This window comes from Rhinolophus sinicus, chromosome 16 (genome assembly GCF_057876585.1).
Source record: "Rhinolophus sinicus isolate RSI-liver-muscle chromosome 16, RSI-T2T, whole genome shotgun sequence".
Lineage (NCBI taxonomy): Eukaryota > Metazoa > Chordata > Mammalia > Chiroptera > Rhinolophidae > Rhinolophus > Rhinolophus sinicus.
Window position 1 is genome coordinate 25411164 of NC_142516.1, and position 72089 is coordinate 25483252.

At 38.4% G+C, this 72089-nt stretch overlaps 1 protein-coding gene across 1 annotated transcript; it reads left to right on the forward strand.

Annotated features, from left to right (window-relative positions):
* Positions 1-26295: 26295 nt before the first annotated feature.
* LOC109446143 (spermatogenesis-associated protein 31D1-like) lies at positions 26296-30306 on the forward strand. Its single transcript, XM_019729268.3, has one exon. The coding sequence runs from the start codon at positions 26296-26298 to the stop codon at positions 30304-30306; it is 4011 nt and encodes a 1336-aa protein (XP_019584827.3).
* The last annotated feature ends 41783 nt before the right edge of the window (positions 30307-72089 follow it).

Consider the following 72089-nt stretch of genomic DNA (forward strand, 5'->3'; position numbering starts at 1 on the left):
AAAATGAGAGCAAAGATAAATGGTGTGAATAACTTTTTAGTAGAAAAATTCATTCACTGAGTCTATATATACGAGAGGGTAATAGTTTATGCAGTTATATCATAGTGTTAAATGCAAAAACTAAAAGCATCACAATGATTACTAGGACAAACACTGAAGACATGTTTTTCAAGTTCTTTCTTCAAACAACCTCATGTTAAGCAAATAAATATGGAGGACTTTTGACAGAATCATAATTGGAAGTGCCTTTTAGCCATTGTAATTATTAGGATTAAAAAACCCTGAGTTTGCTGTGTGAAATGAGCAATAGAAGCATCAGTGGTCAAGCAATGAGACACTTGGAGAAAGTCATCAAGGGATGGTAAATTTTTATGCGTTTGCTCCTCTACCATCTAAAGGCACAGGGTTCTTTCAAAGGATTGCTTTATATGGCTATGAGTCCCTGCTGTACTGTGTAGTCCATGAGGGAAATTGGTAGCGCCTGGCTTAAATAATATCCACTCAGTGTTTATACTTTCTTTTAAAACAACTCTATAAAACCTGGAATTTCTTGATGTTGAGGCCTACCGTTGGACTTTTGACATTTTATTCTGATAATGTTGCTTCATGGGTGGCGAATGCACTGCTGCCAGACCTCATTAATTGGGTGGAAGAAGAATTAGTGACAAATCTTAATTATTGGATATTAAAAATCATCACTTGTTTTACTTGCAAGGAATCTAGATGATAGACTATGAAAATGTAGTTTAAGGGAATGTTTTAGAGAAATGGGTTAAATTAATAAATAAAAACAATTGTAATTATTCTATCATTGTAGGTATTTATATGTAAATGATACTTCTAAAGTACTTGGGCTTGCTTGAAAGTAATCTCTTTTTTGAATTATTTATAAACTTTAAGCATTCTGTTCACAATAGTTTTCCTCTATTAATTTGCTTAACAAACCATTTCTTCCTCATTAACACAAAAGTAAAGTTGAACACAAGAAATTTTCAAATTATGGCAATCTACATGCAGGCATACCTCATTTTATGGCACTTTGCTTTTTTGTGCATCGCAGATATTGCAGTTTTTCTTTTTCCTTTTTTTACAAATTGTTTGTGGCAACCCTGTTTCGGGCAAGTTTATAGCACCATTTTTCCAACAGCATTTGCTTAGTTTGTGTCTCTGTGTTGTATTTAATAATTCTTGCAGTATTTCAAACTTTTTCATAATTATTATATGCATTGTGGTGATCTGTGATTAGTGATCTTTGATGTTACTCTTACAATTGTTTTGGGTGCCACACTGCCCATAAAATACGGTGGACTTAATAGATAAATGTGTGTGTCTGACTGCTCCGCTGATGGGCAGTTCCTCCCCATCTCTCTCCCTGTTCTCCCTACTCCCTGAGACATAGTAATATAGAAATTAGGCCAATTACCAATTAACAACCCTACAATGGCATCTAAGTGTTCAAGTGAAAGGAAGAGTCACATGTCTTTCATTTTAAATCACAAACTAGAAATTATTAAGTGTAGTGAGGAAGACGTGTCAAAAGCTCAGATAGACCAAAATCTAGGCTACTTGAACCAAACTGTTAGCCAAGTTGTGGATGCAAAGGAAAAGTTCTTAAAGGAAATTGAAAGTGCTACTCCAGTGAATACATCAATGATAAGAAAGTGAAGCAGCCTTACTGCTGATATGGATACAGTTTTAGTGGTCTGTACAGATCAAACCAGCCACAACATCGCCTTTAAGCCAAAGCCTAATCCAGAACAGGACCCTAACTCTCTTCAACTCTGAAGACTGAGAGAGGTGAAGAAGCTGCAGAAGGAAAGTCTGAAGCTGGCAAAGGTTGGTTCATGAGGTTTAAGGAAAGAAGCCATCTCCATAACATAAAAGTGCAAGGTGAAACAGCAAGTTATTCAGAAGAATTAGCTAAGATAATTCATGAGGGTGGTTACACTAAACAACAGATTTCCAATGTAGACGAAACAGTGTTATATGGAAGATGCCATCTGGGACTTTCATAGCTAGAGAGAAGTCAATGCCTGGCTTCAGAGCTTCAAAGGACAGCCTGACTCTCTTGTTAGGGCTCATGCAGGTGGTGACTTTAAGTTGAAGCCAACGCTCATTTACCATTCCAAAAATCCTAAGGCCCTTAAGAATTATGCTAAATCTACTCTGCCTGTGCTCTATAAATGGACCAACAAAACCTGGATGACAACACATCTGTTTACAACATGGTTTACTGAAGATTTTAAGTCCACTGTTGAGACCCCTACCCAACAAAAAAAGATTCATTTCAAAATATTACTGTTCATTGACAATGTACCTGGTCACCAAAGAGCTCTGATGGAGATGTATGAGATTAATGTTGTTTCCATGTGTGTTAACACAACACCTATTCTGCACCCCATAGAGCAAGGAGTAATTTCCACTTTCAAGTCTTATTACTTAAGAAATACATTTTGCAAGGCTAGAGCTGCCATAGGATAGTGATTCCTCTGATGAATCTGGGCACAGTAAATTGAAAACCTGGAAAGGATTCACCATTCTAGATGCCATTAAGAACATTGTATTCATGGGAAGAATGAAATGTCAAAATATCAACATTAACAAGAGTTTGGAAGAAGTTGATTCCAACCCTCCTGGATGACTTTAAAGGGTGCAAGACCTCAGTGGAGGAAGTAATTGCAGGTGTGGTGGAAATAGCAAGAGAACTAGAATTAGAAGTGGAGCCTGAAAATGTGACTGAACTGCTACAATCTCATAATAAAATGATGAGGAGTTGCTTCTTGTGGATGGGCAAAGAAAGTGGTTTCTTGAGATAGAATTCACTATCTCAAGAAAATGCTGCGAAAATGCTGCGAAAATGCTGTGAAAATGCTGTGAAGATTGTTGAAAAGACAACAAGGAAGCTAGAATATTATATAAATTTAGTTGGTAAAGCAGCGGCAGAATTTGAGAGGATTGATTTCAATTTTGAAAGAAGTTCTACAATAGATAAAATGCTATCAAACAGCATCACATACTATAGAGAAATATTTCATGAAAGGAAGAGGCAATCAACGTGGGAAACTTCACTGTTGTCTTCTTCTAAGAAACTGCCACAGCCACTCCAACCTGCAGCTACCACTGCCTTGATTAATCAGCATCCATCAACATCAAGGGAAGACCCTCCCGCCCACCCCCAGCAAAAAGATTATCGCTTGCTGAAGATGGTTAGCATTTTTTAGCAAAAAAGTAATTTCAAATTAAGGTATGCACGTCTTTAGACCTAGTGTTAGTGCATACTTTACAGACCATAGTATATTGTAAATATTACTTTTACATGCACTGGGAAACCATGAATTTTGTATGACTTGCTTTATTGTGATATTCACTCTTTTGCAATGGTCTGGAACCAAACCTGTAGTACCTCTGACGTATGTCTGTAACTGAATTTCATTTTGTCAGGGTGAAGCAGGTGCAAAGTTAATGTCAGAAACAGACATTGCCTATCACATGAACCTTTATTTTGTCCGTTTGATCATCCAAGAACCAGCCTGTGTCAGTGCTAGCTACAAGATAGATAATCTGTCCCATAAGATGGCCTATGACACAAAATCAAAGGACATTGCCCACATGTAAAGACTGTGTCTTGTAGTTCCACCCAGCGTCGGAGGAGAATCCTGTGACATATTAGGGCAGAAGAGTGAGTCCCAGGGAAAGCAGATTCCTGAGTTTAGTAATGACATTACAGGCACGACTGAGTGAGTGGGACTGCCAAGCAGAATCAGCTCCTCTGACAGATGCTCTCAGTTTAAAGAAGTAAATGCAAAACTATAAGAGAAATAACTTTTCAGCACAAAAGCGTAGAGGCCCTTGAGGACAGATGATGCCAGAAAAATGTGAGATTATTGTGTCTTCCAGAGTATATTAATACTATAAATATAGATGATTTCCTGAGGAAACAGATCCTTGAAAATGCACCAAATGTATGTGTGACACTGAATATCAAGTTAAAAAGCAAAAATACAGAGTGCCAACTGAGCATCAATTCCTGCCCTTTCTCCTTCCTGAAATCTGACTGCGATGTCTCATGGTACCTTGGATTCAAGTGGGGCCCACATGGAATTCATTAATTCTTTTCTCATGCTTCCTCTCTTTTCAGATTCTCCATCTTTATTAAATTTAGAGACAGCCATCCAGTACCTCAATAGCTGAATGATCAGGTTCATTCTTTCATTTAACAAATATTTATTAAAGAACTCTGACGTGCTGGACACTGTTCTCAGTGCTTAGGTTACATTTGGGAACAAAACAAACAGTCCTGCCCTCCTGAAACTTATATTCTAGTGAAGGTGAGTAATATAGACAGTAAACAATAGATATAACAAATAGGTAAATGACATAGTGTGTTAATAATTGCCATGGAAAATCAGTAGATAAAGTAAGGGGGAGGTGGGAATTGTGGTAAGGAATGGTGAGACAGAGGTCTTGCAATTTTAAAGTAGGTGGTCAGGGTAGATTGAAATTGAACAAAATACAACTCTACTTCCTGCTGCTCTTCCTCACCACACGTAGCTGAGTTAAATTCGATCCATCCTTCAATGCCCATTCAGATGTGGTCTCCTCTGTGATGCCTGCCCCGATTTCGTCAATATTCCTTAGACTTCTCTCCTTTACATTCCCTGATGTGGCTGACTGTACTGTTGCTCACCTGTCTCCCCTGAGTTGTGGACAGGTACTGCACCTGTGCATGTGCTGTCCTACAATTTGTCACCTCAAGTGCTAACATCTCTGCTTCTCTGCCTTAGGGCTTTCTCCAGTGCCAGTGATAAAAGCATAAGGAAGCCGTGAAAGGCTGGGGATTTAACACCCCCTGGGGATAATCCTCCAACAAAGAGAGATGGGGGTGGGGAGATAAGTACCTCAGCATCCCATCTCCTGGGGGTGTAATTTTGAAGCACACTTTGCGCAAGGTCTCAGAGGGTACCAATAGGATTAAGCCTCAGTGGCCCATTGTATCCATTTTTCAATGCACGGTTTACCGGTGTTTTTCTCTTCCTTGTCTCACTCTCTGCACTCTCACTTGTGCTTTCTATACTCACTTTGTAAATAACTTACCCACACCCAAGTTCTTTAGAGAAATCTAAATTCAGAACTTTAGCATTTCCGTTCTGCTCTCCTCATGACCTTCTTGGATTTTTCTTTATATTACTTATGGGCATTTGCTGCTTCTATTAACTTGTGAGTTCCTCAATTTTCATCCTAAAAATTCATATTACTTAACATAGCTTTTGACCTTTAATCCAAATGTTAAGTTATCTATACTTTTGGTGAAGACAACCAGGATGTAGGTAACCAATACCTGTATTCAAATCCTGGGTCCATCATTTAATAACTATTTGCTGGCACAATTCTGTGCCTCAGATTTCTCATTAGTGAACTGGAGATAGAAAAGCCTACCTCATGGGACTGTTCTGAGGATATAAGAAAATGTATGCACAGGTTTTAACATATTATCTGGCATATATTAGGCACTCCCTGCCTTTTGTGCCTTTCCCTCCCTTTCTCTCTCTTGCTAAAGTAATTTTTTAAAAAAACTATGAGACTGGAATAGGAGGAATAGAATTTCAAGTCTTTTTGAAATATTAATATGCTAAATCAGAGGCATTTCATCTAAGTAAGAAGCATACCAGAAATTAATACATGTTTCTGTATTTTCCTCCTATTACTTTTAATTCAATAAAGAATTTGGCATGATATATGGCAAGCATCCATTTACCTCTTCAAACTGTCTGATATATATTGTAGAAAAACACTAACAATAAAATCGTCACTTTGGCCAACTAGTTACGGAAGGCAGATATGTGCAAAAGAATTATTGCATTATTTGTAGTGTGTGTTTGCCAATAGCAAAATGTGTTAATCATTAACTATTAATTTCCCCCTATTCTTTATCTTAAAATAGTGATTTGAGAACAGAAACCCAACTATTCTAAGTTTGATGCCTTGCAAATTATAAGAAAATACTACTTAACTCACTAATAGTGACAGATAGTGAAATATTTTCAGAATTTCAATTTAGGAAATAGTTTCTGCATATGCAAAATCCTGTGTCAGGTGCTTGAAGCATACAGAGAAGAGTAAGGGTAGAGGGAAGATTTAGAATTGTACATGATCTGGGTGGTGAACACAGAATGTAACATATAGATGATGTATTACAGAATTGTACACCTGAAACCTATGGAACTTTACTAACAATTGTCACACAAATAAACTTTAAAAAAAAAAAAAAAGAACTGTACATGATACTATAGGATGGGGTCAAAATGTGTTGTGAGAGAAGTATGAACTCATTGCAAATTGGGTTTAAAAAAGAAAAAGGTAAGAACCAGGAAAACTTCATGAGGATATAAGATCTGAGATAAATGGGTCCTAAAGATTTCAGCACGCTGAAATGAATAAAGGGTATTTCTGAAATGAGGAGCAGCCTATACAAAGATATGGTCATGAGAAGTCAAAATATATTTCCAAAAAGGGATTACAGTCTTCTAGTTTGGCTCAAAGGTGAAGTGTACTGAAATAGGTTGCAGATGGGGGTGGGGGGACAGTAAGGTAAAGAATCTTAAAAGCCAAAGAGAGAAAGATTTGTATTTAGCTTGCATCAAACATGAATGCTTTCAGCAGTTAAGTAAGTGAAAACTCTGCCTGAGTTTATTTAAATAACAAGGAAAATGTATTATCCTACACAAGCAGAACAGTATCCTGCTTTTGGAGGCAGCGCACCCCAGGTTTGGTTAATTCAGTGTCTCAATGATATCATCAAAGAATCAAGTTCTTTTTATTTTTCTCTCTGCTAACACTGGGATGTCAGTTTTGTCTTCTGCCAGGCACCTTGTGGTCACAAGTTGCCTCCTGTAGTTTCAGGTATCAAATGCAGACAAGACATCAAATAGCTGAAGAATAAGAACTGTCTTTATAAACATGTACAAATATTTTTCAGAAATCTTTTTCCCTGAAGCAGACTCTCTCTCCTCTCACATTTCACAGGCTAAAATTAGATCACATGCTCCTTCCTAAATTAATTACTGATGAAAGGAATGGAATGTCCAGGTGGGCTAAAATGATTCAGTTTGTATCACTAAATCATGTCGAGGAGGAGTGGATGCCAGAAAAAAATAACTTTTCTTTCAGAAAGAGGGGAGGCATGATTGCTGTGTAGGCACCCAACATCCCCCGTGAAAATCAAGGTGACCATATATCCTAATTTGCCTGGACAGTTCTGGCCCATACCTGCTGTCCCAATGTAATTAATAATAGTACCCTTTTCACTCTCAAAAGTGTCCCCATTTGAACAGTAGTTTATATGGTCAATGCAGCTAAACTAGATAATTTTAGACACTAAAGATTTGAGTGCAAGAACTATGATGTACAGTGATTAATCAGTTACTGTGATTAAAAATAAACTCAGAGGCACAGACCAAAAGAATACCTAGATGGTGACTAAAACAGTTCAAACAAGAAAATCTGAACTATGTGGCAACTATAGGAATGGACAGAAAGAGCAAAGAGTCCTTTCGGAAGGCATAATTTAAAATTTGGAATGTATTGATGTAAGACTTAACAATAAAGGAGAAGAATAAAAAGTGAAAGGAGGCTTTAAATATGTAAATTTGTACAATGGACAGGACCACATTGCTCTAACGGAAACAGTAAAGTGAAAAAGACATATTTCAACATGTTGAGTTTAGTTCTGCTAAGACAATTGGGTGGAAGTATCAAGTAAGTATATTAGGGGTTAATCAACAGCTTCTGTGATCATTTAATTAGGTATATAATCTTTTTGGTAGGCTCTCATGGAGCTGGAACTTATAACCCAGAAAGAGTAAACAAACAAGAAAAACTTAATGCATAGTTTACTCAATAAGTAATCACTAAGTGTCAGGAATGGTTCGAAGAGTTGAGGCATCAGCAGTAATCAGAGCAGTCCAAGTGTCTGTCCTCATAAGAGCTTATATTCTAATGGAGGGAATCACAATAAATACATAATGTATTATCATATCATATCTTGATAAAAGCTATAAAATAAAAATTAATGTATTTGGGCCAGCCATAAAAGTCTTTTCTGACACAGTGATTTTGAGTAAAGAACCGAAGGAAATGAACTCTGCAAATGTTCAGTCAATGAATATTCTAGTCTGAGGGGCAACAGGTGCAAAGGCTCTTTCTGGAGGGTTCTTAGGGCTTGCAGGAACAACAGTGAGACCAGTGTGTCTGGAACCTAGGTAATGGGGAGGACAGTGGAAATTAACAAGGTCAGACAGATAGCAGAGTCAGGTTGCATATGGCCTTATGGGCCCTGGTGGTCACTTTGGATTTTGTACTGAATGAAGCAGAAAGCCATGAGGATAGTTAATGTTGATGAGTGGAGAATAGATGGTTGGCAGGCAGGAGTGGAATAGGGCTACAAGTTAGGAGGTTATTGAAAAAAATCTGACAAAAGATTATAGCGCTTTGAAGTAGAGAAGCAGCCATGGAGATGATGAGAAGTGGTCAAACTCAAGATATATTTTGAAGGTAGAATCAAAAAAGATTTGCTGATGGATTGGATGTAGGGTATAAAAATCAAGGAAACTGAGATTTTGGCCAGGGACATGGGCAAGACTCTCGGAGATGCATATTTGATGGAAAGGTGGCAAACCAAATATTTGGGTTCAGAATATGAAGTTTGAAATGCTTGTTTAGACATTGGAATGAAGATGTTGACAAGGAAGTTGGATAGGTGGAATTTGAGTAGTGGCAGAAAATCAAGGCTAGAAATATAAATTTTAGAGTCATCAACAAGTAGATGGTATTTAGAGTTACGGTCTGGATGAGATTCCCTAAAGAGTGAGTATAGATAAAAAAGAGTTGAGGTCCAAGAACTGACAGCTCTGGGGCACTCCAATGTGGAAAGATCAGGAAAATGTTGCAATGCAGGAGAAGAACTAAAAGGGCAATGTCCTGAAATCAATGGTGTGGTGGTAAATGTTTAACACATGGTTATACAAAAACAAAAGCCTTGATTTGTAGAGTTTGCCAATTTCTGTGATGTAAATACTTCTATCATAGCCAATTTTAAGCTATGAATTATTCAACAATAGGCTCACAAAATTCCAAGAATTTAACAGTTGCCTCTGACAAAGTGGGCTCCAATATACCACTGCCTAAAAGGTAAATAAGATGTTTGAAGGAAGAGGGATTGATAAACTGTGTCAAATGCTGCTGATAGAATGAGTAAGAAGAATATTAAGAAATGATCATTGGATTGGCAACATGGAAGTCAACTGATAAATTTGACGAATATGATCAATGAAAAAGGTCTTATGAAGGGTGTATTTATGTTAATTGATGGCAAGTGAGAAATGCTGCTTGGTAAGATGGTCAGTTAATATTTAAAGTTTCTCTATGAGAAAGCAGTTTGAGAATGTGAAGCATTTAACCACATAAATAGCAAGAGGGAGAGCATTTCAGGGAAGGGAAAGCCCCTATAGAAGGAATGAGGTTAGTGGTTTTATAAACTGAAAGAAGGCCTATGTGGTTCAACTACAGTGAGCAAGGTAAGGAATGGCTGGAGATGAGCTGGGAGATGTAAACATGATCACAGTGTTCTCTGTAGGCCATTATAAGCAATTTACATTTATTACAAATAAAGTGGAATTACACAGAAGGGTTTTAAGCAGATGAATCTCATAATATGATTGAATTTTTACAAAACATTATTGGCTGATATATGAAGATTGCATTGGGAACTAGAAGCAAAATAAGAAAATACAGCGTCCCAGTAGGAGAATTACTGTAGCTGTCCAGGTGCCAGGTAATGGTGACCTGGTGCAGGATGGTAGCAGGGAAGAAAAAGGGGAAGGGATCAACTTTCTAGGTGTAGAAAACATTTCTTGATAGACTGAATGTAAAATATTAACAAGAAGGAGGCATTTAAAATGATGCATAGATTTGTGGCTTGAGCACGTGGGTGGGTGGTCATGCCATTAATTGAAATAGTAAAGGTAGAGGGAAGAATAAAACTTAAAGGACCAAACATGCATTTCATTGTTTATATGTTAAATAAACTTAGATTCATGGAATTGGAGAAGAAAGGTTTTGGCTACATATATACTGGGGATTATATATATATAATTTAAATGTAATGGCTGTGTGCGATGTCAGAGGGGTAGTGGATGGGGGAGGGGTGTTGTCACTGTGTGAGGGATATAAATGATAAATACCTAACTATTACATTGTTTTGTGCACCTGAAACTAATAAAGTGACAACACCCCTCCCCCATCCACTACCCCTCTGGCATCGCTATGTAATTTTACTAACAATTGTCACCCCAATAAATTTAATAAAATTTAAAAAAAAAAAGAATAGAACAGTTAGAGTATCAAACAATATACATCCAATATAATTAAATAAAATTATACAGTTACAAAAGTAAATAAATAAAGTCATAGGAATGGATGAGATCACCCGGTGAGAGTTTACATAGAAGAGAAGGTTGTAGAGTGGAGGAAAACCAAGGAGATTGAGAAGGAGTGTGCAGAGAGAGAGGAGAAAGGTCAGGATAAAGTAGTATTGTACATTCCAAGAAAAAAAGAGTATTTTATGAGGGTATGGTCCATGGTAGAAGGTCTAGTGACCCCAGGAAGCACGTGGTTATTGGAGACCTTGACAAGAATATTTTTAGAGAAATAGTGGGGTGGAAGCTAAGCAGCAAAGAAGTGAAAAGTGAACAGTTGGGAGAAGAAGTATAGACAGTGTGTGCGGATATCTCTTGTTAGAAGTTTGGCTATGAAAGGGAGCAGAGAAATAGGGAACAGGAAAAGAGGAGGTAAAGAAATATTGTTTAAAGATGGCTGATGGTATACAATATTTGCATGCCACTAGGAATAATTCAGTATGGAAGGAGACACTGCTGATGCAGAAGAGAGAGAGAATAATCAGGAAGCAAAGCCCTTGTAAATGTGAGTGGCAAAGGGACATGGAGTGCATGTGAAGGAATGACCTCCGCTGAGTGTGGGAGGTACATGCCTTCCCAATTGTATCTGAAGGTAGAGGAAGATAGGTGTGGAGTCAGGTAGGTGTGTTGAATTAGTGACAGGCTTTCCATGTTATGATTTCTGTTTTGTCTGTGAATTATGAGGAACAGTCACCAGAATAAAGTGGTCTGGGGGTGTGAAAAGTAATAAAGTAAGTAGCTGAGTAAAGAATAGAAAAACAAGCTTCTTGGAGAAACATAGCAGGATTGCAGACATTAGTGAATATTTATTAGAGGCTGGGATGATAGTGTTCTTGAATTTAAAGTGGCATTAATTACATCAATTTTCACAGTGCGGAGGTTCTTAAAAAAAAATTAAGAATAGAATTACCGAGCAAAACCTCTTCTGGGTACCTACCCAAGAAATCTGAAGACATTTATCTGTAAAGATATATGTGCCCTTATGTTCATTGTAGCATTATTCACGGTGGCCAACATGAAACAACCAAAGTGTCTTCTGATAGATGATTGGATAAAGAAGTTATGGTACACATAAGTAATGGAATATTACTCAGCCATAAGAAAAGATGACATACTGCCATTTGCGACAACATGGATGGATCTTAAGATTGTCATGCTAAGCAAAATAAGTCAGACAGAAAAAGTTGAGAACCATGACTTCACTCATATGGGGGATATAAAACTGAAAGCAACAAAGGAACAAGACAAACAAACAAAAACTCATAGACACAGATAAAAATTTAGTGTTTACCAGAGGGTAAGGGGGGTGAGGAGATAGAAGAGGGTAAAAGGGGTTAAATATATGGTGATGGAAGAACTGACTCTGGGTAGTGAACACACAATGTGATATATAGATGATGTATTATAGAAATGTACACTTGAAACCTGTACAATTTCACTAACCAATGTCACCCCAATAAATTTAATAAAAAATTAAATTGGTTCTGGTTCTGTGATTTGTCTCAGTAATTCTCCTTATTATATTGTGATTAGAAACTATAATTATGTCTTATATGTACATATCATAAGAAATGAAATTTATTAATTTCTCTTTAACCAGCACTTCTTGAGCACTTGCTATGTGTCAAGCATGGGAGAGTCAAAGACAGAAGTCATGGTCCCTGCTGCGAGAAACCCACAACATAGTAGTGCCACAGGCATTTACAAACAGTTACAGCTCACTCACATCAGCATATAAGATCATGCTGGTTTAGGTCATGTAAACAGGCTTATATTGAGTGTGTGAGGTCTTCCAGTGTAAAGAATTTATCACAACCCTATGATAAAAAAACAAAAGGCAGTATTATCTGATATTTCATCAATCATGGGAATATACATGCTAGTATTACTGATATTCTGTTCTCCTCTTTACATATAAATATTGGATACATTTATCTTAAATAATTGTCAGAACAGCCTGATACCCTGTATCCTACATAAGTCAGAATCTCTGATGGTAAATGATATGTCATGACATTTTAAATACTAACTCTTTGCTGACGTGTGTACCTTCTGCCTGAATATGTGCTAGGTACTACGCTAAGCATGTAACACACATTATTTCATTCTAGTATCATACATGCAACAAGAAAAATGTAGATGTCATTACTAACATTTTTTTCACATAATGAAACTGAGTCTAAGAGAAGTAGGTAAATTATTCAGAATACAGTTTGAAACTGATAACATTAAACTAAGATGTAAATCTAATCCATCCACCTCAGTCTGCACATTTAAGAGATGCCTCTCTAACTCAGTTTTGATAAATATTTTTAGGAATTGTTTTAAATGTTTAAACATTCTTTACTTAGGTCCCTCTCCTGCTCCCCATCTTCTGTCTCCCACCGCACGGCAACCAAGGAGAACATTCTTGTACATCTGAGAATGTTTAGTCTTTGGACATTTCTAAAAAGAAAGAAAAATTGCTATTTATCACCAAATAAATTTCCATTGTGCTATTCATCCTCCTCCTGTGTTCCCCCGAAAATAAGACCTAGCCGGACCATCAGCTCTAATGCATCTTTTGGAGCAAAAATTAATATAAGATCCAATCTTATTTTAAGACCAGGTATAATATAATGTATAATGTAATGTAATGTAATGTAATGTAATGTAATATAATATAATATAATATAATATAATATAATATAAAATATACAATATAATATAATACTAGGTATAATATAACATAAGGCCCAGGCTTATATTAATTTTTGCTCCAAAAGACACATTGGAGCTGATGGTCTGGCTAGGTCTTATTTTGGGGGAAACACGGAATGAGCTTATATTGTGTTTTCCCTTAGAACTTCTGAGGGCAGACATCATGTCTTAAACTTCCATTTATCCTTAACCTCCCGGTTCAGTTTCTGGCAGTTAGAGCTAAAAAAACAAAAGTCTGTTTGTCTGAACTAAAGACTGGATATGATATTGGAGTGGGACTTTAAGTGGTCATTGCTGTGGGCTTAGCAGAGCATGGTGACATCTGGAAGCTCTGACCAGAGGCCTCAGCAATGCCTGGTGATGTGTGGGAAGGGACGCCAGGGACGCTGATGCTGCCTCCAGGATATTCTAATGACAGAGTGCATGGGAAAAATGGTGAGCTCAATGAGTATGGGTTTTTGCTTGATTAACATTCGAGGTCAGGTCTTTATGAGTAGAAGTGGATAAGAAAAGTGAGGCAGTGATGCTTCTGTACTTTTTTGCACGGTGGTTCCAACACTGCTATGGCTCTTATCTATGATAGTGAGAGAAAGAGAGACAGACAGAGAAAGAGACTGTAGTCCACATCCTGAATCTACCTGCTGCTGCTTCCTAGGTCTTTAATTTAAGTAAGTGAATTTTACATTCCTTACAATGTATTTTCCTCCCAGGGTTGACACGAGATTTAAATGAGAAAACACTTACGTACATTGTGAAAAACCTGAAATTCTGCCATTATGCAAACAATGTTGAATGAATGGTAGCTACTGATACTGTGACTATTTTATTTTATTTTTTACTCCAAGCCCTTTAATATTCACTTAAATAGTTGAGGCACAAGCAATAAAACTGCATATTTTTGTCACAAGAAAAGTTTTGTATGATATCTGTATTATATACCATTGATCTCACAATCTCTACTGCAATAACATTTCATTAGCACATTGGTCCAAAGGTTGATTTAACAGGGTCAGAAAGGCAGGCAGGTGGATGATAAAAATATCAAACTTATTGAGGGGTAAAAGGACTCAAACATTTACTGACTGCCTACTCTGCACACTGTACTAGGTTTTACATACGTTAAACGTGAATAAAATTATCTGTTAAGAGAATAGCACTGCTACCACCAGGCAAGTCTGTTTTAAATGCTCTTTCACTTTAAGTACAAATTGTGGAACCCAACAATAGATCTTTGCCCAAAGAAGTGTGCCAGTGTGCACTTATTTCCATTTCCAAAGACTTTACACAAGTGTGCAACGTAAACACATGGGAACACTCAAGCTGTTATCACTCTCCTTACATCTTGGCCGAGCTCCATTTAGCCAGCGTCACTGTGACTGTCTGGTTCCACCACCTAACACTTTAAATGGGAACCATGTCGGGGAGAAAACAATTTTTTTTTTTACCTAGCAACTAGCTTTCAAAAATTGTACCTCCTTTTAAAGCACCAAAGCCGTCCTTTAAATAAGAAACTATACTTGGCTTAATCAGCTCTAAAGTGAAGATACCACTGCCTTTTCAACAAGCATTACATCAAATCTGCTTATTTTTCAGAAAAGCCAAGTGATACCCAATGCCGACTACATTCCAGCTCTCCAGGGCACACAGTGATACTGTGACTATTTTAGACTGACCAGGAGTTATGCTTTCTCTACCCTTATGTCCCTGATGACAAATTTGAGCCCTACTTAGAGTAGTGAATCAACAAGCAATTACTAAAAGTGACAGCATTTTTCTGTTCTCTTGTCTGTCATCTCCAAAAGACCTTTAGGAAGCTGAGGTTATGCATCAGCAGTTTTCTAATTATCTATTAAAATCACCGAGAAATCTCTGCAAGAAATAAAGTTAAACAATTATAAAACACACATTTATATATTAAATTATTAATCACATACGTTCGGTTGAATTGACTTTTTATTTACCACTTGTCTAACTGACAGTAAACATAGTCATTCTCATTATAAACTAATTTGAAAAGGTAATTTTCCAATTAATAAATATACTCTAATGTAACTGTGTTCTTATGAGAAAATAATTATAATAGCTGCTGACAACTTTGGAAAAGAAAACAAAGGAATCAGTGGCAAGACTTAATAAAAAATCTGATGGGCTAAACTAGAAAAATTGAGAAGCACAATTCTTCCCCAAGAACAATTTGTTACTGATGATGAGAAATAACCAGAATGAAAGTTGTGAGATTCATAGTGAAAGCCCTCAGGGTAAAATTAATTTTTGTATAACACAGTTTAAAGGCACACAAAAGGAAATTGCTTGTGCCAGATGGGATACAAAAAACATTGTGAATAAAAATGAGCATCTCTTTTCTGCTTACAAATATTTGAATTAAGATGATATACCAGCTTGTCTAGTTAATGGAAGAAAGTATTGATGGTTACACAACTTGTAAAGATTTTCTCATTCTTTTCAAATGGACTTTGTCAACACAACAAAGTACTTTAAGCAATGTATTAAGCCTGGTACTTACTATCTCAGCACATTTTATTCTCTTTGAGTTATCATCCTAGATAAAGCAGGAGGAATACAAGGGATAAAGTATCAGATTTTGAGTCTGAGAACCACTATGTATAAGCTCTTCTCTGGGCTCTACCATTGAGTGAAGGGTTGTAGGCAAGTCACACTCTCCAAGTGACAGTTTCCTCATTACTAAAATGAGGATAGGAATACCTGCCCTTCCATCAACTAATTTCCACGACAAAACGAGATAATGAAGGTACACATTTCTTGAAAACCATAAAGCGTATGCAGATAAACATTCATTTTGTGGCTTATTTTTCTGGAAATGGCCTGAAAATGATCTACAATGTTGTCCTGTATCTTATCTGAACTGCTGGTTCACAGATGCTGGCTTTCTTCTTGTAATCTTGTGCATTTTTATGCATAACATTTCAAATCTAATCATTGAGGATGCATCTGATAGTGATCTCTCTCTGCTCTAAGCACTTATAATAGTTGTTTAGTATTTATCATATGCCACCATTCATCTTCATATTCACGTGTTCTCTCCACTTGGCTATAACATAAACTCTTGAATATTAATACTACTACGAATAATAGCTAACATTTATTGTTTACTACATGCCAGGCACAGACTGGGCTAAGCATCTTAAATAGACTATCAAATTTAACAGAAAGCATAAAATGCATCATATTTTTTAATGGGGTCACATGTTACATCTGTTATATAATGTGAATTAACATTACACACTCAGCAGGTCCCACTCTCCAAAAATTGAGAGACTAAAAAGCTATAGAAATACAAATTCCTATAGTGTAAACATTTGTCCTACCCGATCATTCAAAGAGCTTATGCCACAGAATGAGAGTGAGACCGTAGAGAATATGCTCTTTCCCCGGCTGAAGTCACTTCCCATGTACTTCAGAGTGTGAGCACCTAGCTATGGAAAGTATGACTATAAAACCTAAAGACAGATATTTTTCATACAATATGGACTTGAATATGGGCTGTATACGTTATCTGATACTAAACTGAGGAAAGTGTCAATGCTAGAGGGAAAACTGGCTCTATTAAACTTCATAAGAGAGGATGTGTGTTTCCAACGTGGAAACAAATTTCCAAGAAATTTTCAAAGCTATTTTGACTCGATGCATACCATGTTGAATCATCAATGAAGTGATAAAAAAGGGCATCAGCTGAAAGTAAGAAGTAAATAGGAGTTTTGAAAGTTTCAGCAGGAAGGGAGGGAAATATGTGAAATGGTTAGTGCTATGGTAGAGTGAGAGAGTACATGAATTTAGGAACATGTGGGTTTGTCCAGCAATGGTAAAAATCTTCTGTGAATTTATGAATTTAAATTTAAAATTAGCATGATTGTGCCCTTTCTCCCAATATGTTTGTTCCAATACAGAGGAAGAAGTTGACAGGGGATTGTGATTGATAGGAGTAGGGGCTTTACCATGTTAGTTATTGGGAGGGAGGGAGGGAGAAAGGAAATGTGGAGATTATTTCCATGCTGGGCCATGGACTCTAACTAAGCTGGGTAAAAAGAAAGTGAGGACATGGGTTAGGAAAGTGAACAATAAAAAAATAGTAGGGTCAATGTTTTGAAAATCCTAATGCAGACAAATAATCTTGGAGTGGGAGTACAAGAAGGAATACACTAAAAAAGTCAAGAAGTGTTGGTCCTAGAGTGGGATGTTAAAAAAAAAAAAAAAAAAAAAAAAATATATATATATATATATATATATATATATATATATATATATAACAGAGTTGATTCTGTAATTGATTATGACAGGTTCTAGAGTGTGACTGTGGGAACGGGTGGTTGAAGTGGGGTAGATACTAAATGTCTACTATTAATGGCTACAACTTTATTATTCCAGCCCCTCTATTCAGAGATGAACCTTAATGAATCATAAAATAACTTTTTGACCAGTTATCTGTTTGGAGTCTGGAGCAGAGATTTCAAATTAGTCAATGCACTGCAAATGAACACATTTTTTGAGACCAACACTGTCCACCACTGTGTCCAGTGCATCTTTGCCCACTGGCATAGGAAACAGATTATAACCAAGATATGCAGGCCTGATTGAGTTTCTCTGTTATCCTTAGCCAACAACAAAGGCTGGTATTGAGTCAGGATGTACAGGTATGACGATATCAATTGCCAAAGGATTAAAATCGTTGCATATGTTTTGAAAAATAACTGCTACCGCAAGGCTCCCCCGTGCCCACTGACTTAGCTAACCAAGTCTTTTCTGTGGGGATACTCTGGGATGGCAGATAGATTCGTGTTTTTACATTTGTATTATATATTTTATTTTTATTTAAATAAAACTTGGGATTTCACAGAAATTATTGGTTAGAAACGATAAATTTATTTAAATAAAACAGTTGATTTAAAGAAACTTATTAAATAAATATTGGAAACATGGTATATGGATAGGGTGAGTGTATGAAGGTTGTACTGAAATGACTGAGATTAGAGAATGGCAAGTGACAGAAAATTGCTCTACTCCTGTAACAAGGAAATATCCTAAAGAAATGGGGTTTTAGGAAGATTAATTCTGTTGTCCTAGACAAAACCCATGAACACAAAACATTCATCAACAAACAGCAAATGTGAAAATGTCTCTTGCTATAGTAATAAAATAATGCATTTTCTAAGGAGGCCAAACTTGCCATATTGTCTGAATGTAATTTTCATAAATCTGCTATTTTTGTTTTAATGGCTTATGCTACTCTTATTTTTTCTAAGTAGAAGTTTTAAATTTTATGCAATCTGAGCAGTTGGTCTTTTGCTTTATGATTTCTTAAAAGGATTTTAAGCTTAGGAAGTCATCCTTGGTTTTAATTTACAGATCTAATACCTTATTTGGGTGGGCATTTGGAAAAGGATGTTTTAAAAATATTTAATTCTTAAATGTGTCTTGGATTTAATTTGTTATGCACTATGAAGGTTAGGTCTAAATTAATTTTATCCCCTTGAACTTCCTACCCAGTTATTCCTGCAGAATTTAGTTAATAGTTCTTCCATTCTGATGATGTCACTTTTATTTTCTAGGAAATTCTTACATGGAACAAAATCAATTTCTGGACTATCTAGTCTGTGTTCTATATCTATATATTTTCTCTTCTTTCAGTAGTGTCTCATTTTAATAATCATAGCGTTATAATACATTAAAATAGCTAGTATGGTTAGTCTCATCTCAGATTCTTCATTCAAAATTTTCTTTGATAAACTTACAATTTTTTCATCCTGAGAACATTAGAATCTAGTCAGATTCTCCAAAATTTCATAGAATATGAACTGGTTTTGTGCAAGTCATTCTGAGGGTTGTAATGACTTTTGTATAATACACTTATATATGCATGAATTTATGCACATTTTTAATCAACTGTGATGTTTGTGACTATACAGTACAGATAAGATCACAGTTAATTAGTCGGAAATAATAACAGAGACATTTTATCTCAGTTGCTTCCTTCACTTGAGCAGTTTAGTGTATAAATAGCCAAAATAATTTAAATCTCTTTTATTTTTGCACCTAAATGTCTGGTCAAGATGTTAACCAACAATCAAGTATCCAATGACAACATCAGGGAGCAGAATAGAAGAAACAATGATGAACATTGTCAGTGAATGGATTTAGAAACTCTTGAAGGGGAATTCACATTTCAACTCCTATTTTAACTTGAAATTTTTTATTATTCCAAATGGAAACCCATGATCTCTTTCTGCAAAGATCCTCACCTTAGGTGTTCATAATGTTTTTTCTGACTTCCCTTTGCCCTTCTCATCCTGGTGGTATCTGGGAGCAGGTTCTCCTGGCTCTGGCTAATTCTTGGTTCTCTTGAATCTCCCTTGACAGCAGAAAGCAGTGATCAGACAGTTTGGATGATTCAATGGAAAACTTAATCTAATCGTATCATTGCCACCTGTAAGAAAAAAATATGCTATAAACTAGAAACGTAAGGCTGGGTATTATCTGACTCCTGCAGGCCTTTCTTCCTTTTTTGTTCCGGTGATTGACTGCTAAAGGAATTTAAAGCATTATGTAAAATGTGGTAAACATTGATTTGTTGACATGGCCATTGAATTGGACAGCCTGCCTTTTGCAGGTAAAATGAAAGAGGTGTAGTACAGATTCTAGATTTTATTTATAAGGGCAAATCATTTAAGTGTATTCACATAAATTGCTAACTGACACAGTGATGTCTTATTTTCTTTTAAACTAGACTTCCAGCTTTGAACACAGATGTAAAAGCAAAACACAACCACCACCAAAACAAAGGAATCTCTGTCAATAAAACACTTTAGCTGCAAAGACTGACAACCTGAAGAATAGAGTTCACATGATGTGATTGCTCAGTTCACTGATAGGGAGGACAGGAATCCTCAATTTGTAGCTGGCTAAGGAAGTCCATTTACAATGCAGAGAAGCTAAGAAATGGCAGGAGAAAGTGGAGAAACAGGAGAAGTGTCAGGAACAGAAGAAACAGCAGCCTTTAAAGAGGGTGGTATCCATGTTGAAGATGATTATGGTGACCACTGTTCCCTTACTGGGTCCCAATGATGTCTATCTCCCAGTACTTGTCCTTTTGTAGTCCTTGCCCTTTGAACAGGAGCTGGGACTGTGGTTTACTTTAACTAACTGGAGGTGGCAGAGTGGTGCTGTATCAGTTCTTAGTCTATGCCTTAACAAGTTCTGCTTTTACGCTCTTAGGAGCCCTGATCCGCCTTATAAGAATTTTGTTACCCTGCTGGAACTACATGAAGAGGCGCTGGGAGAGAAGCCCAGCCATCCCAGATGCCAGGTAGCCCAGACCCCTGCTGACCTACTAGCTATTACAGATGAATCTACATGAGTGACCATTGGCAAGATCAACAGAAGAACCACCCAGCTAAGCCCAGCAAGACTGCAAAATTATGAGCCAAAAAATATTCACTGGTTTAAGCCAGTAGGTTTTGGGTGGTTTTTTTACATAGCTGCTGGTATGGTATGATAATAGAGTAGAAGAATCAGGAACCAAGATCCAATGACTCTACTTTCTGGGACAGCCCTGTGTAGAGAGAAGATGTAGGCCTGGGACCACAGCCAGCTTAGTTCAAATCTTTACTTCATTGCTTTTTAGCTCTGTGGCCTTGGGCAAGCGATTTAATCTTTCTGCACCTCAGTGTTTTCATCTGTAAAATGAAAAATATTTCTTCCCACACAGGATAGTTAAGCAATGAAATGACTGAAAGTTTGGGTCACATATTAAGAGCCCACCAAACATTAATTCTATTCCATTTCCTCCCTGAGATTCCCTCACTGCCTGAGAGCATAAAGGTGATCTAAACTACAATAACCCTTAAGGATTGTTCTAAAGGCAGTTCTATCATAGATTGGTGTTTTACTGTGCATGTGGATTGGATAAACACGATCATTGTGTTAACATGAAAAGAGGTAAATTTCTAAACTACAAGTAAAGGAGTATTTTTTTGTAAATCATGATAGGTTTAGGGGCCACTGCTGATGTCAACGCACATTTGTGTCTATATCCCAGACACCTGCTCTTCTGGAGTGCACAATTGTTTATTAGACTAAGCTTAGGACATCAAGGATCATTGAAGTCACATTTAGCTTATTTTATTGCAGAAGGCATATGCTGTATGTCTATTACAATTTCACAAAAAAAGCATTACTATCTGCATTGTTTGTTAAGTTCACTTAGGTAAAAATTGCTCAACTTGAAGAAGTACTGGATAACATTTAGAGCTTTTTGAGTACTCATGTTTATACTAGAAGGTGATTTATGGCCCTGAAAAGAAAGGAGTCCCACAATAAATATCTACATTATGTTAAAACTATGTATAAACCAATTTTCCAAGCAATCGGTGAAAATACACACAGACACACACACACACAAACATAAACACATGCACAAAAAAGGATTAAGGAGACAAGAAATAATCCTGCCCTGGACTCAGTTTTCAATTTGTAAAATAAGAAAGCCAGACAGAAGGTTCTCCAAGGTCACTTTCAGGTCTGAGTTTGGTAGGCATCTCAAATCCAGTAATTATTTCAGGAGTGTTCTTATGACCTGAGCTGGTCCTATTCAACTGAATATTGGGACTGTAGTTAGAACAATGGGAAAACAATTCTGTCTTTCCTTCTAAGAAGCCCTCTTGGGAGCACAGGAGATGAGGCTTGAGAATGAGTCAACTCTGAGAAAGAAGAACCAACGGAGTCAGAAGCTGAATGTACTGCTGCTGTGTTGTGGAGATATAGAAGCCAATAAAAGACAATTAAAAATTTTAAATTGTCATGTATTGGCATCTATTTTAAATTCATCTGATTTTCTATCACCTACAAGAGAGAGTCCTATGTGATACGGTGATAATTTGCGTATTTCTCAACAAGCACTCAGCCATCTTCTCTTTTGCCAGTGATGCTTCCAACACAGAGATCTGACTGTGCCTTTCTTCTGGTTAGGAAAACCTCAGCTTCCCACTGCCCTCAGTTGAAGGTCCAAGCTTCTTAAACTGTCCTTCAACCTCTTTCATAAATGACTCTCGTTGTACATTTCAGCCTCATTTTTTGCTACTCTCATCCTTAGGTACATAGCCTACGCTGATTGTGACCAGACATGTACCTTTATGCATCGTATAGTCTTGCTCATGTTCCCTCTGGCTGCATTGCACTTCCTCTACCCACATCCTTTTCTGACTTTCTAAGAACAGAAACTTGAGAATATGAGGTGTTCATTATTTCTAAATGTTAAGCGTACACATCACTGTCACTCCTGCTGATTCAAGGGCTAATTTTGAGAGTGCTGGCAGGACGGTACATGGATGCACCCTGATAACTGATAAAAACTGCATTTAGACCCCAAAGACCTCATTTCCTACAGAAGCTAACATGGTTATATACCAAAATCTCACAAAGCAACAAGTTTTCACAAATTGCGACTTTATAATTGCAAAAATGAAAAAGCAAGAAATGAAAACATACATCAGCACCAAAACATGTACACAGACCTTCACAGCAGGTTTATTCATGCTAGCTAAAAAGGGGAAACACCCAAATGTTCGTCAGCTGATCGATATATACACAAAATGTGGCATCTCCACACAATGGAACATTATTTGCCATATAATAAATAAAGCACTGATACATACTACAACAGAAATGAACCTTGAACACATGCAAAGTCAAAGAGGCCAGATACAAAAGGCCACATACTGTATGATGCCATTGTATGAGATGTTCAGAATTCACCAAACTGCAGAGAAAGTAGATTGGGGGTAAACTAGGGCTGGGGGAAATAAGAAGAGTGAAGGGTGAAGGCCAACGGGAACAGAGTTTCTTTCTGAGTGTCGAACGTGTTCTAAAATTGATTGTGGTGATGGATGCACAACATGGTGAATATGCTAAAAGCCACTGAATTGTATACTTTTAATATGTAAGTTGTATGGTATGTGAATGATATCTCAATATGGTGGTTTTCTTTAAATAAAGTTTATTAGAGCTTCATTCATCGTTGTCAAAACTGGGAAGCAACCAAAATGTCCAGGGTGAGTAGATAAAGCAACTGTGGTACATTCAGATAATGGCATATTATTCAGTACTTAAAAGAAATGAGATATGAAACCATGAGAAGACATGGAAGAACTTTAGATGCATATTACTCATGAAAAAAAGCCAATATGAAAAGGCTACGCACAGTGTAATTCCAACTAGATGACATTCTGGAAAAGCAAAACTCTGGAGATGGTAAAGAGATCAGTGACTGCCCTGATTAGAGGGGAGGAAGGGATGAATAGGCATAAAATGGAGGACGTTTAGAGCAGTGAAACTACTCTGTTTGATAAACGGGGGACATATGTCATTATATACATTTCTCAAAACCCATTATTTGTACACCAAGAGTGACCCCTCATGTATTAAAACTATGGGATTTGAGTGACAATGATGTATCCGTATAGGTTCATGGGTCGGTGGATAGTGATAGTGAGGAAGGTTGTGTGTGTGTGTGTGTGTATGTGTGTGTGTGTGTGTGTAGCATGTTCTCAAAGTGTTTGTGCAATTTAAGCTTCACCAACTCCAGAGAGGTAAGTGCTACAGACTTATCCCCAAGATCATTTGAAGGTTTAATTATTTACATTTATTTGATACTGATTTCAGTTTTGTGAATGCTGAATAATGAATTATTCATTTTCATTACATGAGTTAACCCCTCTGATTGAAGAGAGTAAGGGCTAACTGAAACAAAAATCTAAAATTTGCGATTCAACATTCAAACAACTCAGTATAAGAGAACTTTAAGTTCTATATCTGGGTTCATGTGAGACAAAATATTCTATAGGAAAGATGCATTTGAGGACATAGATGATCCTGTATGTAAATGTCGGGGTACAAGCAAACATTCCAGGCAGTATTTCAGACTTTTGTGGTGGTGGACATGGTAAAACCCAAGTCAAGGTCTCCATACAGTAAAGGGGGACCCAGGTGATATCTGGGTTACAGGTGGAACGAGCAGAACATTTCATTAAGGCAAATATACAATATGATGAAAGGTGGACTGGAAAATAGGAGGGCAGGTAGGGCAGAGGAACCTAGAAGCCCAAGAGGGGTGGAGGGATCTGCTGGGCTGGTGGGTGGGGCAGGTGCTGTGTCACAAGCCCTTGTGACTCACCAATGGTCTGTGACAGCAGGCCTGTCAATAAAGTCAAGAGTCTTGAGCTCTCAGAGCTCAGTTGACTTAGGCAGCCTAGCTATTCAGATAATGGAATTCATACTATGGAATGTTTTCTCATTTCTGAATAGCCTTTGTGAACCTTGTCTATGCTTCCTCTCAAGGTCCTTCAATGCTAACTCCAGCCTCACTTGCGTGTGTGTGTTGTGGCTGCTCCTTCTGTTCCGGTGCTACCTGCAGGGGATTCCATCTTCACCAACAGTCTGGGAAACTAAAAACAGGCACAAGGTAAGGAACCCTGAGCGAGTCCCAGTAGACTTTCCTTATTGTTGTTTCCATTTCTAGTCCCACCTTTTAAAATGAGCATGGTTGGCTCAGAGTAACACCTGAAGTGAAGAGTCTGAGAGGATAGGACATCCTTGAGGAGAAAAGGCTGGGCAGGACTAGGGGTTCAGCCGGGACTGTTTTCTTGGAGGCTCACAGACCATGTGGGTGGATTCCAGGATCAAACCCCAAACAGTGATTTCCTGGCCCTGGATTGGGTTATTTAGACAATTTGGGATCTCTGAAGGAGAACAGAATCCCCGGTGCTTCATCATGGTCACATTCCCACGTCAGGCATCACTCCACGGAGGCTTCCTCTGTGTTGGGCTGAGCTGTGCTGAGGCCTCTGAGAGCTTCTGAGCAGAGGCTGGAGCCTGAGCTCTGCTCCAGGTTACAGGGTCCTCTTGGAGGGAGCAGAGATGTGACTGTTGGCCTCACATACTACACTCTCCTTGAGCAGAGGACTTCTCACTGAGAATACCAAGTGTGGACTTCATAGACAAAGTCCTTCTTTGAGTTTTTCAAAGAAGGAAAAAATGGAAAACACTTTGATACCATAAAAATTGATAAAAGAAAGAACACAAAGTTCTACCAATCAAAATAGTCAATTAAAACTACTCTTGGATCACGAATGCCTGAGTTTTCTGCAGAGAGAAGTGACTGAAATGATTCTCTTCTTTTTCTCAGCATCAGGGCAGAGCCAGGAGGAGAAGGAAGGGCGGGACACGGAAAGGTAAGGTTCTGCCTATTCCACCTGAGCTCTCCAAGGGGAGAGCGTTGTGAGCTCTCTGTCCTTTCCACGAGGTCCCAGGTCCATGAACTCTGAGGATATATCAGTTGCTAGATAATAGTACCTCTCAGAAAACAGAGCCCTCAGGGAAGAGGCTCATGGGAAGGCAGTCAGACCCTGAGACACTTCTCAGGTACCCCGCTCTGCCATCCCTGGGCCTGAGCGGTGATGGACCTGAGCAATGGATATTGTCCAATAGATGTGGAGACTCGGAATTTGTGTCTTCTGACCTTGTGAAAGTACTTTGACTTTCTGGATAAGCAGATTCCTCTCTGAGGTAACCACTGACCTCTCTGTTTCACACAGTGGTTTTGAGCATCAAATGAGATAATCTATGTGAAAATACTTTACAAATGAAGCAACAGACACATGGGAACCATGCTAATATTAACATCGACCATTTGACCTCATCTACTTGTGGCTTTCACAGTCTAATATCACAAGGGTCTGCCATAAAGAAATTCCTATATAATACCTATGTTTCTACCTTCATCCCATGTAACTCTCTCCTGGTTTCTCAGGGTGTAGATACACGTATTACCAGAGGGAAGAAGAGGAGAAAAAGAGGCTGATTTCTATCCTGAAAAGGTGACTAGTCTTTCCCCCTCTTTCCTGATCCCTTTGGGGGTGTTCTATGCAATTCCAGGGATTCAGTGCAGCCTTCCGTAGTCATGGGGTGGAGTAGCCATAGGAACGGGGATGTGAATGAAGGCCTGGGGTGAGTGCTACTGAGTGTATTGTGAAGTCATAGATGTGGGGCAATGGGAAGGGCAGCAGGCTTCAGGTGGCCCCACCCCCACAGGGCCATGAGGTCCTCCATCCTTTGTTCTGGTCCTGGCCACAGCTTTGTACCTCCTGTCTCTTGCAGTCCACTGGGCCAGCATTATGATACCATGCGCTTTCGTCGAATGTTATGTCCAGACCCCTTTTGTGAAATGTGTAATCATGCAACTGCCGAGATCAATAGTCTACTATTCCAAGAGGCCCTGGAAGATGCCACACCCTCTGTGTCCCCTTTGGCTTCTACAGCTTCTGTGACTGAATCATCGTTCCCTCTGTCCCCTGCCTTCTCGGCACTACCTCCAGGACACCCAATACCAGCCCCTCTGCCTGAGCCTTCCTCATCGCCACCCCCAATTCTCTCCACTAATGCAATGACCCCCTTACCCAACTCTCCTTCACTTTTATCACCGGGTCACTCTTTGCCACCAAAGCTTTTTCATCCCTTGGAATCCAAATTCCCGGCAGAACATTCCCAAGGCCAACCTCCTGGCACCCCATCATGTGGCATTTCAAGAGCGGATCTTCTTCTCCAACTGGAGGCCCCTTTGACCCTGAATACCCTCTTTCTTGACCCTTCCCTTTACCACCATATCGACTCCTTACCAGATTTGTCCCAGAAATTGATCCCCACCAATTCATCTGCATACGACCACGAAGCAGCAGTGCGGTCCACCTCACCATCACCAGACTCCAATTTCACTGTGACTCGATCTGAACAACCTAAGTCAGACAACCACCTCACTTCTTCAACAACAATGTTAGAGTCAGCTGCTGATAAGCAGGACTCAGTCGTCACCCTCCCTTTCGTGAACAGCAAAGACAAACCAACGGAAGTGCATGTCCGTCAGCAGCCCTCACATCCTGAGGCCTGGGAGGCTTCCTTGCTGGAAAATCATATCTGTCTTTTCTGGGGTTTCCCATCTTTGCACAGCGAGTCCTTGTCCGCTGTCCATGTCCTGGGTGACTATTCCTCTATCTTTATTTTCAACAGAATATCAAATGCCTCCACATGCCAAGAATACCCGATACTTTTCCATCCCCTACCTCCGTCCTTGCCTGAGGTCCAGCCTCAGCCTTTTGCTCAAACCCTGCCCCAGGCCCACCTTCTGTCCCCACTCCCAACCCTACCCTCTGGTCCTCTGCCCCAGAGTAGCAGGTCTGGAGTGCATTTCCATCGACCCCAAAATGAATCAGACACGATCACCACATCTGAAATGCAGCATCTCGAGTGGCATGTGTTGCGGAAGCAACAGGAACGCTTGTGGGGTCTACCCTCTGTGGTCCAACAATCTCACGATGCCTTTTATTCTTCAGCTCCCCACTATGCTTACTGCCGGCCCTCCCAGGCCCAGGTTTCAGTCTCCATCCTTCTTGGAGACATTCCAATGGTCAGCAATGAGCTTCGCAAAACTCTAGACCATCACCTGCGAAAGAGGCTCATCCAACACCGGTGGGGCCTGCCCCGCAGAATCCATGAGTCTCTCTCCCTGTTGAGGCCTTTGAGCTATTGTGCAGACACATCTGAGTCAAAGAGCAATTACGGACTGTCCTGGATCTGTGCATACAAAGGACAGAATAGCAAAAATCACCTTGTTTGCCTGAGCCCACCCAGCAGCTCCTCTGACAGCAGCACAAACGAGGAAGATGAACTGAAAAGTGAGGGAGACCGCCCAGAGAATGGCCGAAAAGATGATGTATCAAGAGACGCAGAGAGCTCTTCAGCTAAAGATCCGGGGTATAACTCCGAGGAAGACCCAGACAGTTTTATGATGGGTCTGTCGGGAGGAAGTCCAATGGTGTTAAGGCAGCGTCTACGCCAGGGACAAGTGGAAAATGTCCTGAAAGTACATTCGGGCACCAAGTTCGAGGACATTAATGCGGGTCGGCTGCCTGTGCCTGTGCACCGTGCATGGCCTGCTATGAAGCAGATCCCGACTCTGTCTGTGAATGCCCACACTGAAACAAAACGGAGAAGTGCATCACCATCAGTGGGTGGGGACTGCTGCCTGAACACCTGCCAGGATCTCTCCTTCCTTGAGTGCTGTGCGCAACAGTCGCTGGAGAGCCACATGAAAAAATTTTGTCTGAGGATGCGGTATGGCCTTCCCTCCAAGGTCCTTGAATCCTTAGAGATCGCTCAATTGAAAGATATCTCACTGTATTCCAACCTTACTTCCTCAATGAACCTGGGTTCTGAGGTGAGCTCCACATCTGGGAGCTTCATGCCCCTCAGAGGAAGTGCTACATCTCTCCATGGAGATGACATGACAACAGCACACTCATACTCAACCTCCATTCCGGCTCATCCTCTCCCTGCAACCTCGTACGTGGGCCAGGAAGGACAGGGGACTCTGAGTGAGTCACCCTCTGATATCCAGCGTGGCCTTACAGGGGACATCCAGAGAATGAGGGAGGCCGGACAGACTCTTCTGCCTGTCACACAAAGCATCACTGACCAAGAAAGTCTGAAACAGACTCTACTAATCAACACACCCTCCCCAAAGCTGCCCACAATGCGACCTGCGGCCAGACACGAACGCAAGGATCAGAGTGTAATAACTACTGATCAATCAGAAAGGCCAAAGGGCAAAGAGATGGAGAACCAATCAGAATCTGTTTCCGTGCCTGTGACCAGGGTGCTGTTCAGGGCTAAGGAGCTCAAGGGACTTCAATCAAATACTAGTGACATCCTGACAACTAGCAAGCCGGGAATCTCCCAGGGGATCCCTGTGAATGAGAATAAAAGAGAAACTACTGTGAGCCCTGAAAGTCCCCCAGCAAAAATGCTATTTCTCCAAAATGCTAAATTACCAGACTCTAGGGAGCATCTCTCTGGTGAGTTACAATCTGAACCAGAGAACAGGGAGGGTAGCCAGGCCGAAGGCCCATACAGTGACATGTCCATTGCCTCAGATGGGTTGACTTACACCGCCCCCCGGACTCACGCTCAGGGTGTCTCCAGGATGGACATGGGAGCTCCCCAGGTAATGCACGTGTGTTTGGAGGACCGAGGAGTCTGTGTGCAGCAGCGGCAGGAGCCTTGGCTCCCTGAGCACATCTTAAAGTGCGGCCGAGATAAGAATTTCCCACAAGCAAAAAGGAGAGGGAGCCATCAAGGCCCCAGGTCAGAAGCACTTGGTGGAGGGGATACAGGGCTCGAAACATCCCGGCCTGGAATGAAGAGTGTTCCTCCTCAGGAGGTAGCATTAGAGGAGGTGCTTGGGAGCAAGTCTTCCCAGACCCTGGCACAGCAGGGGTTGTCTCCCCTTGAAAGACTTCTCAGAATAAAAATGAAGCGCTTCTTTCGATGGATTTGCCCTGGGGTAAAATGTGAACAAGAAAATTCCCAGGAAAAGTGTAGCCCCTTATCATCTGCAGGGAGCAGAGGCCCAGATAAAAGTACAAGGGCTTTCACTGGGGCGATCAAAGGCCCAAAAGTCATGACAGGCATGGGGAAGTTTCTACAGGAGAAACTGGGGCGTCGGCATACAACAGATATGCCCTGCACCCAAGAGCGCCTTCCTTCCCCAGTGAAGCTTGGGCAAGCCCAGCAGAAGGCACAAGTACGAGCCCAGGCAGGGCTCATCAGGAGGCATCCTTTCAACTCCAGGCCTCCCTGCTGTAAAGTGACAAAGTCATGCCAACAAGCTTCTGGCTTTGCTGGCCAGAGCTCTACTCGTCTTAGACACATCCAAGACAGGGACAGACAACCCCACCAGAAAGCTGGGTCATTGAAGGAGCAGTTGTTATATCAGAAGCGCTTCCAATCCAGGCCCTGCAGGGAGACTATGCCCCATCCAAGCCCAGGCCAGAGTTCTACAAGTCTTAGACAAACCAGAGACAAGGGGAGACAACCCCAGAAAGCTACAGCATTTAAGGAGCAGAGCTCATGTGAGAAGAATCCTCGATCCATGCCCCACAGGGAGGCTGTGCCCCATCCAAGCCACACCTACCAGCATCATGGTGGCCAGGGGCATCAGGCTGCTCTCACCCCTGCTGAATGCATGGCTTCAGAGATGGGTCTCTATTACTGAGACACAAAATCATTCTTGAGCATTTCCAGGGAAGACATTTTCCCTCCCCCAGCTAAATTCTTCCTTGTGGAGAGAATTGATTCTCCTTAATAAATGTTTCTCCATAATAGTGATACCTTTCTGTGTACTGTGTTGGGGGCATGGGTTAGGGTAACTCAGATCTTGTGCTTAGGGAAAGGAAGGAGTTAGGTCAGCTCTTACCGATTGCTTCTGTTGGCTTCTAAAAGGTGACTGGTCCCCTGGAGCTCTAGTTGAGAAGTAGGTATCATGTGCCCCCAAAAGCCCATTTCATCCCTGATGAAGTGTGAGGAGATGGGCTGTGTCTCCTGCCTCGTAGCTTAGGCGTAATGAGCACGTGCAGCAGCCCACAGCTTCCCCCTCATGGATGCTATATATCCTTTAGGGCGGTAGGGAAGACAGGCCTTCTATACCTGAAGAAAGTCAAGGATAGGTCTATCTTCAGAGAATATTGGTGAAGAAGAGACAGTGGCTTAATCATTATTTAGAAATCACTGATCAGAGGATCCCAGGGTGGGTGACACCTCAATGCGTGTGTTTGAGGGGGGTATACTGCTACAGTGGATCCTGGGTTGGTTGGGGTCGGTTCTAGGAACAGCTAGATGCTGCTTCAAAGTCTGTCTCATGGGTCATGCTAATGTGCCAGGGAAGCATCCTTTAAACTCGACACTGAAGTTTTCCTGCTGGAAAGTCACCTTCTGGACCTGGTTCCCGTCCCTGCATATTTCTTCAGGCTGTCAGATTGGTGATATCCTTTTTTGGACAGTGAAAGCATCACTCAGCTGTCAGTGGTAGGATTGTTGAACATGCAGCCACCTACGTTCCACGGTAAAAAAGAGCTGTTAAGTAAGGAAAGGATGCCTTAGAGTGAGTGGGAAAGAAGGAAGAGGGCAAAGAATGACCTGTGGGTGGAACAAAGTCTCTGCGTCATCATCCCCACACTGGGACTTTGTCTTGCTCCCAGCTTCTTCAATCTTATCCAAGCTCTACCGACTCGAGGCTGATCAGAGCACCGCACAGCATACTGATGCCTTATGCAAAAAAGGCACAGAGCTATTGTTTGAGTGGTAAAACAATATTTGCAGGGATGTCAAGGGGCATGGCATCCCTGTCTTTGAGGAAGGTGATCTTGGTGCCTTCCTTCCATCCATGCTTGATGCAAATATACATGATCTTGCCCTTAGCGTGTACCGTTCAGCTCTGAGGATGGAGACATCACCTGTGATTTTCATGGTTGTAGTGGAGTCCTAACCAATCTCCCCCAGAACACCTGTAGCTCATGAACCAGAGGTGGGTTACAGCTATTTGGGGGCTCACCGTGGATCTCCATGGAATGCTTTTATTAGCCATGACTACACATATACCCACCCTTACAACAGGGGCCTGGAGAGAAGGCAGCTCCACTTTACAGACTCGGTCTCAAAAATGGAGTGAGTGTCCCGGAAAGCACTTGAGTTAGTTTTCCCAGCAAGATGTGTGAATCCTGTACAGACAAAAACAGATGTCCGCCACGGCTCTCTCTCACTACCAAACTTTATCTTCATGTCGAGTCATGCCATTAACCCTACAATATCTGAAGCTTGGGGTTACAGGAAAAAAATGCAGATTTCATTGAGGAACAAAAAATGGGTGGGGCCCATGGCAGGGAACTGGAGAAGTGAGGAGGCAGTGGAGGGCTCCAACACCCATGTGGATGGAGCAGGCAATGACTCAGCCTCCCAGTTCCTGCACCATCTCCTCTTACGGTCCTTCACTTTCAGTCCAGGGCACTTACTTCCGCATTATAGAGCTCCTTACCAGGGACCCCTCTACCATCTGGACCACTAGAGCCTGGTATTCCAAGCTTTGGCCTCATCTCCCTATCTTTCCAGCTTATATGCTCCTTGTTAATTTTTAAAGTCCAGCTCATTCATTTTTCCACTTACTCCTTTGTTAATCCATCAAGCTCTTATTTCCTCCCCCTCTAACACAGACTTGATGGTCTTGGTAAGCAAGATTGAAAAAGCTCAATAACAAATGTTCCCCCTCCAATTGCATTTAATTCTTCCTGTTTGGCAACATTTCATCTCTGTTTTCCCAGAAATGCCTTCCTAAAAGTAACTGACCACTATTGGATTAAATCCCACAATCGAGTCTACTGCTATACAGATAGATACAGCCCCAGAACTACTTGGAAATCATTAATTCATCTATAAATAATTATCCCATGCTTACTAACAACATGTGAACAGAACAAATGGAGCTTAGGTCAGTTTCCTGAGTCCATTCATTCTCTCTCCATTGCTACTCAAACCTATTTCAAATCTCGTTCACTTTCCTCAAACTGAAGCCATCTCCACTTGCTGAAATCTGTGTTGGCCACTGTTCACAGAGGAGCTAGAAGCCGAGAGATGGGAACTTTTCATCAAAACACTTCAAAAATACACTTTCACATTCTTCCTTTCCTTTTTTTCTTCCTGTTATATGGAAAGAGATTTCCCTCCTACACTCAAAAAAAAAAAAAAAAAAAAATACTTCCTGAAATTGTCTTATTTTAGAAAGAGCTAAACTCTACTCTTGATGGACCTTGACAGGAATCCTTTCATAACCCCTGCCTCCATCCTTATGAGGTGTGTATCATCTTTTCTTTTCAAAATCTTGTTATTCCAGAAATGATTAAACATGCACGTGAGCAGATAGATCAATATATCTTCCCATGTACTCTCACCCAATTTCCCAATTATCATCTGGCATATGTGATACATCCCATTTTTACACTACAGTAATGGGAAAAAGCCCACTGAAACATCCTGCTATCCGCCTTTCAATCATACCCCATGTGCTCCTGTCAAAGTTCTCACATTTCTTTGTTATTTATCACTACTGGGACACACTTATACACCACAGATGTAAACAGCATTGGTGACATTGGTGAAAAAGCATTGAGCTTCTAGAGGCTTTGGCAGTCAGTTCTATTCTGCCTTTTCCTCAACCCTGAGGAGTCAATTGAGTGAATTCTTCCATCAAGTCCATCAAGAAATGATCTTACGGAGCAGATCCAGTGTGCGGTATCGCTGTCCCTTCATCACACAGTAACTATAGTAACATGTAGAAAGTATACAAGTAGAAATCTAAAGACGTTCATAGTTCTTGGTATCGCTACATGTGTTTTCAAATATTTAGAAGAAAATGTTTTCATGTCACACATTAAAATGACCTATTATGTTTTGAGTTAAATACAGTAGATCTGTCAGATACACTTATCTCCTCTACTTCCCAAAATGCCATGAAAAGTTAAAGATTTGATGAGAAGATGCTCAGCATTATTAGCTATCAGGGAAACGCAAATCAAAACCTCTGTAACATAGCACTAAACACACACACACACACACACACACACACACACACACACACATCCATGACTAGAATCAAAAAGTCAGAGAATAAGTGTTGCTGAGAATATGGAGAAAGTGGAACCCTCACACACTGCTGGTGGCAATGAAAATGGTGCAGCTTTTTGGGAAAATAGTCTGGCACTTTTTCAAAATGGTAAACATAGAGTTACTGTATGACCCAGCAATTCCACCTCTTAAGTATATATTCAAGAGAAATGAACACACGTCCACTTGAAACTTATAACAAATATTCTTAGCAGTATTATTCAGAGTCAAAAGGTGGAAATAACCCAGATATCCATCAACTGATGAATGGCTAAAGAAAATATAGTATATCCATACAGTGTAACATGACTTGGCAATAAGAAACACTGATCCATACTTCAACACGGATGGAACTTGAAAACATAAGAGCAAGCGAATGAAGCCAGTCAGAAATGACCACATACGATGCCATTCATATGAAGTGTCCACATACGAAAAGAACAAAGTAGATTAGTAGTTGCTTTGGGCTGGGGGGAGGGGGGAAGAGGTGGATGGTAGCTAAAGGTTACGAGGTTTCTTTCTGAAGACATGAATATTTTAACGTTGGCTGTGATGATGCACACGTCTGTGAATGCAGGGAAAGCATGGAATTACACACTTTGAATGAGTGGATTGTGTGGTATGTGAAGTATAACTTCAATAAAGCTGTTAAAACAAAGGAATTAAAAAGACTAAGTGCTTGAGTATGACAAGAAGGGGAGAGGATAGGATAAAAGATGTCAGCACATTTTTGGAAGAGGAACATCTGGTGGAGGAGTGGTAAGTGACTAGCAGAGCAGAGGAATTGCTGGCAAACCAATTCACACCGCAAATCCCCGGAAGACAGACAACCTGGATGCACCAGGTAAGAAAGAGATTAGGGGTTCCAAGCTGTAAGCATCTTCAATTTAGTGTGTGTTTATATTGTGTATAATTTAAAAAAAATTGGGGGGGGGGCGGGTCGGAGGGGGTGCTCTTGAGTATTTTGCGAAATCCTGTGGCAATGTTCAAATGCTTCAAATGTGCAGAGGATTCCAGGTGTCTTTCCTGGGAGAGAACCTGAGACAACTGTTTTAAAGTTGCATTTGCACACTTCTGGGGTCTGGTTATGGTGTCCAGAGTAGCTGTGGGTTTCAAAGGCAGAAATCTCAAAGGTCAGGTAAAATTAAAAAACACACAAAAAAAAACACAGTGAATGGTCCATTTAAATAATGTGTTTATTTCAAAATAAATAAACTTGTGGAAAAGTTGTATGGATGGTAAAGCCATGAAACATTTATCCAGATTTATCTACTAATATTTTGATTCATTTACTCTCTCTCTCCTGTCTCTCTCTGTTTCTGCCTCCCCCCCTCCCATTTCTCTCTCTATATGTACATATGCATGCATGAACAAAAACTATGCATACATTCCTGAATATTTGACAATATATTTCATGCATCATGCACTTTCTCCTTGAGTATTTCATTGTGTATTTCTGAAGAAAAAGCAGAGTCTTTTGTATACAGTAATTCCCTTCAGTATATTTAACATTTGGCATAAGACTTTTAACTAATCTCATATTCATATACTATTTTGGGCTATTAGGAGAGCCATTCAAATGCTTTGCTTCTAGTAATAAAAGTACAATGGGGAGGGTAGACAAACGCCCATGTGATGTTTAGCCTATTAAAATAACCATATCCAAAGCTTAAGCAGAGTCAATTCTTACCAGGGACTCTGAATCAGGAGAGCAGGCCAACATGGAAGAAAGCAGGAGAAAGCAAGGAGAGCTAAAGTAAGTCTGGGAGTGTCCTTCCTCTCTCCAAATTAGGTGCCTGGATTACAGTGGAACTTTCTTAATGCCCCTTCTAATAGAGAGAGGGAAAGTTCTGCACCAAGGTTCTCTGTGTGCTTCCAGAATGCTCACTCACCCCACGCTTCACTCTCCACAGTGAAGCATGTACATTAGACCACAGATTCTCAAACTTGCTGTGGTGAAGGAGAAGTTGGCGTCTTCTCCCAAACCTCCATCCACTGTGAGGACTGATATTGTGGAAAATACAATAAAAACGAATCACTTGGAAAATGACACACAAAACAAAAACATGCAAAACACAAGCCTCAAATTTTTATTATTAGATTTAATTACTCCGTCAAATGGCAATAAAAGCTTCTACCCATCCTCAATTTCTATACTTAAATTGTTGCAGATGGCAACAAAACTGTGAACATGGGCATTGGTCCCTGGGCCACAGTTTTGAGTAGCACTGACACAGGCTTGGCTAATAGTATTCTCTGGTTCCCAGGAATCGTTTCAGGGGTGTCCTTGTGACCTGAGCTAGTCCTATTCAGCTGAAGATCGGAACTGTAGTTGAGCACCCTGGGACAATTCTGTTTTTCCTTCTAAGAAGCCTGTTGGGAGCACAAGAGAGGAGGCATGAGGATGAGTCAACACTGAGAAAGCAGAAGTCACGGCGTCAGAAGCTGAATGTACTGCTGCTGTATTGTGGAGATATAGAAGCCAATCTATGACAATTTAAAATTTTTAATTGTCTTTTATTGGCTTCTATTTTAAATTCACCTGATTTTCTATCATCTGCAAGAAAGAGTCCTATGTGATACGGTGATAATTTGCGTATTTCTCAACAAGCACTCAGCCATCTTCTCTTTTGCCAGTGATGCTTCCAACACAGAGATCTGACTGTGCCTTTCTTCTGGTTAGGAAAACCTCAGCTTCCCACTGCCCTCAGTTGAAGGTCCAAGCTTCTTAAACTGTCCTTCAACCTCTTTCATAAATGACTCTCGTTGTACATTTTAGCCTCATTTTTTGCTACTCTCATCCTTAGGTACATAGCCTACGCTGATTGTGACCAGACATGTACCTTTATGCATCGTATAGTCTTGCTCATGTTCCCTCTGGCTGCATTGCACTTCCTCTACCCACATCCTTTTCTGACTTTCTAAGAACAGAAACTTGAGAATATGAGGTGTTCCTTATTTCTAAATGTTAAGCGTTACACATCACTATCACTCCTGCTGATTCAAGGGCTAATTTTGAGAGTGTTGGCAGGACGGTACATGGATGCACCCTGATAACTGATAAAAACTGCATTTAGACCCCAAAGACCTCATTTCCTACAGAAGCTAACATGGTTATATACCAAAATCTCACAAAGCAACAAGTTTTCACAAATTGCGACTTTATAATTGCAAAAATGAAGAAGCAAGAAATGAAAATGTACATCAGCACCAAAACATGTACACAGACCTTCATAGCAGGTTTATTCATGCTAGCTAAAAAGGGGAAACACCCAAATGTTCGTCAGCTGATCGATATATACACAAAATGTGGCGTCTCCACACAATGGAACATTATTTGCCATATAATAAATAAAGCACTGATACATACTACAACAGAAATGAACCTTGAACACATGCAAAGTCAAAGAGGCCAGATACAAAAGGCCACATACTGGACGATGCCATTGTATGAGATGTTCAGAATTCACCAAACTGCAGAGAAAGTAGATTGGGGGTAAACTAGGGCTGGGGGAAATAAGAGCGAAGGGTGAAGGCCAATGGGAACAGAGTTTCTTTCTGAGTGTGGAACGTGTTCTAAAATTGATTGTGATGGATGCACAACATGGTGAATATGCTAAAAGCCACTGAATTGTACATTTTTAATATATAAGTTGTATGGTATGTGAATGATATCTCAGTACGGTGGTTTTCTTTAAATAAGGTTTATTAGAGCTTCATTCATCGTTGCCAAAACTGGGGCAACCTAAATGTCCAGGGTGAGTAGATAAAGCAACTGTGGTATATTCAGATATTTTCACAGTATTTTATTTGCAACAAATATCTCTAACTGTAATTTGAATCCCTAGTGTTTCTAATTCTTTAAGATTCTTATTAAATCAATGGTTTTCTTTCCACCAGTTTGTATCTCCCAGCAAATATACATCCTCCATTCTGCCATATTAAAATAAAGAGGCCCTCCCTTTGCCAATGACCTTATAGGTCATATTGTCTTTATAGCCAAACATTTTGAAAATCAACCTCTTCTCACTGAAGAACTGGCTCCCTCACCTGGCAGTTTTACTTCCACCTACTGAAAACTACTTCCTGCCTGTCACCCAACGGAAACTGCTCTCACAGTGGTTACCAGTAATTTCCTAAATTGCCAAATCCAACATTTTATTTTCAGTCCTTACATTATTTGAACTCTCAGCAGGACCTGACACTTAACTATTTCTTCTTTCACATACTCTGTCCTGTCTTTATCTGGGGGTCATTACTTTCATCAGTTTATGTTCATACATCTGGGTCAATGCTTCTCACTATCCGCTAATCCTGTTTAAGCCATAACTCTTGGTATTCTCCATCTGTCTATACTCAGCTTTCTGTTCTTCTCAAACTATGTATTGACTCTGTGTGACTTAATCTACACTTGTCATTAAATACCTTTCATGTGCTGATAACTTTCAAATTGTATCTTCATTCTTCTTGTTCTACTTTGTACCAATCCTTTTGTGTGTGTGTGTGTGTGTGTGGGGGGGGGGTCTGATTTATATTTCATATTTTTTCTACTTTATTTTTTTTTATTTCAACTGCTACATGGATATCTACCACTGCATCTTCCACTATTACCTTGATCTATATATACTTAAGCTGAATGATTTATCCTCTCTCATAAATTTGCATGTGCTATAGTCTTTTTTTATTTTTCAGAAAATGGCACCATCTTCTTTCCAATCTCTAACAAGAATCCTAGGGCTTCTACTATCTCTCTACATCTTACTCAACCCCCTCCCCCACAGTGTTAACTCAATAACCAAGGATTGTAGCTTCTGTACTCTGCTGTCTCGTATCTATATCATCTCCAATAGTCATAGCTAATCACCTTGCCTTCTAAAAGCCATGGCCACCCTAACATATTCCATTCTATCATCTACATTATTTCCAGGGTGACTTATGAGAAAAAAAAAGTGCCATTGCTTCCAAAAGATTTCAGGATTAAGAGAACATAAGGTCCTCCACGTCTGGCCTTTGAAGAGCTCTCCATTGATGTCACCACATTCCCTGTCCCAAATGCATTGCCACATATTCATTAGTTGTCTCAGCTTTACTTGCAATTTCCACAGTCCATGATTTGTCCTGTTTCTCCTTGGCCTTTTCCATGAAACTACATCTAATTTCAGTCTTCAATAAATGTCTACTAGAATTAATTCCCTGCACAGTGTTTATGGAACTTAATCATTTTTATCATATTCCATTTCAAAAAGTAACATAAGATTTTCTAGTCTCTTAAAATCGATTATAATAATCCCGAGACTGTGATTGCATATAATATTTAATTTTATATTCCATACAATACCTAATGTGGTTTTAAATAAATATGAGGTACTAAAAAGCATGTACTGAGAAAAATTTATAAGTAATTGAATTAATGAATAAGTGGAAAGACTTTCTTTAAAATAAACCTCCACTTACATGATTTGTGTGGGATATCTGTTTCTCTTCTGATGACTGAGTTAGAAAAATCTAAATTATAGTTCAGTAGAAGAGCATTTTAAATATTGTGTGAGATTATTGCATGATTTTCTACCACAAATAGATCTGAGGTAAAGTTTTTTCAAAATATTTGAAGAGCTAGATATTTGGAAGTCCAGATTCACTTCAATGGTTTGGTGCTTTTTAGATATTATTTTATCAGTATTGGAGAGTATGACATCATTAATTTATTCATAAAATATTACTGCATACTCACAATAAACTAGACTGTGGGAGGTGTTTGAGATTACAGTGGTGGGCAAAAGACAGTCCATGCTCCAATGAAATGTACTGTCTTGTGGGGGAAAACAAACTTAATACTTAACTAATCACACAAATAAATGCAATTGTAAATCTTATAACCCTATGGAAGAGAGGAACGTGGTGCTATAAACACTCGTAAAAAAAGAAACTTGACTTAGGGTAGTTGTAGGGGAAGTGATGTTTCAACAGAGATACTCTTAGCCTTTCTGAACCTCAGTTTCTTCATCTTTAGAGTGGAAATCAAACCTTCTTTTAATAACACAGAGAACTGCTGTGGAGTTTGAATAAAATCATTTCTCTGAAAGGGCATTGAAAGTATACATTATTATTTAAATGCGATTCATTCCTCCTCTCTATCTCATGTTTTCTTTTCTTCCTAAAGAGAGCTTTGTTGTAAACAAAAGTCACAAAGCCTCAAAAAGCCTTTGTTCATTGAATGAAATATTTTGGTATTTTGTGTTTTTTTTTTGAAGCAAAATAAATATACTTCTTTTAAGTCTTCAGGTTTTTCCCCCTCATACTTCAACTTTTCCAGAGATGGATCTCAGATTGTTATTGGATATGTTTTAATCAGATGGATTGGAAATCATTGGATTCCATAACCTTTGGCACATACTGTCCCATCTTAGATAACATCTGCTCTGGAAGAAGAGATGATTGTGGCAAGCTTCTATGTCACTGCCACACTCTAACACTGGGACGTCTTGGGTATCTCACTCTGTCTGTATATGTTCTCCCCTCATAGTCTTTCCAGCATGGTCGCATGGCTAGCTGGACTCTTAATTGGCAGCTTAGAGCTCCAAAGGTTCATATTCTGGGAGAAAGACAAAGCCAAGTAGCAAGAGAAAGCCAGGTGGAAGAAGGCTTTTATGGTCTCGCCTTGGAAGTCATGCAGCATTCTAGTCATCAGAATTTGATGATGCATTTCAATACTGATAAGTAGTACATAAATGTAATTCTCAGTGTATTTTTTACAAATTATTTTAGAGCCATTGCCAATGGAAGGAAAAGCTTTATTTCCATAATTCTAAATAAGTACATATGGATTACAAATGAAATTTTCTCCTTAATCATGTTTTTAAATGCAATGTCTTAAAAAGGAATAACAACTTAATTATACTTAATATTACATTTAATAATTTGTCTCTATTGAAACAATACATGACATTGGATGACTTAGTTAATCACACCTATAGATTCCAGCTGCAAATTAGAATTGTGGTGAGAAGAAAATACCAAAGATACAAGCAGACATAGTAAATTGACTGAATAGCATAAGAGCCTCAAAGTAAACTTTAAAATCTCAAGTAACTTGTTTCCATGTCTGAAGAAAATTTTCAAAATCTCATGGGAAAAGACTTAACTTCCAAAATATTATTTAATGATTTAACATAGACATAGAAAAATCTGACTGCTCAGAAGAATTGGGAAGTATTAGTTTGTTATACGTTAAAAAAAAACCCCACTAATTTTTGTGATACCATAAAAATGAATAAATGATGGGTTTTGATGGAAATGAGTATTAATTGTCTATAGAAATATCTATTCCTTCTTTTTCAGTAACAGAAACTCCAACTGTAAACTTGAAATAATGTTTACATTTCTTGGACTCCCTTACATCTAGGCTTGGCCATGTCACTAAGTAAAGCATGCAACAGTATGTGCCAAAGGTTATTGGATCCATTGATTTGCTACCCATTTCTACCAGTTCACCGGATTAAAATATATCCAGCTTGGAAGAAGCCATGTTTTTCTTTATCCTTTATTCCCAAAGAATGTTTAAAATATGGACTTGATGGAGGAGAATGTGAGCAGCCACCTTGGAGTACATTGCCTCATATTAGGGTGGGCAGGGAATAAGACGGAATCAGCCAGGGTCACCCACCGATGGTTTTGAGGCCCCTGATGCTGCAGCTGTCCTGCCTACTTAAGCTTTTATGTGAGAGTAAGTTAAATATCTACTTTGTTTAAACCACTGTTGCTTTGGCTTTTTCTGTTATGGTCAGCAAAACCTAATCCTAATGATAAAAATGTTTTGTTTTGTTGTTTTTTTTTAAGCAGGGGGTTCTTTCTCTTCTCTCCTCCCTGCTTCTCTCAGTTGGATTTTCTCCTCTGTCTCTACCTTCATCCTCTGATTTAACTCATCTTGGTTTTTCTTTTGCCTGTTTCCCTCCTTTGGTTACATATCAGTAATAGTAATAAATATGTTTTGTTGTTCTTGAATCATCCCATAGCAAGAGTCAAAAGAGACAGATTTTATGTTTCCTGTTCTTACTTTTTAATGCCAGGAAATAGATCTTATATTTATTTTTCCTATTATAAAAAGAACACAAAAACACCTCATTGCATGAAATTTTTTTCTTGGCCATGACATTCTACTGAAAGTTTTTACCTTCCAGGGAGTTAGTGCTTCATGATTGACCAATGTTTTCCCATTTTGGCTAAGGTCACACAAAGTCTATATTTATGCTTTCAGAAGTTTCAACAAATCAATGTTCTCAAGTTTAGATATAAAAGTCTCAGCCTCAAGGGTATGTTCTGGACTGGGAAACTGTTAAATGCGAGTCATGGCTTGGGAGTGAAAAGTCTGTTAAAAATAAACATAAAACTCTTCACAGCTGGGAGTTGCCCTTTCATTTTTAGAAATTCATTCTTGTTTCCATAATGTAATAAAGATTTATATCCTCTGATCTCTGGTCACATCTCACAGGTTTTTGCTAAAAAGTGGCAGAAAGTGTACTCCTTATAATTTCAGCTACATCAAATTGTCATTTTAAGGTATTCAAAATGCAATAAACACAATGTAATAAACCAGAGTACTTTAACGTTCGTCCCTACTGAATACTTAGATGATATTCTCAAACTAGTCCAGATCCTCTTTTGCATCTCTATTAAAACACTACTTCAACCACAGTCAAGCGATGTGCTAAACTTAATTGTACAGGGACCTGTTTATAGAACAGGATTTTATGCTGTCTCTCAGTTTTCTAAAAATTGTTCTTTTCTTTTTTTTTTCCTCTCAATAATTAATTTGGTGTAAAGTCTCATTTAACATTTTTTAAAGATGTGAAACTCTTCTGATATCTTTAGAAAAGATTAAAAGCACCGTGCAGTTCATTTTTCTGGGCTTATTTTAAAATGGTTATGGATTTTAGTTTGTAATGACTCTGGATATAACTGAGAAATCGTTTAATTGTATAAAAATAGAGTTTCATTCTACAAAATGAATCCAGGCACTATATATATATATATGTACCAATTCTTCCATTTGTGTGTGTATTGCAGGACAAATTAGCCTTAATTTCTGTATCTGTTAAATGGAAATTAAAAAAAAAAGTGTATGCTGTTCTGTAAGTTAAATAAAGTACAATAACCTATGAAATACAGTGTAAGCTCACTGAAGGCTTATCTCTATTTCCTCGTCTCCAGTGCCTACGTGGTGCCTTGGATGTTGGGACATGTCAGATACCTCTACCCCAAATAGTTGCTGTACAAAAAGCATAGGTGAATATTGAAAACCTTACGTATATCTATTTTCTTTGGATTTGCTTTATATTACTGTGACTCCTTTCCCTTGCTGCCTCTTCTGACTCCAAGGTTTTTGTTCATTTTATCCAAAGACAATGGTGGTAATAATGGGAAAATTATAATTATGGGTTCTTGGTAATTCCCCTGTTCAAATGAGTAGGAAACAGAGTGTAAAACAGTAAAAACACAACAAAACACAAACTAATTAAAACCCCTCATGAGATAAGGTTGTTAGAAGATCACAATCCAGTTATCAAGCAAATCCTCCATTGATTCAATCAGCAGAAGTTACATGTCCAACAGCTGGGTGATGAGGAATTATCACCCACTCAACCACAGTCCCAGGACCTGAGGAGGCACAACTTTCTTTGTATGTTTTCCCTGGGTTTGCTGCCAGGATGGAAGTGGTAGAAGGAAGAGAAAACATAAAGTATGGGACTCTGTTCTAAATTTTCTTCTTTTTCTACATGTGTCTGTAGGTGACAGTATTCATTACCATGGCTTTAAAAAACTGTGCACATGCTATAGACTCCAGAATATGTATCTTTACTTCTATTTGAACCTCAAGCTTGTTTAGCTAATGAACTACTTGGCATCTCTTCTTAGATGTCTTTATAGGCAAGTCAATGTTATATGCCCCCAATAAAACCTATTACCACTTTTCATACCCTTTTCACAATTCCCCCACTCTTCCTATCAAATTAAACAAAATTAAATAACACAATCCACCCAGATGTTCATGCCCAAAACCTGAGAATCACCTTTAGACATTCCACTCTCATCTTATATTTATTCTGTCCCCATATGTCAATTCTATCTTCAAAATACATCCAGAATCTGATCCCCTCTCACCATCTTTGAAATACCACCTCAGTTCCAATCATTATCCTCTCTCACTTGGAGTGCTACACCAGTCTCGCCTCTGTTTCTTCTCTTGCCCACCTCTCCTGTCTCACCACAGTGTACTGTATACATGGAAGCCAACGTAATATTTTAAAAAATGCAGTTCAGATAATACCACTGCCTTGTTTGAACCCTTCCTATGTCCAGGTCTTCAGCTTTATTTTATACTACTTTTCCTCTTGCTCATTATACTTCTACCTTCTTGACCTCTAGTCTTCAAATGCATCAAGTGCGCTCTCACCTTGGGACTTCTATTCTCTGCCTGGAATGTTCTCTGCCTGCCTCTTCACTTGGCTGTCTCCTTTTATCCTTCTAGTCTGAGTTTACATGTTGTTTCTTCATAGATACTTCCATTAACTATACTGTTACTTTCTCTAATGTAACCTTTTACTTTTCTTATAAGATTTACAAAGTTTCAGAGCCAAGATCACGAGAGCTAAATGCATTTATTGGCTCACTTGTAAGCTTGTAAATTTGAAGATAGTCTTAGCCCTTTGCCTCATCTTTTTCCTGTTTGGACATAGATGGATTGTACCCTTAACTAACTCATCTCACAATTCCTTTTTCCTGTGTCAACCTAAGCACTAAGATATCTTTGTTAAGTCATTAAAATTTCACTTGAGAATATTCTTTCATCAGACATAAAATCTGTTCTGTTACCTAATGTTTCTTCCCTAGTTATCCTTTTTGAATGCTCCAACCAAATGCTCACTGGTATTCATTCTTCCTAAGAAAGCATGTCTATTTTTCAGATCGAAGACAATTGAAAACTTTAAAAGGCAAACGAAAATCTTGCATAATTGAAATCAAAGTGGTTGCCTGTCAGACAAGCATTATAATCCTATTCATTCATATCTATTTGTCCTCTCTCCACATTACTCAATGAAAGATGAAAGGTACACTACAACAATAACTAATTCAATAAAACTACAGTAAAATAGAAAAAAATTAGAGGACTGGGAAAGAAAAGACAACTATGCCTACGAGGGCCTGTATATTTCCTATAGTTGTTTTCTAAATTGTGCTCTGAGTTTCCTGTTGAAAAAGATGAAAGCAGAGACTAGCTGTGTTACACATTTCTTATGATCAGAAAGAAGAACACAGAATTCTGTGGTTCCTTAGAATAACTAAAGCTTTTCCCTCCACTAATTTCAGATTGCTGTTTCTTAAAATAATGCTATTGCTGAAAGAGCAACACAAAACAAACAAGAAACTACAACCATAAAACAATAATAACAACAATAACAGCAATAATTCCAATATAGTGGCACTGATTCTGTAGGAGGCTAAGGTAACACGTTTAAAATATATAAGCTGCTGAAAATGATTAATTTTTTTAGGTCACATACAAAGACATAGTCAACGACTGCATCCTGTGACAGTAAACTTTGGACCAACACTCAGCAATCCATGATGTGTGCAATGGGAGTGCTTAACAAATGCTGAGCCAAGCTTTCCAAGCGCCCAGACTCCTCCTGGTGTGTAAGCACTGCACTTGGGAAGGTTACTGGCTAATAATCTGGTGCTTCATTGTGCTTAGCCTGATTCAGTATTGATGAAGTTCTCTGCGTTTCTGGGTTCACCACTCTTTTCTGACAGTTAAAGATGATTGCCTCCCTTTTTGTGCCTTTTCCCTGGAAATGTATCCCTTTTAAAATGCTGCCTGAACCAATTTAGTAGCATCTGAAGGCAGAGCAAAGTTATACCGTAATGAAAAAGGCATCATTGACAACACAATTTCTTTGGCTCAAACAAGAATCTGTGGATTTATAGATTTTAGATGGAGAAAACTTATAAATGAAATTTTCCATAGAAAATCGGTAAACTCAGATGTTAGAAGAGTTGGTCTCTTTAAATAGCTGTGGTTCTCAGATAAATATATTTAAGTTTTTCATGGTGAGTCTCAATTTCCACAAAAAAATAACTGAAGACATTGGACTAGATCAGTGGTTCTCAGGTTTATGAGGGTAAATATCGCCTTTTATGAGAAATATTTCTAATTCTCTCTTTACTGTCCTGAAGTGAAATTCATGTATAATATAACCTACCACAAATATAATTACCAGCAAAATAGGTATAATGCCTAACTGTGTATAAAGATGAATTAAAAAGAAAGTAGTTTTTAATATATCTCTATATTAATATATCTACATATACTTTAATAGGCAAACATTCAGGTATGACTCCACAGAAGGACATATTGAAGAGGTCAGAAAATTGTACTTTATTACATGAATGCTTGGATTTATCAGATACCAGGTGATCTGAAGCTGTTATATAGGAAGTAGTACAGGAAATAAAAATACACAAAAATAAGAGAGGTAAGGGTGCACATTAAAATAAGAAAAACAGTGCTAATGTCAATACACTATACCATACTTATTTGTAATAGTGGAGAAAAGAAATAAACTTAACTTGAAAACAAGACAAATTAGAGATGACGAAGTTGATACAATGTGGGAGAATCTTATAACTGTGAATGAAATGGACTGTATGTTTAAGTGTAGTATCAACATAATTCTTTATTTTATAACATGGAAAAGGGTAGTGACAGAAAAGAAAATACACCATATCTGAAATCCTTTTATAGGTCTCTAATACTTGAATGGTTCTTAGAAACTGTTTTCTTTGACGTGTGGTGGGGAATAGAGAATGGATTAGAAAAGTAAGCAGTAATGAAGAGGATGCAGAAAAACTGAGAACAATATCAGAATAAGATTGAAAACAAAATGGCATACTTAAAACGAATGTAATTTTTACATCTGTGCTACAATAGGATGGCAATGCTGTAAATATTTTGAAATAACTTACATTAATGAAATATAGAGATCTCTGATTTTCATATCTCATTATTAATTTAATTCTTCTTGGTTCTAAGTTTGTTAAACATGCTTTAAACCTCCTCTGTTACACAGTTACGTGTGAAAGCTGTAAATGCAGGCAGATGGAGATGTGTGCTATTGGGGGTGGCTCTGGCACTTGGAATGACTCGTTTTTGGTGATAGGATTTTCTGAGATGTCATGCAACTCTTATTAAAATTGGAACACAACAGAGCTAATGTCTCTTCTCTTAAGTTATAGGGTAGGTACCAGAATATTCAGTGTATATTAAAACCATACAAAAATAGCTTTTTACACTTGAAATAGATGTAGTTTCCTGGCCAACTATAAACAGAGTTTCCACTTACATGGCTACCCGCCATCTAGCGCTCTAGTTTTCAAAGTGTGGTCCATGGACCAGCAGCATCAGCATCACCTGAAAACTTACTAAAAATGCCAATTCTCTGGCTCCGACCGAGGCCCCTGAATCAGAAACTGGGGGTGGGGAATAGCACGTTTATGTTACAACAAGCCCTGCAGGTGATTCTGATATAGGCTAAAGTTTGGGAGCTACTGATCTCAGATGGATACTTGCAAGTCAGATAGGAAGTGAAATAAGTCTTCATTATGGAAGCTGTTCTACACATTGCAGGACATTTAGCATCTCTGACTCCCACTAAATACGAGTCAGATTCCCAGGAATTGCAACAGCCGAAAAATGCACCCATGCATTTCTAAAACGCTCCCTGGAAGGTGGTACTGCTGCTGTGGAGAACTACTGGGTTAGATAATAGCCAAAGTCTCAGTCTATGATTCCATTACTTTCATGGCGGCATCAGGAATATAAGATTCAACACAATTCAGATCTGGTAAGTTCAAAACTCAAAACGTTTCTTGAGACTGCAATAGGACATCTGTCTGGAGGTCTAGACATGTGTCCAAATGTAGGTGTTGCTGAGTCTCCTTCTTCAGAGGTAATTTTAAAGCATTACTTAGCAGACAGAAGTGGAAGGACATAAAATGAAGTGGAAATAAATTCTAGCTGTTAAATGTCCCAGGTTATTAGCTCTTCTACTGTATGAAATTTCTCCTGAAGGCCTTAGAGTACAGCTAATTCACATAATTGGTTAGTTACAATAGAACAGACCATTAATTTGCATGATGGAGATTTGGGGATAAGGGAAGGGAGGGGCTGTTACCCCTTGGTGCTTTGCTAGTTGTATAAACCCATTATATAGAATACCTTGATCTTGCCTAATATAAGAACTTCAGAGAGTTCTTTAGTCAGACTCATGACAAATACTAAAAGACCCAACCAAGATTTTGTAAGCATGATGGATTTCCATTATTATCAGAAATTTAAATTAGCAAGTACCACACACAGAGTTTAAAATAGCTAAAATTACTACATATTGAGAAGCAGAACTAAGTCCCAGATTACGTTTATCATATTAGTCAAGGTATAGATTTACGATTAGAGTTTTGAGGTGAAATATTGATGAAAACCCAATTTAAATTCCTGATAAATAACAGGAATAAATGGCACTTGGAGTTTAAGTGACTGGTTGATCATTTGGCTCTTTAAACATTTTTTCTTCATTTTGGCTAATTTCCTTCCCTCTGAAAAATTATCAAAGGGAAAATAATTCACGTGAAATGCAATCTTGTGACTTTAATGCTAATCAAACAACTTGCTGATAAGAGCAGTCTAGTTTTAAGATAAATTGCTCTTGTGACAGCTCTCTAATTGATCGATTGACCTGACAAAATCCAAGAAGAAAAAAATACCCTCCTTCAGATAAATGTTCAGAGCTTCCATGGCATTTTCAAAAGCTTCCACTTTATGAATTTTCAGTAAATATGTGTGCAACTTCTGAAATCAATGTCACTTTTCCTTTTCCTTTGTCTTGCTTCTTTTTTTCATATTTATCAATCTCAAGAATTCCCATTTAAGGTGTAAACACCTCAATTAACCAAGAAACTTGTTTTGAGTACCTGATCTAAAAATCAGGGCTCTGTCTCTTTTTCATGCATTCAACAAACAAGAACTGAGAGCTAATGTGGGATAATCTCAGTGCTAGTGGTTGGTGATACAAAGATAAGTAAGACACAGCAAGAGAAATAAGACAGTACCACAAGTGTAATGAACTCTAAACGCCACGCACAGATGAAGCATACAGGATGATTTTGATTCATTCTGATGGAGAATCACTGAAGGGGTGACTTTTATGTATGGATGAAGAGAAAATAGACTCGACCCAGGCAAGTAATATCCTCAAACTGAAAAGTAGCAGGCCATGGCTTTATAGAGCATATTATATGTTTAACACTCCACAACAGTGCCAGGGTGAGTGTGTTTTTTTTTTTTTTTTCCCTACTGTTAAATATTTCTTGAAATTCTGATGTTTAGTAGCTGTCAGTAATTCACAACACATCCCAATTTACTTGATTATTCCTTTATATTTAAATGTTTAGGGTGTTTCTGTTTTTTCTTTTTAGAAAATGTGTGTACAGCTTTCTTAAAGTTCTGTTTGCAATCATCTCACCTCAGAAAAGTGAGGAAAAGAAAACAGGTGTTAGTCTGTGCAAGAAATTGCTTACAGAATATTGTGTATTCTTATCACACCTTGGCAAAGAGGTAATATCACATGGAATACATGTTGTTAGAGGATATATGTCGACTCAGAGTTATCTTCTATACACTACACAATTTTATAGCTGGGGAATGCTATTTATAACAAATAAAATACATGTTTGTTTTATTACAACTATTAATTTATTTTTACGTGGTATACATTTTGTTGTATAGTTACACAATTAGGAACCCACAGACTTTGGATATCTAAGGAGGAAGATTAGGTGTCATGTCTATAATTAAATTTAACCTCTATTTTGAGCTACTGTTTAGCCAGATGGCAGAGAAACTTAGTTTGGGCAATTCTAGGTAAAATCAATAAATTCTGGTTTGTTTTTGGTCATTACAGTGTTATTCTGTCAAATTTATGTTTTCTTCCTTTCGCTTCTTCCTGTAATTGCATGTCAATGCTGGGAGAATGTTGAGTGTAGGGAGAGGTGAACACATGGTATTGGGATATCAAGAGAAGCTAATACGGACCCCAGACCCACATCCACTGAAATGTAGAATCCTGACTGGCCATTATCATCCCTTCACCTGGTATTTGAGGAGGTGTCCAGTCTGCAGTTGCGTTGAACACTGTATCATAGGCTAGATGGTCTATGGCTCTCTATCCCTGACTAACGTCGTGTTTCCACCAGGGACCTAGCATTGGTGTGCGGTTCCATGGTGCCATGGGAAATTAGTGCTTCAGGCATGTTAGGCACCTGAAATGCCAGCAACCAGCTCCATTGTGTCAGTCTTACCATGACATAGGAAACTCCTGCCATGGTGTCCCATGGTCCCAGCTTTAATATAATAATTGTTATTTTGAAGGGGATTGTATAGCTTTTCTCGATTATGGGTCACCAAACACCTTGTGTGTCTCTTGTCACCGTCTCTTAGTGCTATCGGGAGGGGAGTTTAGGACTCTGTCTTAAGACTTCCTCTGGTGCTGTCTCTTGGTTGCTGTTCAACTCATCTTCTACCCACAGGCCAGAGAGATTTTCATTTTTTAAAATTTCTTCTTAGGTGAGACATAATAGCTCAACAATCACATTTTTCTATCTTATAATGTAACTATTACTTTTTTTTTGGTAAGTTTTGTTTTTTAAATTAAAGACTAGGAATCTGACACCTTTTCTGGCTCTTGCCCCCTGAGGCAAGGGGAAGTTTCAGATCCAAAAGCCTAAAGGATGAGAGAATTTCTCCCCGCTCTTCCCACTAAGTACAATTATAAACCTGGAAATGAGGCAAGAGGCAACTGAAAGAGAACTCTGCAAGGCAGAAAGAAAGAGGCAAACTGGTTAGGGAGCCCAGGAGTGCAGGAGCAACACAGCAGCAGGGCCTCTTAGGATTCCCAGCCAACTGAAGAAACAATGCACACGTGGCATGTCCAACCCTCAGTCTATATAACAGGAGCCGGCCCAGCTAGGCTCATTCCTCACCCAGACTGATGGAGTCTTGTAGACAGAACAGGCAGCCTCTGCAAAGCATGGATCCACGGGGAGCCCTGCTGAAACTAAGTGCCCAGGGGAAGGCCTCTCTTTCTCCCCCAGGCCTGAGACTCCCTATTCTCCCCAAGGACACCCAGTAGCCAGATGGCACTGACCAAAGGGTTTTGCCACAACAAGTGGCTAAGACAGGTATGTCTCTTCATCCCAGGACTGAGACTCCTCTTCCTCACTGAGAGACATGGGGGTAGCTAGGGGACACTGACAGTAGGGATCCTGCCGTAACAATGGCTGCCTTGAGAGCGCTCTGTGGGCCTCAGACTCCTATCCCCAAACCTGGGGCACCAGGGAAAACTCTTTTACCTCAGAGAGTACCGGGGGGACCAGTGGGAGCCCCAGAGGCACCAGATCAACCAAGCCAACTAACATCATACTGCAAAGGCTCTGAAATTTTATTGTCTTTGGAACCACAGCCCACAAAAGTAGGCCAGGACTAGAGTGATAAATTTAAACAGGGTAACTACATGCTAAAACAAAAGATTTAAGTAGGACCCAGAGTCTCTGAACGTAACAGATAAAATATCTAGTGTATAATAAAAAGTCACTTGTCACACTAAAAGCCTAACTGAAGAGCCAGGGGGATAAGGGACATGTATGTGTGTGTATGAACACATTGGTTCACAGTATCAGTTAAAAAAAAACACATGACAACAGTTCTCTGCTATATTTTAGTTATATTTGGTACTCCTAAGCAAGTAAAACAATTGGGTCTATCTTAATTAAGCCAAAATTTTTCTGAACAAAGCACAGGAGAAAAGAAGCCAATGACAGAGAACTCCCTCCTAAGTCTTCTTTCTACTTTATCTCCCTTCCCATATCCCAGCTTCTGATGTTATGACCTTGAGAGAGAAAGGACAGAGAGAAGGCAGCTGCGCTCTAATTAAGAGAATGAGAGAACAGAGGGGAGGGAACACTCAAAATGTGCTGAGGCCTGAACTCTGATAGTTGGGTTTGTCTCATTGGCCTCATTAGCTTTCTGATACCGAACCCCACTCTTCTGCCTCTCCTAAAACAGGCGCTTTATCAAAGACCTGTAGTTTTATGCTGTTCTTTTTTTCTAAATTTAGGTATTTGCATTTTCTTTTGTGTTTTTATTTTTGATTAGACAAGCTGGAAGTTTGCCTTAAGTTTGTCCTAACATGAGCACTTGATCTACGGTTTATTTTTTTATTCAAAGTTTTGATGGGCAGTATTGCATTTTAAAGAACTGCATTCTCCTTTTCTTAACATTGATTTGTTTTTCTTCTTTTAACTTGTAGTTAAGATATTTATTTTCGTTTTATTCTTTCTTTTTAACACGAAAAACAGGGCTTTGGGAAATCTATATGTGTTGCTTTGTAGTATTCTAATTTTTATTATTCCTATGAATATAAATTCTTCTTTCCTATTCTTATTAATTCTCATTATTTATTTATTTTTATTTTTAAAACATTGTTTTTTCTTTTTTTAAACTGTTACTTTTTAAATTGTGATCATGAAGTGTGGCTTATACAGTCTTTACTATTAGGTTGGTGCAAAAGTAATTGTGGTTTAAAAGGTTAAAAATAATTGCAAAAACCACAATTACCTTTGCACCAACTTAATATTTATCAGTTTTACTAGAAGTCTAATATGTAATCAATTTTTTTAAATTATGTGTGGGAACTTGGCAATAAGACATAAGGTATCCAATAAGATGCATTCTCTTTGAAAGAGTAAAGCATTCTACTTCCAAGTCAACTTTATCGTATTATTTTTCTCTATGCTCTTATGGAATGTGTGTATTCTTAACTTTCCTAGTTTTCAGGGACTGCCATTTTTTTAATAGCCTAGTATAGTCTGAATCCCATTTAACTTGAGTAGAAATTCACATGTTTTATTGAATTCTTGTTTTCAAACATTGTTGAGAATTGGGGAGGGATGACCCTAGAGAAGGCTTACACACCTCAGTCTACCCTTCTGTTTGCGGGCCACCTCAGCCAATCCCCTTGCTCTGGCAACTGTTACACTCACCACAGATCGTCATTTCTCACTAGTAGTTTCTATTTAAGCAGTGAGAAGCCAAGTTTTTTTAAAGCACTTTGTCTAAGGTGAACCTGGAGCCCTCTCATATGCCAAAGCACAGATAAAGCCAAATTGTAACATGTAGCAAAACAGAATAGTCACTGTAGTAGTTTTCTAGGGTTGTCATAGCAAATTACTGCAAACTTGGTGGCTTGAACAATAGAAATTTATTCTCTAGTTACCAGACCGGAAGTCAGAAACCAGAGCACCAGCAGGGCGCACTCCCTCTGAAGGCTCTGGGGAGAATCCTTCCTTACCTCTTTCAGCTTCTGCTGTTCCTTTGCTTACAGATACATAACTCCAGCCTCTGCCTCCAGAGACCACCTCTACGTTTTCCTCTTTTATATCTCTTTGTGTCTTTTTCTGTTCGTTATAAGGCATCCTCATTGGATTTAGGGCCTATCTTAACACTGTATGATCTTATTTTAGTCCTTACCTTAACCACACCTGCAAAGACCCTTATTTCTAAATTCTGAGGTTATGGGTGTATGTGAATTCTTGGAGACCACTATTCAATCCATTACAGTTGGCATTAACAGAAGAAAATTACAATGCGTTGAAGAAAAAAAAAAAAAAGAAACTAAATATCACACCTTTCAGAGTTCAAATATATGTATTTATGTACAATGCAAATAAAATGCTTTTCTCTCCAAAATATCTGCAGGCTCAGTTAAGGTATGGCTTTAACATATTAAGTATTATAAACAACAGAAAGCACATGGAATGAGAGAAATGGGACATAGGACTTCAGTGGGATTACTAGGCATTGTATCTTACATATGTTCATAATACATATGTATCCCGCTTTAGTATTGTATATTTAATTTGTTCCCTTTCATGTTTGTATGCTCCTTTAGGGAAAAGACCATTCCTTATTTATCTTTGTCTTGCATAAAATTTTGCTCTCTTTAAGTGCTCAAAAAATATGCTTTTAAAATTTGTATAAGCAAGTCCAGAATATACTACAACACATGCGATACTGCTTCAAATCTTTGTTAAAATAGAAAAGATACAGATATGAATGGTTTCAACTACAAATAGAAAAATCTACCTCCATCAACTTAATCCGAAATGCCTTTATTATTATTTTTTAATTCCCATTACAAAAAGCAGAGAGGCAGAACAAGCTTTGACGTTGACTGATACAAAGGCTCAATGATTTCATCAAGGCTTTATGGTCTTTATTCTTTCCACTGTTATCTACAGTGCAACTGCATTTTAAGGCTGATTTCCCTCATGGTTGGCAGAAAACTGCCAGGATAAGCCTCTTAGAAACCTCTCTCAGCCTTCTCTTCTTACGGGTGAGGGAACTTTTCCCCAACGAAATTAACTATCTGGCTCAGAGACATATTAATTAATTAATTCAAAAATATTTATATATTGCTAATGTGTGTAAGGTATTATTCTGAGTGCTGGGGACAGAATGGTAAAACCAAACAGATAAACCTTGTTACTATGGAGATTACATTTTAATGGATGCTGCCAGTGTTCTATATTGATCAAATTTGTGGTATGTAAAAATTGTTTATGATGGTATTTTAGTAAATTTGGTGTAAAATAAGCTAAATATTAAAATTCATGAAAATTACAACAAAGTATTTTAACTAATTTCAATGATACTGGGCCTGTTTGAACAATTTGTTTTTGCAAAACTTCATATTAAATGACCTAAAAATTACTGTTTTTTCCTTGCTTTAGGCATATTTACATAAGTGATTAACTCAGTATTTCACACCATTTGATATAATAAATTTCTTTTGTCCCCCAGCTTTATTGGGATATAATTGACATGTAACATTGTATACGTTTAAGGTGTATAATGTGGCGATTTGATACATGTATATATTAAAAATGATTACCACAGTAGGGTTAGTTAACACTTCCATCATCTTACATAATTACTACTTTTTTTTTAATGTGTGGTGAGAACATTTAAGATCTATTCCCTTAGCAACTTTCAAGTATATAATACAATATTGTTAACTAAAATCACCATGCCATTATAGTGGCAACTTTTCTTCAGAGTAGCAATGACTCGAAGCTGCTCATGTAAAATAAACATTCCATACATAATGATTAATTTGGCCAGAAAAAATAAGCTTATTCACCAATGCATCATCACCTGACCAACCTAAGTCCCTCCCCAAAACAAACAAAACAGAATAAAAGAACTACAAACATGTTCTCAGGTAATTAACATAAGGGGCAATGCGCTGCTTTGTTTGTTTTGTTCATTTTCATAGCAACATCTATTCACCTATACACATGTATGATCCTACAACAAGTACTTCATTTTTCTCTTTAATGAAGAAAGTGCCATACAGAAGTGAACAGAAATAGAATAGAAATCACTAAGACAATTTCTAGTCTCAGTGAGGTCACTGGTAGGTCATTAATGTGACCCCATAATATGTCCCATTTTCCTACCTAATTTTGTCTTATGTCGCTTTTCCCTTGGTTTACTTTTAAACCAGCTCACTGGTCTCCTATCCATTCTTGGAAAGGGTTAACTTCTTTCCCACCTAAAGCCTTCCAAAAACTGTATGTAGCCTGCTCTTCCCTTTACTTTTTGCCCAGGTCACCTCCAATCATCCTTGTGATTTCAGCTTTAGTGTCCCTTCTTCAGAGAAGGCGTTCCTGACTCTTCAATCTAAATCAAACCATCCTTGTTGTAATCTCTAATCACACCCTTTTACTTTCTTTATAGAATTGGTCACAGTTAATAATATAACATATTTAACCCCTGTCTCCTCTACTAGATTTAAGACTTGTGAGGGCAGAATCCATGTCCATTTTACTCATAGATATATCTTTGCTACCTCTCTTGTCTAACACCCAGAAAATTCTCAATGAGAATTGATAAATAAATTAAATTCTCAAGGTCTTGATTACCTCCACAGTAAATCATCAATGTAATCACAGGATTGTTACAATCAATATGAGTTAACATACATTTTGCAAATAGCAATCTAGTATAAGGTATTATTATTTAAAAAAAATAACTAGCTTCTCTTATTAAGAAACTAGTGTATATCAGCATGAAAGTTTACAGGTTTACAGAAGACTTTTTATAAACATACTTCTCTACCATGCATGATACATACATTTTTAAAACATGCTGGACAATGTGCAATTCAAAGCTCTGGATTTGAGGGAGGGCTGCTAAACTATGCAATATCCTGGGGGAATATTATCAACCTTCCCATTGTGATCCCAACTGAGACAGTTGCAGTTGGAAGAGGTGGCTTTACAATGAGAAGACCATGCTAGTTGAACTGTGCTGGGTGACTCATCCTGTGGGCAGAAACCAAGGTTATCTGCATCCAGGAACCAGATGGCATTCCAATTTGACAATGAAAACCCATAGATTGCTTATGAAAGAAATGCATTTAGGAGATTATAAAGTCAAACCACTTACTTTTAAGGAGAAATTATTGGCTGAGCTTCCAATCATTTGGCTTGTCATCCCCAACATCTGTTGCCTTTGCTGTTATACCACGTTGCTTCTGGTGACAAATTGAACAGGGTCAGAGTTAGCATTATAGCTAATAAACACCTTCATGGGTAAAATCAGTTAACATCAAATGCAGGGCAGCAGCACCGCAGTATGTAGCTCCGCGGTAGAAACCTCTTCATTTTTACTTCTTACACTCCTCATGGATTCCTAATTTCATCCAGCCCTCCCAGAAAAGACTATACCTCCAATATTCTACTAGTAACAGCAGCCTTAAAAGAAACACATGTGTAATATAATTGTTATACAAGAATATCTGATATGTGTTTTCAGATGAAGGATTATCCATCGCAGTCATATCTATAAAGAAACTGAAAAAAATTACATTGAAAAGAATACAAAACTATTTGGCTCTGCCTCCTGCTTGACCCATCTGCTGTTATTTTTTCCCCCTACTGGCAAAATGTTTGACAATATTTCAACTTAACATCTCATAGGCTGTTATGCAACAGAATAGATACACCATATTAATGTTCCATTTTTTTAAACTCTGTATACTATTTTGTTTCCCTCCTCAGTGGAGAGCAAGGCTAAGCAGATCATCATGCTTTATTTGATACTGTTTCCTTCATCCCGCAGTAAAAACCACATTACATATCTAGCTTTTCTTTATGCTATGTAGTGGATAGATTCAAGTTCGTGATACTTCTGCTCCATGGATGGAAAAACTGACATATAGTGTCATAAAAGGCTTGCAGCTGATTTTAGGTGAGGATGGTAGGCTCGGGAGTTAGACCTAGAATACATGCCAGCCACTGAATTAAGCTTTTAAAATAATTAATTAAGTGTTATCCAAAACAGACCTTCAATGACATGAGTTCATAATTTCCTAAGGACGGACCCGGTACTGAAAATAAAACCAGCACTTGGGTAAGAGTGAAAAAACTCTGACTTCCATCCCATCATGCACTTATTATTCACTTATTCATTAAATCTTTTATTTAACCTGAATGACCTCAAGCCTCAGCAGCTTTGGGTAAGTATGAGGTCGGATGAACTTTAACATTCTGTTTCCCATGACTCTTAGCTGTCATTTGTATGACTGCAAACCATCAGCCTGCTAATATTTTCAGAGTATTATTTTTTCTGGGAATCCCCAAAAGGAAGTTCACATGAGCTCTGAATAAATGCTGTCATGTTCTTATGCTCTGATATGTTTGCCAAAATTCTGATGCCAAAGTGACTTGAGGGAAGATCCTTTGTATCTGCCGTGATCACAGACTTTCTGTAAGAGGGAAATTTTGCTGGTCACTTTAATCTCCCCTATGACTTGGTCAGAACACAGATTCACCCGTGGGTCACCACCCTGAACCCTCTGACCCCATAGACTGTGGTAGGGTAGGAGATTACTTTGCACCTACCTCTGTGAAATTCTGCTACGGGAACCTCTGTGGTTCTGCACTTGATGTTAACTGATTTTACCCATGAAGATGTTTATTAATTATCATGCACTATTTCTGATCCTGTTCAATTTGTCATCAAAGCACTTCTTTCCCGAAGTTTTACAATATTCCTTCTTATAATCCCTTTAGCTTCTTTCTATTGGTTCGCTTTCTACCGTGTTTTCCCGAAAATAAGACCTTGCCATTCCATCAGCTCTAATACGTCTTTTGGAGCAAAAATTAATATAAGACTAGGTATTATATTACATTATATTATATTATATAAGACTGGGTCTTATATTATATTAAAATAATACTGGGCCTTATATTAATTTTTTGCTCCAAAAAATGCATTAGAGCTGATGGTCTAGCTAGGTCTTATTTTCGGGGAAACATGGTACTTTGTCTCCCATTTCCTCATCTTAGTTCTCCAGACATCAGTGCAAAAAGAAAAAGAAAAAAAAAAGAGTAAAAGTAAGAAACCTTTTTCTCTTTCTTTCTAACCACTCCAATCTATCCCCAATTGAAAATACATATCAATATTAGGAAATTGATTCCCAGATGACATTAATCTACTATTCTGCAAAGAACCAGACTGAGTCCCAGTATTATTCAGAACAAAAACATTATTGAGCACCTACTATGATCCAGGCCTATATTAAGCACTGGGTCGGAAATAAAAATGAGACTCAGCCCATGCCTTCGATGAGCTCATACTGGTTGTTTTGGAAATAGCATATAATGATATAAATAAACAAGTAATAAAACAATGTCATAATAAAGAGAACTAGGGATTGTTGGGGACATAGATGGGAATCACCAATCTGTTAGGGTATAGCATCTTGAGAAAAGATTCTCAGTGTATTAAGGTGAATTTGGGTGGTATCTTGGTGGGTGTATGAAACGGCTGACTTGAATCTCACTGGATAGAGAAAAAAGATGAAGGGCACTCAGTATATACTGAGTCAAGTCAAAGCATCCTTAAGCGCTCACAGACCTCGTTGGGAAATGGTAAGAATTCTGTGGGGCTGGGACATAAGGTATATAAAAGGGGGCTGGAAGGAGAAGTTTGCAGTAAGATTGTGAAGGGATTTTCCATTGAAAATTGAGGTGTATGAATTTCATCTTGTTAGCTGATGAGTGGCTATTGGAGCCTTTAAACAAGGGTCCGACACATAATTGTGTGTTGTCGTAACTCTGGAAGAACTTTGCAAAAATGGACTGGAGCAGGGAGAAATTGTTGGCATGAGGATGTTTGGATACCTTTGAAATAATCCAGGGGAAAGGTTAAAAGAGCCTGAATTAAGGATGCAGATGGGATAGAGAAGGGACATTTTTGAAATGTTTTAGGGTTTGGATGTGGGAAGGAATGAGAAGAAGGAGTCACTGATGCTTTTGAAGTTTCCACCAGGGGGTATTAGGAGAAAGATGCTATGATAGGTAGATACAAACCAAGGAACAGATCTCACTGTTTTTAAAACTCCAAGTAAACAAAACAAAACAAAAAAATTAAGATCTGTTTGATTGATAGAATAATGGTCCCACAAAGATGTCCATCGTAATCTCTAGTACTCATGAGTATGTCACCCTATGTGGTAAAAGGAACTTAGTAGATGTGATTAAGTTAAGGATTTTGAGAAGGGGAGATTATCGTGTATTACTCAGGTGTCCAATGTAATAGCAAGGGTCCTTACAACAGGGAAGGAAGAGTCACGGTCAGAAATAGGAGATGCGATGACGGAAGTAGAGGTTAGAGTGCTGTGCTTTGAAGATGGAGGAAGGGACAATAAAGCAATGAACGCAGGCAGCCCTTAGAATCTAGAAAATGTTAAGGGAACAGATTATTCCTGAAAGCCTCCGTAAGGAATGCAGTTCTGGAGACACTCTGATTTGAGCCCAGTGAGAGCGGTGTCTGATTCAGAAATATAATACATGTGTGTTGTATTAAGCCACTAAGGTTTTATACCACCATGTGATATATCTAGAGGATCTCTGGGTATGTTAACTGGGGGAATGTTAATATTTTTTCCTCAGTGAAACAAAGATAAAACTCTTTAGCATCATTAATATTTTCATTTGTATCTCAGGTGACTTTAGGAAGACATGGGAGTGTCCCAGGTATAGTAAGCAGCCTATGCAAAGGCTAAGTGGCCAACAGGGAATCTCTGCTTGTGGTCCCTTTTCCTTGCTTTTCACCAACTCTGCTGGCATTCAACATGTCTATTAACTTGCTCCAACAGCTTGATAGAAGTTAATGTCCCATGGCTGCCACCTCTGCTTCTGGGTCATGACTCTACCTGTGCTTTTCTCTGTAACCCTTGTTCTGAGGACTCATTCTGGACTCCTTTTTCTTGAAAGTATGCCCTACTAGTACTGAATCTGTCACTTACAAGCTGTGTGAACTTGGTCAATGTATAAATCTCTGTATGTGTCAGAGGGTTAGTTATTCATAAAATGGGAATGACAACCTCACCAGGTCAGGATTTTGAGATGGCCATCTGGCTTCTTGAAGCATAGCTGCAACTGGTTAAAGGCACCGACCTCAGGAAAGCCATAGTATGAGCCAGCTTCCCCTAATCTCCTCGCCATGAGGACCCAGTCTGCATGGCTTCTTGCTGTTTTCTCTCCCCCACAGGGCTTCACATTTGACTGGAAGGTGAGACCCATATTTCTTCTAGATGTATGAGTGGGAGGAGACTGAGGGGGGAGTGAATTTCTGATAGAAGGCTCTGAGTGTTTGAAAGACTCCCTAGGGGCAGGTCATAAATATCATGAGCTTCAATTAATTACAGGGGCTGAAACAGAAGGTATTAGAATTCAAAACCCATATATTTTCTGACATTTCAATTCACTTGTGGGCAGGTGCAAATCTTTTGGATATATCCTTTTCAGTTTCCTGTTTACTCTCTCTTCCTATTCTAGACTCCATCACTGACTTGAAGATCTAAGTAGATAGGTTATGTGCTTTGCACAGAGTAGAAGAATTTCTTCTCCCTACTTCGAATTAATGACATACTGGCAACATACATCCTAAAGAATCTGAATACTTTGATGTTGACATAGAGGAAAATGTACCCAACTAAAATCCACTGAGTATTTGTTATGTGACAGGCACTATGTTAGGTATTTTACATGGACTGTTGACCCTTGAACAACATAGGTTTGAACTGCATGGGTCCACTTACATGCAGATTTATTTCAATAAATATGTGTACTGGTTTTGGTCTGTAGATACTGAGGGCCAACTGTATGAATGGATCTAGGCCATTTTACACAGGGGACTTGTACTCCACAGGGGTCCTGGAACCAAACCCCCATAGATACAAAGGGACAACTTAAATTTGGGGGGAGTCAAAAGTTATACTCAGGTTTTCGACTGCACAGGGGTTGGGGAGAGGTTGGTGTTCCTAATCCCCTCACCCCCCGCCATTTGTTCAAGGATCAGCTGTATTCTTATTTAAAACGCATATCAACTTGAAATGTTGGTGCTAATGTTTTAGTTTTATGGATGATTAACTGATATTTTGATACTTAATGAGATTTGCATATTGCCAAGGTGCACACAACTAGCAAACGACAGAGTTGAAATTAGAATTTAGGCCTATTTCATTCCAAAATCAATGTTCTTTTCTCTCCATGCTCTCCTCTATAGAAACTAATAAATCCTGGGAATTATTTTCTAAATTGTCATATGGAGTCTAGTGCAGAAATCATAGAATCTGAAGTGAGAAAATTCGGATATACACAAAATTTTGTATGGACAAACTGTGTGACTTTGGACGAGTTAGTTTTTAATCTCTTTGAGATCCATTATTACTGGTGGCATCACACATGTAATGGTGAGTGGAAATAGCACTTGACTAAAAACTCGGTGACTCAAGTTTGGGTTCCAGCTTGCCAATAGGTTAGATTTAACCTGTCTAGATCTTAGTTTGTTGTTGTTTTTTTCCTGAAAAATGAGAGAAATATGGAAGTCTTCTTTCTTTTAGGCCTGAACTTTTATTCTACTAAGGGTTTTAATTTCAATGATAATCGTTCCACCCAGGCAGCTAGTGGGAGAAATTCTAACAGTTCACTAATACTTGTATATACACAATCTTCTTTGAACAATGAAATACTATCTTGGCCAGCCTGGGCTCCAAACAAATATATTTGCAGAATATCCTTTAGCTAGAAACAGAAATTTATTGCTCAACCATCTGTTACAATTAAGAAAAGATTTGAAAATGTTTTCCATGTGTCTGGCTGATCATGTTTTAAGGCCCTGCACAAATTACATGCCTTCCTTTCTTCTTGGCATCAATAAAAATCTGCTTCCTAAATCTCCCTCTCTCGCATTATTTCGTTCTTCCTCTTTTTCCCAAAGAAACTTGCTGCGAGTCTTGACTAACACAGAGTAAGCAAATATGCTTCAAGATGAAGCTAGTGTTTAAAGCAAATAAATTCCCTCTGGTGAGCAAGTGTTTTGGACACAAGTGAATGTTTAAATGTATCAAAGTATCTGTAATTTCTATTCAATGGACAATGTCCTCGCTAGTATCAGCCATGAAGAGTTAGGCCATTAAGATCCACCTACTGAGTGGAATCTCTGGTTTCCCTCTCTTAGAAAATAATGATACAATAATGATGCTGTTCAGTAATCAATTACAAATGAACCACCCATGTGGCCAGTACTCAGTAAGGGACAGTTGAGGGTCAGGCTATCAATCAGTGATGATTTGTGGACGATGCGGGGGCGGGGGCAGAACCCCATTTATGGATAGCTTGTTCTTTGGTTCCCTTCCACTCTACTTCCAAAACCTGTAGAGCAGCCTTTCTCAATCTTATTATCCTGGAGCAACTATTGAAATAATTGTGTGGTTTCAGGGAATCCCTGCCTAAAAATTATTATAACAATAGCTCAGGTACCTTAGGATTAACAGTAAGTAGATATAATAGTCCTATAATAATTGCCAATACTCTTTTGAGCAGAGATATTTTTCTGTAAATCTGTTAATTTAGCAAAATTATTAGCCTTTTTTTTTTATTTGTAGTTCTCCTTCCCCACACAGAAAATACTCTCTATGCAAATCAGTGGTGTTGATAAAAAGAAGTTCAGGTCTTCCTTTTCTTAAATTTTTTACTTGATTTTTAAAAATTTTACCTAAGTAGGCCTAAAAGTCTTTGCACAATTTTATATTGAACAAGCTGCTAATTAGATTTTCCTTTTCCTTTTTTTTAATATTAAAAATTCAGTTAGGAATCACTGACTTGTCCAAACATGAAAATCCTAGAGTTGAAAGAGACCAGTAGAGGTCCCCAAGTTCAAATATTTTAACTCCCTGCAAAAATCTTTTCCAAAAGCATCGTGATGACTAGAATAATATTCGATGAGGAAATTTAAGAAATGATGAGGAATTTGAAGCTATTTAAGGGCTAGTATCCTCTTCTGGCTAAGCATCTTTACAACCCTATTGTCTGATGTTAGTATCTTCATTTTATAGGAAAGAAAACCATAGCTGAGGAAGACAGAGTAAATTGCTTATGAGTTTACTGATGGAAATTAGTTGAGTTGGCATTTAAACCTCAGTTCTTCTGAATTTAAGGCCAAAGCTGTCTGCTTAATCACATTTCTGGGACTTCCTTTTTTTTAACCCCAACTTTTTTCATTTTTTTAATTTATTGGGGTGACAATTGTTAGTAAAATTACATAGATTTCTGGTGTACAATTCTGTATTACATCATCTATAAATCCCATTGTGTGTTCACCACCCAGAGTCAGTTCTCCTTCCATCACCATATATTTGATCCCCCTTACCTTCATCTCCCACCCCTCACCCCCCTTAGCCTCTGGTAACCACTAAACTATTGTCTGTGTCTATGAGTTTTTGTTTCTCATTTGTTTGTCTTGTTCTTTTGTTGTTTTTGGTTTATATACCACATATCAGTGAAAGCATAGGGTTCTCTGCTTTTTCTGTCTGACTTATTTCGCTCAGCATTGCACTCTCAAGATCCATCCATGTTCTCACAAATGTTCCTATATCATCTTTTCTTACTGCCGAATAGCATTCCATTGTGTATATATACCACAACTTCTTTATCCATTCATCTATTGAAGGACATTTTGGTTGTTTCCATGTCTTGGCCACCGTAAACAAAGCTGCAATGAACACTGGAGCACACGTGTCTTTATGTATAAATGTTTTCAGATTTTTTGGGTAGATATCCAGGAGAGGGATTTCTGGGTCATATGGTAATTCTATTCGTAATTTTTTGAGGAACTTCCACACTGCCTTCCATAACGGCTATACCAGTCTGCATTCCCACCAACAGTGTATGAGGGTTCCTTTTTCTCCACAGCCTCTCCAACGCTTGTCACTATTTGTCTTGTTAATGATAGCCATTCTGACTGGGGTGAGGTGATATCTCATTGTGGTTTTTATTTGCATTCCTCTGATGATTAGTGATGTTGAGCATTTTTTCATATGTCTATTTGCCATTTGTATGTCCTCTTTGAAGAAATGTCTCTTCAGGTCGTCTGCTCATTTTTCAATTGGGTTGTTTGTTTTTTTGTTGTTGAGTTGCATGAGTTCCTTGTATATTTTGGATATTAGCCCCTTATCGGAGGCACTGTTTGCAAAAACCTTCTCCCATTCAGTTGGTGGCCTCTTTACTGTGTCGATGGTTTCTTTTGCTGTGCAGAAGTTTTTAAGTTTCATATAGTCCCATTCGTTTATTTTAGCTTTTACTTCCATTGCCTTTGGAGTCAAATTCATAAAATGCTCTTTGAAACCAAGGTCCATAAGTTTAGTACCTATGTTTTCTTCTATGCAGTTTATTGTGTCAGGTCTTATGCTTAAGTCTTTGATCCATTTTGAATTAATTTTGATACATGGTGACAGATAGCAGTCCAGTTTCATTCTTTTGCATGTGGCTATCCAATTCTCCCAGCACCATTTATTGAAGAGGCTGTCTTTTCTCCATTGTATGTTTTTGCTTCTTTGTCAAAAATTGTCTGTCAATATTTATGTGGTTTTATTTCTCGGTTCTCAATTCTATTCCATTGGTCTATGTGTCTGTTTTTCTGCCAATGCCATGCTGTTTTGATTATTGTAGCCTTGTAGTACAAGCTAAAGTCAGGGAGTGTGATACCTCCAGTATTGTTCTTTTTTCTTAAGATTGCTTTGGCTATTCGGGGTTTTTTGTGGTTCCAAACAAATCTGATGTTTTTTTGTTCTATTTCTTTAAAAAATGCCTTTGGGATTTTGATGGAGATTGCATTAAATCTGTATATTGCTTTGGGTAATATGGCCATTTTAACTATGTTGATTCTTCCAATCCATGAGCACGGAATGTCTTTACATCTCTTTGTGTCTTCTTCAATTTCTTTAAAAAATGTCCTATAGTTTTCAGCATATAGGTCTTTCACATCCTTGGTTAAGTTTATTCCTAGGTATTTTATTCTTTTTGCTGCAATTGCAAAAGGAATTGATTTTTGTATTTCTTTTTCTGAGATTTCATTGTTAGTATATAGGAATGCAATGGACTTTTGTACGTTGATTTTGTAGCCGGCAACTTTACTGTATACGTTGATTGTTTCTAATAGCTTTTTGGTGGAGTCTTTAGGGTTTTCTATATATAGCATCATGTCATCTGCAAAGAGTGACAATTTAACTTCTTCATTCCCAATTTGAATGCCTTTTATTTCTTTCTCTTGCCTGATTGCTCTGGCAAGGACTTCCAACATCATGTTGAAAAGCAGAGGTGATAGGGGACAGCCCTGTCATGTTCCTGAACGTAGAGCAAAGGGCTACAGTTTTTCACCATTAATTATGAGATTAGCTGAGGGTTTGTCATATATGGCCTTTATTATGTTAAGACATTTTCCTTCTATACCTATTTTATTAATTGTTTTAATCATAAATGTATGTTGTATCTTGTCAAATGCTTTTTCTGCATCAATTGATATAATTATATGATTTTTGTCCTTTATTTTGTTTATGTGATGTATCACATTGATGGATTCAAGGATATTGAACCATCCTTGTTCCCCGGGGATGAACCCCACTTGGTCGTGACAAATAATCTTTTTAATGCATTGTTGTATTTGATTTGCTAGAATTTTGTTTAGGATTTTTGCATCTGTATTCATCAGAGATATTGGTCCGTAGTTTTCTTTTTTTGTGTTGTCCTTACCAGGTTTTGGTATCAGGGTAATGTTGGCCTCATAAAATGAGTTAGGGAGTACTGTCTTTTCTTCAATATTTTGGAAGAGTTTGAGCAGGATTGGTATTAGCTCCTCTTTGAAGATTTAGTAGAATTCACTAGTGAAGCCATCTGTTCCAGGACTTTTGCTTTAGGGAAGGTTTTGAATGACTGATTCAATTTCGTTACTGGTGATCGGTCTGTTTAGATTTTCCAGTTCTTCATGGTTCAGCCTAGGAAGGCTATATGTTTCTAAGAACTTGTCCATTTCTTCTAGATTATTGAATTTGGTGGCATATAGTCCTTCATAGTATTCTTGGATGATCCTTTGTATTTCTGTGGTGTCCGTGATAACTTCCCCTTTTTCATTTCTGATTTTGTTAATTAGGGTCTTCTCTCTTTTTATCTTAGTTAGTCCAGCCAAGGGTTTGTCAATTTTGTTAATCTTTTCAAAGAACCTGCTCTTTGTCACATTAATTTTTTCTATTGTCTTTTTGTTCTCTATTTCATTTAGTTCTGCTCTGATTTTTGTTGTTTCCTTTCTTCTGCTGACCTTGGGTTTCATTTGTTCTTGTTTTTCCAGTTTTTTAAGGTGTAACATGAGGTTATTTATTTGGGATTTTTCTTGTTTCTTGAGATAGGCCTCTAATGATATAAATTTCCCTCCTAAAATTGCTTTCGCTGCATCTCAAAAATTTTGGTAGGATGTATTTCATTGTCATTTGTTTCTATGTATCTTTTGATCTCTCTTCTAATTTCTTCTTTGAGCTGGTCGTTCTTTAAAAGTATGTTGTTTAATCTCCATGTATTTGTGTTTTTTCCTGCTTTCTTTTTGCATTTGATATCCAATTTCAAAGCCTTGTGATCAGAGAATATGCTTGGTATGATTTCAATCTTCTTAAATTTGCTGAGGCTGATTTTATGTCCCAATATATGGTCTATTCTTGAGAATGTTTCATGTACACTAGAAAAAAATGATGTTTTAGGATGAAGTGCTCTATATATGTCAATTATGTCCATTTCATCTAATGTGTCATTTAGGGCTGCTATTTTGTTATTTATTTTCTGTTTGGATGATCTATCCATAGCTGTCAATGATGTATTTAAGTCCCCTAGTATAATTGTGTTTTGGTCAATTTCTCCCTTTAGTTCTGTTAGTAGTTGCTTGGTATATTTTGGTGCTCCCTGATTGGGGGCATAAATATTGATGACTGTTATGTCTTCTTGTTGTATAGTCCTGTTTACCATTATGAAATGTCCATCTTTGTCTCGTTACCTTTTTCACCATGAAGTCTGTTTCATCTGATATCAGTATGGCAACACCTGATTTTCTCTGGATACCATTTTCTTGGAGTGTCAATTTCCACCCTTTTACTTTGAGTCTATGCTTGTCCTTGTAGCTGAGACGTGTCTCTTGGAGACAGCATATGGTTGGGTTTAGTTTTTTGATCCAATCTGCTACTCTGTGCCTTTTTATTGGTGAGTTCAGTCCATTTACCTCAAGGTGATTATTGATATGAGGATTTCCTGTCATTCTATCTTTACTTTTCTGGTAATGCTGTGTCTCCATTGTTTCTTTGCCTTTTTGTTGTTGTCTATTATTTCTGTGTGGTGGTATTCTATGATGTTTCCCTCTGTTTCTTCTTTTATTACAGTATATATTTCTGTTCTGGATTTTTTTTTGAGTGGTTACCCTTAAGTTTATGTAAAATAAAGTTTGATATTTGAGTATTCCATTTTCTTCAGCACACTTACTTTCTCCATTCCCATATTCCGGTTCAGGCCTTTATTCTCCCCCTTTTTATGTTTCGGTTGCCATAAATTGTCCCTGTTGATGGTGGTCGAATAGCCTCCTTTAGTATTTCTTGTAGTGCAGGTCATGTATTAGAAAATTCCCTCAGCTTCTGTATGTCTGGAAAGGTCTTTATTCCTCCTTCGTATCTAAAGGATATCTTTGCTGGATATATTATTCTTGGTTCATAATTTCTCTCTTTCAATAGTTTGAATATTTGGTTCCACTCCCTCCTGGCTTGTAGAGTTTCTACTGAAAAATCTGATGATAATCTAATGGGCTTTCCTTTGTAGGTTAACGTCTTTTCCCTGGCTGCCTTGAGGATTCTTTCTTTGTCGTTGATTTTAGACAGCTTCAATACAATATGCCTTGGAGAAGGCATGTTGGGATTGAGGTAATTAGGTGTTCTATTTGCTTCTTGGATTCGAGGATCCAGTTCGTTCCACAAGTTTGGGAAGTTCTCATTGACAATTTGTTTGAATATATTCTCTGTTCCCTTCTCTCTTTCTTCTCCTTCTGGTATGCCCATTATTCTTATATTGCTCTTTCTGATGGAGTCAGAAAGTTCTTGTAGAGTTCTTTCATTTCTTTTAAGTCTCAAATCTCTTTCTTCTTCCATCCGTGTAATTTTCAGGTTTTTATCTTCGATGTCACTGATTCTTTCCTCCATCTGGTCAACTCTACTAACTAAGCTGGCTATTTCATTCTTAATTTCTTCTATTGAGTTCTTAATCTCCAGAAATTCTATTTGGTTCTTTTTTAAAATTTCAATCGCTTTCATAAAATACTCATGTTGTTCTTTGATTGTGTTTCTGAGTTCATTAAACTGCCTTTCTCTGTTTTCTTGCATCTCGTTGAGTTTTTTCAGAACTGCAATCTTGAATTCTCTGTCATTTAAGTCCCATATTTCCATATCTTTAAGTTCATTTTTTTGGAGACTTTTTACTTTCTTTCTGAGCTGTCTTGTTGCCTTGGTTATTCATGCCAATTTATGATTTATTATTTCTCTTCCTAGACATCTACAGGAGTGGCTTCTGCAACAGGTTGATAGGAAGAGGTCTTTCTTTTTCTTCCCAGTACTTGTTGGTAGAATGTTTTATTTTCTCTCCGACTGCAGCCTTTTTTTCTCTCCCACACGGTAGTGCTATGTTTTCTCTGCACTATCCTTGTTTCTTACACAATGGGGGGATTCCCTGGGAGATGGGCTTCTCCTCTGTTAATAGTTCGCCTGGGTCACAGGGCGCAGTGTCCGTGTGGGTATGTGGAGAGCTTTTGAAATTCCAAAGCTCTTCCTGCACCAGATTCAGAGCCCGTATGTTTTAGTAGTTCTATTTACTCCTGCAGAATCCACCCAGATAGGTGGGGCCAGGGGCAGGGTGAGTTATGAGATATGGCCCAGAGCAATGGCAATGTCCACCACCACAGCTGGTCCCGCCTCCACAGCTCCCTCCCCTCTGCCGGAACCAGCTGGACCGTGAATCTTTGTCTGCAGTCCAGAGTTCCCAGAACAGCAAACACTCTGTTCTTTTGATCCGACACCGCCACTGCTCCGCCTCTAGCACTGGGCAGGTGGGGGCATGGCGAGCCCCAGGAGGATAGGGAGGGGGCGGCCAGTCTTAGTGCCCACGGCCTCTTGTCTCTGCCCGGCAGTGAGGGTCCAAACCACAGTTTTCAGCCCTCCTCCCTCAGTCCCCTCTCCGAGGTCTCTGCCACAAGCTCTCGGCTCAGCCGTGTTATAAGCTGTCCCCTCAGCCCTGTGGGCCATAAGCGGAGCCCTAGCAGTCCGAGCTCCTCCCTTCCCCACAGCCCTGGCAGCTCCAGGATGCAGCGAACTCGGAGCACTGAGCCAGGTCTGCCTCCCGCACCCAAGCGGCTCTGCCTCCGCACCTCTCCCCCGCTCCCTTCTTCGCGCAATGGCTCACCCCCAGGTGAATTCAGTCGTGGGCTCTTCATCCTGCCTGTCTGCTGTGCAGGGAGTCCTCTGTGGAGTTATAGTTGTTTGATTAGTTGTAAATTCCAGGGGAGATTTACAGAGGCTCACCTCACGCCATTTTCCTCTGTATCCTCATAAATTTCATTTTTAACAGGAAGAAGGTAATTTCTATCCTAACTTTTGATGAGTATTAAATGAAAAAGCTTGCTCACATATGTCAAAATTTGAAAACTTCAGTACAATGTCCATTGCTTTCCAATGAACGGTAGGGTACTCTTTATTCACAGAAACCTAGAACTGGTCTAAGGCAAGAGTGTAAATATCATAGTAAGTATTGGATCAGTCTGCAGCTCAAAGTTCTTTTCTTCTCTCAAAGTCAAGTTGCAGGCTGAGCAGAAGGTTCAGAATAAGTGTTATACCCAGTTTTACACATGCGTTTAATGGAGAAAAAATACTGTTCATTTTTTTTCCCTTCAGCTTTCCTAGGTGTTTTTCAATATAACTTGATTCCATTCCTACACTCTCAAGCCAATCAGCAGTGAAGACATTACAAGATTTTCTTTTGCTATATGAAAATTTTTCCCAAAATGCAGTTTCCTTGTAATTGTAGGAATCTTTCAATTGTGTTCAACTATCTCTTAAGTAGGCTAGTTTCTGTAGGATTCTTCTTCAAAGCACTCAGCAAAATCTAGCTACTATTTTTTTTAAAGTATTAGCAATCCGACACTATATATTTTAGTTCAAACACCATATTGAGAACTCTTCTCTGCTGAGCCACCAGATTTCTGCATTCAGAGGAAACTTATATGCTCTTTTCCCAGGGTTTTACAGTTTTTAAAACATTTTTACGTAAACTGGTCTTTGCTTCATAAAGCTAATCACTTCTGTAGCATCAATCAGGATGTAATTTATTTCATCTTTACCTCAGTGTGTTGAGACAACGTTAGGATTTTCTTTTTTCACAAGTAGAGAGGTAAACCCTTTCATGGACCAAAGCATTGATGGGGCACCATCAAAACAGAAGCCAATGCAATTTCTCCAAGACACTTCTTTACTTTTTTTTAAGTATGACAATTAAACACATCTTGACCTCTGCTTTGGGCATGCTACTGCTGTAGTAAAAATCTTTCTTGAAGTTTTCCATCATTTACAAATATTACAAATGCTATAGAATGACATTTATTGGTGAAATCCATTTACTCATCAACCTGGATTGAAAAGCTCCTGTTTTTCAGTTCATTATTCAAAAGCTATTCAATATTATGGGACATGTCATCACTGTATTGACATATTTTTTCAAATTTGGAACTTTTTCAATGTCTCCTACTGAATCTTAAAAGACACACTATATGCTGGCATTTTAAGTTTCTCACAAACTGTGTAACTTTTTTTCTTCTAGACGATACATTTTGTTGCTCAGCAACTTGATTTTGAAACTTTTCACTGAATGTGACCTTTTCTTGACAAAAGCTTTACTCTGGTTTGAAATTCCAATACATGTTCAAAATAATCAGAACCTTTCCTTGTCAAGTGGATGTGATTTATAGTTAAATGACTTTCCAAGATTTCTGGAGGCACTGCAGCATTTTAGCTTGCCTGCAACAGACAACACGTAATGGACCAAGACAACTTGGATTACCAGCCCATGTAAAATCCATGGATAAACAGTTTCTTCCCTGGTTATGAAATAACTTTTGTTTGTCTCGCTTGATGTACTAGTGTTGTGAAATAACCAAGAAGATGGTAATTCCTTATCACTAACCATATAGGACTTGTTTATAGGCCTAACTCTTGAATCTTCCTCTTTCATCTCATATCCTGTCTTTTAAAATAGCCACACTGGACCTTCAGACTTGCTTATAAAATACAAATCCAAATAACATATAAAACAAAAAGGTACAATAAATAATTAAATAAGATATTACAAAACAAACAAATAAAAAAAAAAGCCTTCATAATCATAATATAATTTACATGTAACCTACCCAATCCATGTTTTGCAATATCTATAACAACAGCAAAGCAACAGGACAGTTAAGTTATGGTGCACAAAAATTCCTTTTTAATAATGAAAAATTCTCTCTGATTGTCTATTACATCAAGAAAGCTATTGTTTTCCAGGAGGATAGTTGGCGGTATGAATGGCCACAGTGTAGGAAGGGATTAAAAGTTTCAGGGAAGTGGACATGCTGGAACAGATATATTATGAGGGACTAGAAGATCCAACAGAGATTTAATGGGACATTTTAGGAAACACCACTCACCAAGGCCTTCAGGAATGCACTGAGGAAATGGATACCATCATCCTTGGCCAATGGTCACCAACATGGCTTGTAATAAT

Excerpts from the sequence above, each read along its gene's own strand:
- LOC109446143 (XM_019729268.3), top strand. The coding sequence starts at position 26,296 with ATGAGGTCCTCCATCCTTTGTTCTGGTCCTGGCCACAGCTTTGTACCT.